This window comes from Nelumbo nucifera, chromosome 1 (genome assembly GCF_055504915.1).
Source record: "Nelumbo nucifera cultivar China Antique chromosome 1, China Antique-T2T, whole genome shotgun sequence".
NCBI classification, from domain to species: domain Eukaryota; kingdom Viridiplantae; phylum Streptophyta; class Magnoliopsida; order Proteales; family Nelumbonaceae; genus Nelumbo; species Nelumbo nucifera.
Window position 1 is genome coordinate 71,904,293 of NC_142649.1, and position 72,089 is coordinate 71,976,381.

At 40.2% G+C, this 72,089-nt stretch overlaps 3 protein-coding genes and 1 long non-coding RNA gene across 4 annotated transcripts; 3 read left to right on the top strand and 1 right to left on the bottom strand.

Annotated features, from left to right (window-relative positions):
- Positions 1-420: 420 nt before the first annotated feature.
- LOC104604830 (purple acid phosphatase 18-like) lies at positions 421-4,711 on the top strand. Its single transcript, XM_010269374.3, has 5 exons — positions 421-716; positions 1,545-2,213; positions 2,715-2,903; positions 2,988-3,076; positions 4,235-4,711. The coding sequence occupies exons 1-5, from the start codon at positions 537-539 to the stop codon at positions 4,452-4,454; spliced, it is 1,347 nt and encodes a 448-aa protein (XP_010267676.1). The 5' UTR covers positions 421-536; the 3' UTR covers positions 4,455-4,711.
- Positions 4,712-7,519: 2,808 nt separating this feature from the next.
- Positions 7,520-18,675, top strand: LOC148803414 (uncharacterized). The gene is made up of 2 exons (XR_016068562.1): positions 7,520-8,028; positions 17,995-18,675. It is a non-coding gene; the product is annotated as an uncharacterized LOC148803414 (long non-coding RNA).
- A 14,419-nt stretch (positions 18,676-33,094) lies between these two features.
- Positions 33,095-40,679, top strand: LOC104604832 (protein FATTY ACID EXPORT 5-like). Its single transcript, XM_010269375.2, has 3 exons — positions 33,095-33,481; positions 36,154-36,241; positions 40,379-40,679. The coding sequence occupies exons 1-3, from the start codon at positions 33,283-33,285 to the stop codon at positions 40,449-40,451; spliced, it is 360 nt and encodes a 119-aa protein (XP_010267677.1). The 5' UTR covers positions 33,095-33,282; the 3' UTR covers positions 40,452-40,679.
- A 1,960-nt stretch (positions 40,680-42,639) lies between these two features.
- Positions 42,640-52,115, bottom strand: LOC104604833 (uncharacterized). Its single transcript, XM_010269376.3, has 7 exons — positions 51,320-52,115; positions 49,930-50,070; positions 49,461-49,826; positions 48,071-48,316; positions 46,733-46,825; positions 43,432-43,632; positions 42,640-43,011 (listed from the first exon to the last, which is right to left on the bottom strand). Exons 1-7 carry the CDS (start codon positions 51,641-51,643, stop codon positions 42,796-42,798), a joined length of 1,587 nt encoding a protein of 528 aa, XP_010267678.1. The 5' UTR covers positions 51,644-52,115; the 3' UTR covers positions 42,640-42,795.
- Positions 52,116-72,089: the final 19,974 nt, after the last annotated feature.

A 72,089-nucleotide genomic window follows, 5' to 3' on the forward strand; every position in this document is an offset into this window, starting at 1 on the left:
AATACCCCTTATAATAATATATTTTTATGGCTAAAATGGTCATTGTCTTATTTACATGGAAAATAAAAGAACATGGGTAAATGTACATTTAACTCATATAAATAACTTACCAAAAAAGCGAGGCATTAATATTAGGCCGTATTTGGTTCGAAGGAAAAAAGTAGAGAAAGGGGAACCTTTTCCAGTTTTCCTTCAAACTAAATATAGTTAGAGAAATAGGAAAAACGCAAGGAGTTGCACAAGAGGATGTCCTCAAAGATGGAAAGAAAATGCGAACTCACTCTTTTACCCCACACCTCGTTACGACACGGAAGCCACGAAACCATATCCTTGTTTTTTCGCAAGTGGCTAGGCCCCGGCCAATTATGGCATGTCCGTGGCTCTACTATGATTTTTTTACCAATATGTCCCTAGTCTAATGTCCATTTCATGGATGCAATGACGAAAAGGCCCCTGGATGTGGCAGTATTCGAGTTTCTGGCCTTCTGTAGCATTTTTTGTTTGTCTGCAGAGGATGGGGGAGCTGCTCTGGTCGAATGTTAAACAGAGGTTTCGGTTGGTTTGAGGGATTCAAGGTATCGGGTATGGAAGTAAAATTAATCCTAGCGGTGGTTTTGCTGGTCGCTGCAACTGCAACTGCCGATTATGTTCGACCGGCGCCTCGAGAAAACTTACAATTCTTATGGAAGCCGAGGGCTGCTTCTTATCCCCAACAGGTTCGAAATGAAGATGGGTATCTCTTCTTTTTCTTTCTATGTTTTTTTTTTTTTTTATAATTATCAACCTTGTTCAAATCTACTCCAAGATTTTGTCAACTGGTTATCTCTTCTTCCTCCCGCTGCTTTGTTGCTGTCGGATCTAAACCTATAGCGTTGAAACGCCTTCTTGTTTGTTTAGTTTACTTTCTTTTGAGGAAAGTACAATCATTTCTTTTTTGATAATCAGACTTCTTCCCTGAAATATTGATAATCATGTGTAGATTATTTGCTACTATCTGATTATTAGTAGTTGTGGTCAGGCTAGCTGATTTCTCTCGAGACAATTACGTATCTACGGTTGTCTTTGGATGGTTATTTAGTTTAGTTCGAACAACATAAAAAATGGAGGGTTTTATTATGTATGGATGTATAATTTCCTGGTTGGTGGTTATTGCTTGTGAGACAAATCACGGTCGATACCTGCTCATGACCTAATAATGACTTATGTTCAAGAGATCCATTTGGTTTTTTAGTGTCTTACACGCCCATCTATATGCCAGAGCAACCAAAGTGATGAGAAACTCTCAGTCCATATCTGAGTGCCTTAGCCATCATCATATCTATAACAAAGTCCCAATTTCATAAGATATCAAAGCACTCAAAACCGTGAAATTGTGGAAAGTGGAAACAGTGTCTTTGAGGGAGTTTATTTAGTTGCCTTCTTTACCTGTAAGGGTTATGCCTATGTTGATAGTCTACTTCTGTTGGTTCTTAGTTTCATCTGCTTCAGTTGACAGTCTTCATGGTTTGCTTCATTTGACAAACGGAAACATATGGGTATTGCAGGTTCACATATCTTTGGCTGGAGATAAGCACATGCGGATTACATGGATTACTGATGATGCATCTTCTCCTTCAATTGTTGAATATGGAACATCATCTGGAGAATACATATATGTAGCTCAAGGAGAAAGCACATCCTATAGTTATTTGTTCTATAGCTCAGGAAAGATACACCACACTGTTATTGGACCACTAGAAGATAGTACTGTTTACTTTTACCGCTGTGGAGGACAAGGTCCTGAGTTCAAGCTCAAGACCCCTCCATCTCAATTCCCTATTACCTTTTCTGTGGCTGGAGATCTTGGTCAGACAGGGTGGACTACTTCAACCCTAGACCATATAAACCAGTGCATATATGACATTCATTTGCTTCCTGGAGACCTCTCTTATGCTGATTATCGACAGCATTTGTGGGACACATTTGGTGAGCTGGTACAGCCACTATCCAGTGCTAGGCCATGGATGGTAACTGAAGGAAATCATGAAAAGGAGAGTATACCATTATTCATAGAGGGGTTCACATCCTATAATGCCAGATGGAAGATGCCCTTCAAGGAAAGTGGATCAAGTTCAAATCTGTATTATTCTTTTGAAGTAGCAGGAGTTCATGTTATCATGCTTGGATCTTATGCAGATTATGATGAGTACTCAGATCAATATATCTGGCTGAAGGTTAGTTTATATGAATTCCAAATTTTGATGTACTTCCAATCCATTCTCTCTATAGCAGAGATCATTTATTTTTATTTTTATGGGTAAATAAAAATTTTATTTGTAAACATCATTCATAAAAAAAATTTATTTGTAAACATGGACAAATATAAGGTTAAATAGATCAGAACACAGAAGCCTTTTTAAAGAAGTATATAGAAGTTCTGCAAAGTAGAAAGAATAGAGAAAATAATGCTCCATAAAAATGAAATCTAACTCTTGAGTGATTTTCCTTAATTCCAGAGAATATAAGGGGAAGTTCAGCTTGAATGAACTGAACTGATGCTTGATGGATATAATTTTTTTTTTCTTTTCTTATTTTAATATTCCTAGTGTTTTTTTGGAGTAATTAAGGACTGCATTTTTTAAGATAAGGGGAGGTTCAGCTTCTTGTTATAAAATTAGTTTACAATTTTGCAAACCATTTTTTATTAAGAGTATTTCCTGTTTTGCTTTGGCTAGACTGATCTTTTAAAAGTAGACCGACAAAGGACACCTTGGCTTCTAGTGTCATTTCATGTGCCATGGTATAACAGTAACAAGGCTCATCAAGGTGAAGGGGATGACATGAAGGCTTCAATGGAGAAGTTGCTATATGCTGCTGGTGTGGATATTGTGCTTGCTGGACATGTCCATGCTTATGAACGCTCAGTAAGCCATACCCATTTACCCTCTGTAGTTTTTGCTTTAACTTGGACCCCTGGGCTTAGTCTAATTTGGTGGTTTGAATGGCAGAAACGTGTCTATGGTGGGAAGCCAGATTCTTGTGGAGCTGTCCACATAACTATTGGTGATGGAGGCAACAGAGAAGGTCTAGCTCAAAGGTTATTTCTTTACCTGTCCTATTTGTTTAGATTCACCTTTCCTTGTTCAGATTTCAATATTGTATATTAGCAGCCCCTGTTCTCCCACTAATTATGTGGTACTAGACAAACATACATATATTGTTTTCCAAGATATAGCAAGGGCACACTTAGTATTGGAGACCAAGAGATAACGATGTAACATCAGAGGTTGAGGAGGATGCCAACCATAGAATTAGAGCAGGATAGGCAAAATGGAGGGGTGTTTCCAGTGTCTTATATGGTATGCAAATACCACTTAATCTATAAGGAAAATTCTATGAAACAGTTGTAAGGCTAGCTGTGTTGTATGAAACAGAGTGTTGGGCAATTAAGAAACAGAGAAACAGTATGCCCAAAAGTTTAGTGTGAAGAAATACAAATCTAGATTAATGATTGCTAAAACTAGAAAAGATAGGGTTAGAAGTGACGTCATATGAAGGAACCTAGGAGTAGCTCCAATAGGTGATAAAATGAGAGAAAGTAGATTGAGATGGTTTGGTTACGTGCATAAAAGACCATCTCCAGTACCTGTTAGAAAAAGTGATCCGTTACAAGTTGAAGGCGCCAGAAGAGTTAAAGGCAGACTGAAAAGGAGCTGGGTGGAAGTAATAAGAAATGATTTAAGTGCCCATAATTTAATGATGGATATGGCACTGAATAGAACAGAATGGCAAAACAGGATTTCTGTGGCCGACCCCATATGGTTGGGACAAATCTCAGGTGATAATGATGATGATAAGCAAGGAATATACAGGCTGTCATGCATATTGTTTTTGTGGACAATACTTCATTCATCTGCTGGTTACATTCCTCAGATATGTTGACCCATCCTTCTAGTGTGCTCTTAAAAAGCCGGTAATCTAAAAAGAATATCAGTATTTCAATATATGTCCCCTGTGCAGCATTTACTTGGATTAAGAAAATATATTGGGGGTGCTTTTGTTTGGTTATTGGAAAATACCATGTATTTCTTTCAAACTTTCACTTGCTAAATCTTTATGCAATTCTATCATCAATCTCTGGGAGTTTTTAACGCAATTATCAAACTTGTTAGTAAAAGACATTTCTGAGCATGTTTTCATCTCCACTTCCAGCTTGTTTTTTTTTTTTCTCAATTGTTTGGAAATGGGTTGACAGATATTATAAGCCAGCACCGGAATGGTCTGTGTTCCGTGAAGCAAGCTTTGGTCACGGTGAGCTGAGGATTGTAAATTCAACCCATGCATTTTGGAGTTGGCACAGGAATGATGATGATGAAGCAGTAAGATCAGATCATGTCTGGATAACATCACTGGTCAGTTCAGGCTGTCTCAATGAGAAGATCCATGGATTCAGGAAGATCCTCATGGAGCCATAGATTTGAGAAATGCCTACATTTTCCTTTTTGATATAAATATCCTGGAATGTAATCCCAACTGTAAATATAATCATACCCGTTTACCAGTCTAGTGCAGAGGTATTCTGGTTGAACCATACTGTAAACAAGCAGTTTTAAATGCTGATCAACCTAGTTCCTATCAAGTATTACTTCATTCTAAGGCATGGATTCCTTGAACAAAGCTCCTTTTTTTAATGAGTTTGAACAAAGTTGTTTATAGCCTTCTTTGCTTTTCAGAATCTGCTATCAATGGATGATTGAGGGGCCCTTTGACAACTGCTGAAGTTGCCCCAATTGACTTTTCTGCTTTGCCTCTTAGTGAATAAAATAACTAAACAATAAAATATTCAAGGATGTAATAATCTATTGAAATTCAGCTTCAGCTATTAGCCTATTAGGGGGCGCCCACAACCTCCTCAAAAACTTTTCTGGGTAGTTATAGTTTTACGATCATCAAATAGGGGAAAAAAAGGATCCGTTCATCAGCGTTCAGTCAATATCAAGCTTCACAAGGCCTTCAATCTCTTCCTCCGGTTGATCATCTCAAATAACTTTACGAATGCAAACTCATGAAGTATGATGACTAAAGATTTGAAGTTCGTTTTTAAAATAAAGGGTAAAAGACTTGGAACCTCCCTTAATGTTTATAATAAATACTAAAACCTCCCCTCATTTTTTGCCAAGACTAATACCTCCCTTATTAGGTGAGTTTATCAGAAAAAAGACCTCTCCTCTCGTGGCATTCCACGCAGATCCGTTTGACAAAGCCACGCCAGAGACCGAAGGACACAAAGGAAGCCTGACCAGGAATACTATATATATATATTGGTAATAGCCAGAGTACTACTACAGTATCATGATTATCATTACCAGAAAACAAGACAAAATACATGTATACAACTAGGAGGGCTTCCTCCATACAGCAATTACATCACATAGATCATAACTATTAGCTGCAGTATTCGTAGTATTCCCTATTCAGAAAAGCTTCCTCCAGAACCAAACGGACTACAGTTGAAGGATCAAGCTTCCTTGCATAAAAAACAACCTGATCATCATCCTCATATTTCTTCCCCTTGCTTCTGTTCTCATTGTGTTCAAGACCAAATCGTTCAACTTTTTGAGAAATCTGTTATATCCCTTGACTAGATTGAAGGATTCAGATGATTTACAGATCAGTTATTCAGTGTTTGAAGGGTGAAGACAATTTCTCGTGTTTTCATTTTAATTTGATTAAAAATCATTAACCTAACATTTTGCCTGTAAGGATATAATTGTCCTTTTAATTCATCCGTCACTCATAATGACTAATATATATAAGAAGGGAGGTCTTAGTCCTCCTCTTTAAAAAGAGAGGGGGGTTTTAGTATTTGTGAAAAATATCAAGGGAAGTTTTAAGTTTTTTTACCCTTGATCGGCACAGTCCTAACCTCACTTTGCATTTACACATGACCAAATACTTGCCTCCATTAAGAGCGCTATCCTTAGATATCGATCTTCCCAAATATGGAGTTAGCGTTATGTTGTAGTATATGCGTTTTTTTACGGTACATGAATGGGCCAAATCTATACTATCTATAGAAGTAGGAATAGATGTGGTTGGCTTCTGGAATTTTCACTATACTAAAATGCCTCATCTATAAGGTTTGAATTAGAAAATGAGCAATGGTAAATATGTAATTTTATTCTCATTTAATGCTTATGAGGAAATGACTCTTCTTTCCCAATTAAAGTTTATTACAAAAAAGACACAAAACTCCAATATTTTTTTGTTCATAAATGGAAAACAAGATAATGGCAAAATTGTTATTTAACATTCACATTTAATGCTTGTTAGGGAAAATACATAAAAATTCCTCTTTTTGTTCAATAATTGGAGAACAAACCATGGTAATTGCTCAAACATCCCTTGAAGTTTTTGACCTTTGCCCAAACCTCCCCTAAACTTCTTGACATAGTTGCAAATAGATCCCCTTTGTAAAATCCTCTAACAAGAGACATGAAAATGTCCAAAATACCCATGTAATTATTATTGAGGCTGGTTTATACATAAAAAACAATATAAAGGTTATGAACAACAAAAAAAGTGAGTTCAAAATTGTAATTTTACCTTTTAGCAATTGATATAAAGGGCAAATTTGGAAAAAATACATCATTTTCGTAAAAGAGATTAGAAGGGATTAGGGTAGTGATTGATACGAAGAAAAATGTTGAAAAATAAACATTTTGGTCAAAAGTAACTACATGGGTATTTTGGATATTTTTGTGCTTTTTGTTAGAAGATTCTAATAGAGGGTCTACTTTCAACTGTCTCAAAAAGTTCATGGGAGGTGATTGCATTTACCAAACTTTAGGGGGTCAGTAATGATTAAAAATTTTATAGGAGGTTTTAGCAATTTACCCTTTTATTTATTTAAATTAAAAAAACTGAAAGTACATCTTATATTTTCAATAGCCAATTTTAGACCCATTAGCCACCATAAAGAGATTTCCAACTTGCAAATAGATGAACAATTTATTCTTTAAACTATTTTCTTGTTGTTAAAAATATTTTTAACCTATTTTCATTGGTTTAGCTCTTGATCATTAAGGTAGCAGATAATTTTTTATTATTTTCACCATATGATGGGTTATTTTTTCATTTCTGTTACCTTAAAGCCCACACCACTTGATCGCAAGGTATCTGCAAGAGTAAGTGATATTTTTTATAGCAATTCATTGTAAGGATTTAAGCGATTAAAGGAGCCGAAGTTGGATTTATCATATATAAGTTAATTATTGTAAATAACGAGAATTCAAATAAAATTTTGACGAAAGTAACTGATAAAAATTATTAATTTTATTAATAAACCATAATAAATAATAATAAGAAGAATTTTATTACACTCCAAGAAAAATAGTCTAAGGCGGCGGTTTAGAGTTGACGCTCTTTAAGACCGCTGCCTTAGAGAGAACTAAGGTGGCGTTCCCAAAAAGACCGCCGCTTACAAAATTAAATTAAAGAAAAATAAATACTGGGTGGCGGTCTTTGGCACCTGGCCCGACACTTTAATGCTTGAACCTGTCTGAAACTCCTTATTCTACCCAATAAAATACAAACCCAAAATGCCAAAACCTTTGCATTCCCGCGTCTGTGTTTGAGAGTAGTGCGATGGAGAACCTGTTGAAGAGGATGGAGAGTGTGATGTAGTTCCGGGCTGCACAATTCGATATGGTGAAGACAGGTTGAAGGCTGAGGGCGATGTCATTTCTACAAACATGGTCTTCTTGAAAGCTGGCACGCCTACTCCAAGAGCAACTGGAAATTCTAGATCAGGAGCTCATGTTGAAGTCCAAAAACTCACCTGCACAAATGGGATGATTTTCAGATTTTTATTTCTACGTTTCTTTATTCCCATTCTCATAAGCATTTCACAGGGGAGGATTTGGGAGAACTACGACATTGATCTCTTGAAGCTATTTGCTGCATTTCCAATGAAATTCCTGGGAAATAATTTGGTTGTTATTTTCGCCAGTAGAACCAATTGATCCCTTCAGGCAAGGAGGCATTCAGGTACATCTTTGATGTCTCTAAAGTTCAGTTAGTGTGATGAGGAATGTTTATTCTTTAGCATGTGAAGTCCTTTTGCAGATTTTGGTATACAAAGGAAAAAGGTTTATTCTTTCTCTTGTATTGTAGGTGCTTCTGAAACTGGTTCTACTTTTCTTCTCTTTGGTTCTTCGCATGTTTTTCTTTTGCAGGTTATCGGTGTTGTTTTCTGGTGTGTGGATCAATAGCTGATTTAGGTTTGAGTGTCATGCATAGTCTAGGATGCACCAACTGTGATATCTGATTTGTTCTGTATATCCACCGTATTTGTTTCTTAATCTGATTCTATATTACCAACTTTTTTATGGATTATGCTGCTTTGGCAGCATTCTTTACTTGGCTTGAAATTGGCATCAAATTTCGGCTTTCTCACCACAAGATAGACAACTTTCCACCATGATTTTGCTTTGTCTTGAAATTGGCATCAACAATAGCTTCTATCACTGAAACAGCCCCTAACAAATCAAGTGAAGCAGCATTCCCATCGCAATCCCACTTCTCTGAGGTGACTAGGTATTTGTGGCTAGGGAAGCTTTGTTCTTGTTTTCTAAGTTCCAATTTTTTCTTTATTTTCTCAAATCTCTCAGATTTCTGGTTCTTATAGTATAATTTAATGCAATCTGTCGTTTTCTTATGATTAAGGAAAGAGGAAATTTTTTTGAAGTCCTTCCCAAATGTTGCAAGCATTTCCATGAAAATTTCCTTTCCTTTAGAGATGTCCACGGGTCGATCATTGCCCACTCCTTCTCAACAGCACATGGATCTTCAATTAATCCATTACTTGTAACAAACCTAGAGAGCCTTTTCTCCTTCTCATCCAAAAGTAAAGCTGGCATTCTCAAACTATTGTTGCAAACCTTAAATTGGGAATCTGATAGCAGCTTGCCAGCAAAATCAATTATCTTTGTGGTAGGATTAGGAACCAGGGTCAAGTTACCTGCTGTAGCAGAGGAACATATAAAATAACCACAGCCCATTGAATCAACCCACCTTTAATTGTAGCATAAAATTCATTAGAAGCTCCTCTATTTTTTTATGTCTCATTAACTTCCTAATATATTATGATTTCCAGATTTTAGAGAGTGGAGAACAGATAGGATTAAAATATTTGAGGCCAATAAACCCTTGGGATTTGGTGACATTGGCAGGTTTGCGTTTGTATTTTCCTCAATTATTTGATTTAGTTTTGAACCTTCCAAGAAACCTTTGTGTTGCTTTTATTAAATCTTGTTGGGATATGGAGGAGAGTAGAGTTGTTAGGACTTGGGATGTGAGAGAGAGTAGACTAGGTAAGACAGGATGGTAGCAAATGATAAAGACTCAAGTTGTTGGGAAAATCGGAACTTGTATTGGGTTATTCTCAAATGTACAAGCTTAGCCCTATTTATAGTAGAGCCAAGTAGGTGGAGCAAAGCCAACCAACATTCTAGACATCTCTCCCTAGAATTTTACCTTTTCTAGAAATCATCATCTTCTAGACCCAAATACATTCTAGAAGTTAGAACTTTTAGAAAGTGTATTACTTTTTCTAGAGGCTTATAGATTTAATTTCTAGAGTGCTAATTAATTCTAGAAGTTTGAACTTCTAGAAAACTTTTGGAAAGTGGATTATTTTTTAACACTCCTCCTTAATGCACTTTCTTGTAACTCCTAGTTGCTCCCGTAACAACTCAAACTTTGAACGTGGTAATGCCTTTGTGAAAATGTCTACTAATTGTTCTTCGGACTTGCAGTGCTTGAGCTCAATTTCTCCTTTGCAAGTTGTCTCTCGTAAAAAGTGATACTTGATTGCAATGTGTTTTGTCCTACTATGGTATACTGGATTTTTTGCCATTGCTATAGCAGACTTGTTGTCGCAATAGATCGTTGTCGGTTCTTTTGCCGCTCACCCATGTCTTCAAGTATTCTTCTTAGCCATATAGCTTGACTTGTTGTTGTTGCTGCTGCTATGTACTCAGTTTCTACTGATAATTGTGCTACTGTGGCTTGCTTCTTTGATGCCTAAGAGAATATTCCAGATCCTTGTGAGAAGGCATAGCCTGAGGTACTCTTCATGTCATCCACTGATCCTGTCCAATCACTGTTAGTATAGCTGATCAATCTTGAGCCAGTAGTGGATTTGTACCAAATACCATATTCTTTTGTGCCCTGCAAGTATCTTAGTATCCTTTTTGCTGCTCCATAGTGAACTTGACTTGGGCTTTGCATGAACCTCGAGAGTAAACTTGTTGCATACATAATGTCTGACCGCGTAGCTGTGAGATAGAGCAAACTCCCAATAAGGCTTTTGTAGATTGAGGCATCAACCTTCTTTGAACCATCTTCTTTCTTGAACCTCTCGTTTGTAATGAGTGGTGTAGCGACCGTCTTGCATCCTTCCATCTTAAACTTTTTCAGTAGATTCTCTATATACTTCTTCTGTGATATAAAGTTACCTTCTTCTTCTTGATTGATCTCGATGCCAAGAAAGTAGTGCATTAATCCGAGATCACTCAACTCGAACATCTTCATCATATCTTCTTTGAACTCCTTGATCATTGTCTTATTATTTCCTGTACAGATGAGATCATCTACGTATAGAGAAATAATGAGAGTGTTAGAGTTACCTTAGGTCTTGATGTATAGAGTAGGCTCACTTCGACTCCTCTTAAATCCTTGATTGATGAAGTAACCATCAATCTGACTGTACCATGCTCGTGGTGCTTGCTTTAGGCCATAGAGAGCTTTCTTCAATTTTAGTACCTTGTCTTCTCGTCCTTTTACTGTGAACCCTTGAGGTTGCTTTACATATATTTCTTCCTCGAGCACTCCGTTCAAAAACGCCGACTTGACATGAAGTTGATAGATCTTCCACTTCTTTTGTGCTACTAACGCTACGAGTGCTTTTATAGTGTCTAAACGTGCCACCAGAGCAAAGGTTTCATTGTAGTCCATCCCAGGAAATTGTGCATAGCCTTGCCTTGTGCTTTTGTATTGAGCCATTAGAGTTGAGCTTTGTCTTATAGACCCACTTGACTCCGATCACTTCTTTGTCTTGAGGACAATCCACTAATTCCTATGTCTTGTTTTTCTCAATCATTGCGATTTCTTCTTTCATTGCCTTTACCCATACTTCTTGTTTTGCTGCTACTTCAAAGTTTTCAGGCTCCATAGTTACAAAGTTGCATGTCTCATATATCTCACTGAGTGGCCTCGTCCTTCTTAGTGGCGATTTTCGAGATGACTCTTCTTGTTGTTGTTCTTCTTCTATTGTGGCTAATGATGGAGTTGATGGTGATGCTGTAGATTGAGGATTTTTTGGTCCTTCTCCTTCATTACTGAGTGGCCTTAATCTTTGTACTTTTGGTACCATGATGCTATGTTTCTCCACTTTTTCTTCTTTCTAGTTCCATGTAGCATTCTCATCAAACTCCACATCTCGACTAATAATTAGCTTCTTGCTCTTTAGGCTATAAATTCTATAGCCTTTTGATTGCGTACTGTATCCCAAGAATATTCCCTTCTCTGTCTTCTCTTCTAGCTTGTGCCTTTTTTCTACTAGAATGTGGACATAGCAAATGCATCAAAAAACTTTCAAGTGTTGTGCTGACGGCTTCCTTTTGCTCCAAGCTTCTATAGGAGTCTTGTTTTTTACTACTCTTGTTGGACATCTGTTAAGTAGATAGACTGCAGTATATACTGCTTCTGCTCAAAACATCTTAGGCATGCCTTGTTCCAATAGCATTGATCTTGCCATCTCCATCACTGTTCTATTCTTCCTTTCTGAAACTCCATTCTGCTTTGGGGCGTAGCCGATGGTCAACTAATGCTCCAAGCCTTCATGTTAGGCATGCCTTATTCCAATGCTGCTTTGTTTTCAATGAGATTCTTAAATCTTTTAAAAATCTTAAAGACTTCTGATCTTTCACGCATAAAATAAACCCAAGTCATTCTTGTAAAATCATCAATGAAGAGAATGAAGTACCTGCTTTGTTCGAAGGATGTCGTTCTCAGTCCACAAACATCTGTATGTACGAGCTCTAGGATTGCCTTGGCTCTCCATGCACCACTTGATGGGAACGATTTCCGATGTTGCTTACCAAGCAAGCATCCTTCGCATATGTCGTTCATCACTTGAATGGATGGCAGATCCTTCATCATGTCTTTTTGATGGAGTACTTTTAGCCCGTGCAAATTGAAGTGGCCAAATCTTTGTTGCCAAAGCCATGATTCATCTTCCTAATTCTTCATCGCTGTCTCGGTGTATTGCCATATGATTGGAAAATTCCTTTGGTGCTGCATCTTTACCTTAGTAATCTCCAAGCTTTTATTTTTGTTGTCGTATATCGTGCACGAGTCTCCTTTGAAGAGTAGAGAATATCCTCTTTCCACCATTTTCCCAACACTTGATAGATTTGTCTCCAATATTGGGACTAACAACACATCTTGTATGAGTTGTGTCCCATTCCTTGTTTTAACAGTGATAGTTCCTTTACCTTCGACCTCCACTAATTCTCCATTGCCAAGCCTGGCTTGTGACTTGACTGACTTGTCTATATCTTTAAAGATCTTCTCATTACCTGTCATGTGATTACTACAGCCGCTATCCAAATACCAAGTATCGCCCTTCTGAAGCAGCATGACAAGCATAGAATAGATAATTATTTTTATCCTTCTCTTCAGAGTAATTAGTTTGATGTCTTTGCTTAAGACGACAATCCTTCTCTACATGCCCAAGTTTTTTACAATTTTGACATTGTGGTTTTCCCCGAAACCAACAATCTTTCTCAAGATGATTGGTTTTCTTGCAAATACGGCATGGTGGATATTTTCCTTTTTTATCTCTCCTAATATTTCCTCCATTCTCATCGTTTCTACAACTTTCTTCTTTTTTTGGAATTTTCTCTAAATTTTCTTTCATCTCTTTTGGATTTCTGAGACCTTATATTGAGCTTAGATTGAAAGGTGTTCTCCATAGAGCTTTCATCACGCCTACTCAAGTCTTTTTTTGTAAGCTTCTAGAGAGCCCACCAACTCTGTTACTAATAGAGTGGTGATATCTTTTGTCTCCTCAATGGTGGTTACTATTGGATTATATTTTTCTACCACACTAATTAATATTTTTTTTCAACCACCCCTTTTTCAGTAATATCTTCTCCATAGGCTCTTAATTGATTGGCAATTTCTCTTAATCTAGAATAATAATCTTTAATGGTCTCAGAATCCTTCATCTTCATATTCTCCAAATCCCTTCTAAGAGTTTGAAGTTCAATAGTACGTACCTTGGCACCGCCTTGAAACTCTTCCTTCAAGGTATCCTATGCACCTTTGGCACTTGTAGCACCACTAATTCTTGGAAAAATCGATTTCGCCATTGCCATCTATATGTGATAGAGAGCTAGATTATCCTTTTCCATATTCTTCTATAATTTCTCTTACTCTGCTCAGACAGAGTAGAGCTACTTTCAGGGATTGTAAATCCCTTATCTACAATTTCCCATAGACCTTGGGACATGAAGAAAGTCATCATTTTAATGGTCCAATAGTCATAATTTTCTCCAAAAAAAATGGGGATTGGAATTTGGCTATTAGCTAGAATGGTGGCCATGAAAAGTTTTGGGATAATAGGGAATTTCGGCTAAAAGGAAATAACGCCCAAAAATAATCGAATGGGCTTTGATACCACTGTTGGGATATGGAGGAGAGTAGAGTTGTTAGGACTTGGGATGTGAGAGAGAGAGTAGACTAGGTAAGATAGGATGGTAGCAAATGATAAAGGCTCAAGTTGTTGGGAAAATGGGAATTTGTATTGGGTTATTCTCAAATGTACAAGCTTAGCCCTATTTATAGTAGAGCCAAGTAGGTGGAGCAAAGCCAACCAATATTCTAGACATCTCTCTCTAAAATTTTACCTTTTCTAGAAATCATCATCTTCTAGACCTAAATACATTCTAGAAGTTAGAACTTCTAGAAAGTGTATTACTTTTTCTAGAGGCTTAGAGATTTAATTTCTAGAGTGCTAATTAATTCTAGAAGTTTAAACTTCTAGAAAACTTTTGGAAAGTGGATTATTTTTTAACAAATCTAAAGCATTTAATCATTTGAAAATGTTAGGTTATTGTTGTTGAAATTTCTGTCCCTAGTTACATATAAGACTTTACACCAAGCAAAATAGTTCATATATAGTCCACTTAATTTCTTCAATAAGAGCTTGCTGCATCCATGGACTACAGCCATATTTAAGATAATGGATGCATATGACGAGTGAAAAATTGCAAGATTAAAGTACTAAATGAGTTGGAAACACCATATGACACCTAGTTTGAGGTAGTAATGGTAGATTCATTAACTTCATTAGTAGAACATATTATTTTAATTGGAATGGAATGAATGGATAGGATCTCTACTTCTGACTCCACCTAGGTTGTTGTGACAGCTGATGATGATGTGGGAAACAACCAAGGTGGGGGAGGGGTTCTTCTTTTTCTTTGAAAATTGTTTTAATGAATGTTGACTACCTGAATGTATATTCATATTGGATGTTTTATAACGTTCAATTTATCCTTCTCTCCGTCCCTCTTTTCCCACTCAACTGCGCACAGGCGCTCTATGGATGATTCAGTGGAGTTGGGTAGCTTGGTTTCTGGTGTTGTGGAGAGGTTGGCTCCTACTATAGTTATTGTGCATGTAAGTGGAAAAGGTTCTTGAAGGGAACTGCATACATTTGGCTGATCGATCTTTCTAGTGATTTGGCTTGGCTTTTCTATACTAGAAGTTGGGATACAATGCAGGGCAAGCTGCTTTAATGAATTCAATCCTCAAGCCTGGCTACGAATTTGATGAATTGTTGGTTCTAGGTATAGTAAGGTTCCTTTGTTAACATGATCAAGACTTATTGCTTTTGTACTTATTTTGTTTATTTTACTAATCTTGTTAAGTCTCTAATGTCTGTTAACTATATATTTTTTGATGCTCAGCAGATTCTATTATGCATTCCTATGGGTTTATCTTTTCTCTAGGTTTTTTTTTTTTTTTGCATTTATTTAAGCATCCGTAATGGGAGATCCAATTGAGCTAATACTCTATAAAGACTTGCCTTTTTTGCATATATGTGTAAATATGTTGAAGCCTTGCACGTGACCCAATTCATTTGTCCAAATCCCAAAGCACACAATCTGAAAATAAAAAAAAAGCATTTATCCAAGTGGACAAAAGCCCCAATATGCATATCAACATAGGCAACATTCGTTTTAAGAAAATGAAAAAATCATTTCAGATATAACCTTGGCTCAGTCACATAAATCCATATACGCTCTTACATATGGTGAAGTATAATTATAGAAAAATAATAACCAACAAAGGCAGACTATATCTATGAAATGAAAACATAATTCATGAAAATAAATGCTTGGGATATTGATGCAAAATAGCTTTTATTATACTTGTCTGTCCAAGAAAGGGAAAGTCTTGTGGGAAATAATTTTGGGAGCAGTGGTTTGGTCTTTATGGACAAAGAGATGAGAGAATTTTTAAAAGTAAACACAATACTGCAGATACAAAGTTAAAAGGCTTATGGGGCAGAATCTACTCATGGGCTGCAGTTTATAGAGAGCTAAAGGATTTGCCTTTCAACTCTTTTTTTTTTTATTTTTTTTTTATTTTAGGAATCTTTTTGTATGTAGATCTGCAGTGTATAATAAGCTTCTCAGTGTTTTCCCCTGTACAAATTCTTTTTGAACAGGGCCTTGTATATTTTGAGTTTCTTTTAATACAGTACTTTCTTTTTCTCAGAAAAAAAAACCTATACTCACTCAACCTAAATTGTGCATGGGTTGAAGTATTAGAACTATGGTCTTAAATAGGGTAAGTTTATTATGAACCTTGTTATCTATTCTCTTTTCTGATTTATTCTTGTCTAGAAGCGCAAAAGAGTTGCATCTGCTGACTTGGAGGTCCATTAGACTGAATGCAAATATAGAGATTGTTAAAGAGAATTATTTGGCAAGTATTTGATTATTTTCACTGCAAATTGTAATTTTCCTTTCATCTATTGTTTCTAGAAGTAAAATAGTGTAGCCATCCAGAAATTTTACTTGTAAGTGGATTGTCTTCATAAAGGTCCTCTCAATCCCAGAGTATAGTTATGCTATTGGCTATGCATCAACTGTTGACTATAATACACAAAAGCTTCCCCAGAGAAGCTTCATGAATGGACAAAGGTCTGGAAATTGCTTGTTTAATACATTATGGATTTCCCCATATGCTCTAGGGAAACTTATGAAGGATACATAGCTTCTTTGATTTGTTTATTTTCTTATGATACTATGACTGCAATCTAAGGCCTCAAAATTTTGGACTTGGCATCAAATCTAAATAATCAATTTAGGGGGCTATCTAGTTAGATATTGGATTCACTGTAACTTATTAACTTTAGTCTCAACTTGGTCATGCTGCGGGGACAATTATGGTAAGTTAACTCAGGCCACTTTTACCTGGAATTTTCAACGATAATGGTGCAAATACTTTGATTTTCATGTTTTTCTTTAAAATCTTACTATTTTAAATTACATGTCACTTAATGGTTATTAATGTCCATCTCTTTGCACAATGGTCCTTGTCTACTATTTGTCTGGTAATTTACTTGATTTCTCTAAGGCCTTTTCTTTGCCCTCAACCATTATGTGTGTTTTTCCAGATATTGTGGTTCTCCATCACCCATCTTATCTTACCACTGCATTTTATACTATACGTTACCCAAATTGAACTGATCCTCTGCACCCAAAGAATTAAATTCCTACTTTTATTTTGTCTTGGATAAAGTCCTATCCAAACTTTAACCCATTCTTAGTGATAAGCTAAGTAGGATCCACCACAACAAAGCAAGAGATCAGAAAGCCAAAGAGAAGTGTCACACCTTCCTGAGTCCTGACTCCTTCAAGAAATGGAAAATCCCTGTTTTAAAGGAGAGAAAGCACAAATTCTTGTTGAATTTAGAAAAATCAAAGGGGTGATATTTTGTTATCCTATTTTGTCAAACATCTTAAATGCTCTAAAAATTTTGCAATTGTGGATAATTTATTAGGCATGATATTCAGTTGACTAGTAAGAAGTACTAAAACAAATTAAGGAAATACCTACTATAGCTTTTTACAGAACTTTATTTAGCAATTCTGTAAAATTTTCATTGACTGTCTATTTTGTTTTTTTCTCCTTATTTCTTATTAAAGATGATGGTGTAAGTTGTTTGTTCATCTAACTGTAGCTTGCTTTGCTTCTAGAAGTTGCTGAAATTTCCATTAAGGACATTCAGGTTTTATATTCTATCATTTACCTACCTTAAACTGTTATTTCAAATTATTGTATTATGGAGTATCTTAACAATTCCATTTGAGCTTTGGGGAATTCATTTCACTTTCTTTCTGAAAACGTAGATTCCCCTAACTGGGTAGCACTCAATACTGGGAAGGGAAGTTGTTGTAATGTTGATCTTGATGATCTTGGCAGAGGTGGTTTCCTTGTAATGTTGAAGAAACAATAAAATATATACAAGTGGTTTCCTTGTACATATGAATGATACCAATGTAAACTCCATTATAGATATATGACAAGAATAACTGAATTGTTTGGATAATATATGGACTAATGTGCAGAATAAAGTGTCATTTTTTATATAGGTTTGGGTGTGGTTTGAAAGCTATCCTAGTAATATACCAAGTCATATGTTATGTTTCTTGCAGTTAGGAAATATTTGTTTTGCTTATGTGTAGAATGCAAACTTGATGCTAGAATTCTCTTGAATAAATGGTGACATGGAAATGGAACACTTTCTCAAAGATGATTAATGGATGGAAATAGATAATGGTCAAATCTATAATTGTGTTCTATTAGGGATGCCAGTTTTAGAACTCTTCTCCAACTGTGTTTGAAAATCTAACTTACATGATTGTGCAGATACCACCAACACCTAAATCGCCAAAGCTTGGTGCATAAGAGTTTACTTGTGGAAGGTTCTAAAGGAAATAGCAGGCTTGTTAGGCATAAGGGCTTACTTGTGGAAGGTTTTGAAGGAAGTAGCAGTCATAGCAGTAGAATAGGCATGCTGAGTCTTGATTTGAAAAGCTCCCAATGACATTGTGAAGGGAACATCTCTTGTACAAACCAAGAATTTATCAATTTGAAACTAAAATGTATTTGACTCAAAAGTTTTGAATGGATAATATATTTTTAAATTTATTTGTAATTGATGTTTTGATTTTTTGTGTTTCATTTTAATTTAGATGAATGTAGAGAAAATAGATTATTTTAAGAAAATTAGAAATAAATTAAAAAACAAGTTATATAAAAAAAATATGTAGATTTAGCGGTTTCCCGTAGTGTTTTGTAGATGAATATCTATTTTTATACATTTCCTATTAATATCTCATTTATTTTACATTTTCTAACAATTTATATGTTATTATTTGCAGGTTGATCATTATGTTAAGTGGATTTGCATTGGAAGATGTGTTATATTATTTGACAAATTGAATTTTTTTAAAGTCCTTGTACTTTTTATGTCAATTGGATATTATATTTGAATAATTTGTTTTGGATATAATAATTTTTTCTTAAATTAAAACATTTTGTTTTAAATTACACTTTTTTATTTAAGTTGTTTTTATAAATCAATTGGCACGAGGTTTGTAATAAATAGGTATTAAAGTGTGAATTAATGAAAGTGCAGGTGCAAAAAAATGTTAGTGTTAACTCGGTATAAATAAAAATAAAAAATATCTAAGCCTAAGTCAGCGGTCATGTAACCACCGATTTAATCATAAATAACATCTAAGGCAACGGTCATATATTATCAAACCCGGTGGTTCAGACCGCCACCTATAGATACTGGAAGCCGGCGGTCTTTAACTACCTAAGCCGGCGGTCCAAACTGCTGCCATATTAACTCTAAGCCGACGATTCTAAGTGACCGCCGCTGTAGAGTAATTCGAACCATCTTTGACCGGCCATCTAGGGCAGTGGTCATCTGCATCTAAGTCAGCGGTCCTGATCTAAGGCAGCAACCGATGTGGGGGCAGACACTTGACTGTCGCTTTAGATCTAAGGCGGCGGTCTTAGGACTGCCGCCTTTGACCGTTTTTCTTGTAGAGAATTAATTCTAGTTACCTTTACAAGAATTTTATTTAGATATATCTTTATATTAATGAATCATAATAAATGCAATAAATAAGAATAATTTTTATAGATGTAGAAATGTAAAAACTTGTAAAAAAATTTGAAACTATATTAGTGGCTATTACAAACAAGGTCAGAGTGACATCACTAAGCTGGGGGGAGGGGGAGACCTCAAGAGTTATAGCCTCTCTCAACTTTGTTTAGTGCTGTCCTCTGCAACTAGAGGACGGGAATTCACACATGAAAACATGGAAGCTAGAATATGCCATCAGAGTTAATGATACTCTAGTTTATATTCTAGAGATTGTTAATTTGTATCAACCGAGTTCACATCTCCGCCCCACAACGCCCCACAACACATCCTCACCGTGTATTGGGAACATCTCCCGATGATGATATCATGATGTTCCCAATACACGACGGGGATGTGCTGTGGGGCGGCTTCTTATGATGTGGAGATGTGATCTCGTATCAACCAACAAATGGATTTCGAGTGGAAGGTGATGAAGGGTGATTTGGCCCGACCTAGCGAAAAGGGGACATGTGGACACAAACTGACCAAGAGATGACAACTCAGTCTGATAAGTTTAGTTCGCAACAATTGAGCTCGGGTATTCAATCACCTCGGCACAAGGGCCGCCTCGGCTTAAGGCTCACCTCGGTGCAGGGCCACCTCGGCGCAAGTCTCACCTCGGCATCGAGGCACTTCGGTATTCAAGCCAGTTTGAAACCAACAACTCGAATCGCCACATAACTGACTCCCGCATAACCAACTCCAGAAGTCTCTCCAACGGATCCCGAATCTCTCGAGATCACGATGAGCTAACAGATCCTGTTTTTTCCGGGATTACGATGAGGACTTATCTTAACTCCGTCGGAATCGAAAGTGGAACGGGATAAGCCTTACTTGTATACTGCTCCTTTGGAAGCGGAGCGAACTCTATCTCCACACCCCGTATATCCTGGAACTCTTTCGTGTGCCCCACGACTACCCCGGTATATAAAGGCACCAACCCCAATGGCGCAAGGTACGCGTGATTTTTCTACTCTCTAGCTCTCTAAGCTTTCTAAGCTCTCAATTCAACTCGCATCAGATTACTGACTTAAGCATCGGAGCGACCTCGCCGGGTTAGCCACCCTGGGTTCTTTGATCCTATCTTGCAGATTCACTTAGCTCACCGTCCGACTGGAAGCCAGATCATCCTCCAGTAGGGAGTAATCAGATCGCGCAACATCAATTGGCGCCGTCTGTGGGAAGACGATAAAAAAACCTTCTTCACAATCAACAACTTTCCATTGAAATCAATGGCATCTTCCAGTTACGTCGGACAGAGTAGTGAGATGAATGTCTCTGGAGGGCAACCTCAGCTTCCTTCAGTCTGCATTGGCCAGTTCACCATACCGCTTACTACGGCTGGGGCCCCAACACTGACCATGCCACAAAACACCACACAGGTGAACACCCCACTCCCTCCAGTGGTAGGCACAACCTTCGTTTAGCTGTCTATGGTTCCCCCCGGAGTTGGACAATCTCAGTTCAATGACCTGGTGAACTGCGTGCGGGCCATACAGGTCCAAATACAGCATGTCCAACAATTCCAGCAGTACCAGCAGTACATGTTCTACCAGCACTACCAACAACAATTCCCTCCACTGTCACAGAGCCAACAACCGGTTCCACCCAGGCACCCAGGGACCCAGCTGAACCAGAACCGACCTTGCGTGAACTAGGACATCACTCGATCTCCCCACTGAGGCGAGGAGACTTCCCAGGTCCCAGTTCCTCTCAGGAGTCAAGTCTCACTTTGCGGGAGGAAAGACGGTCAAATCACTCCACCCGCTTCACAAGGCAACCTCGAAAACAGGTCCGGGGACACTCAGCCCAATAGGGCCATTCTTCCTTGGCGTTTGCATCAAGAAGGTGGATCACTTGCAAGTAACCGGTTCGGGGTTCTGGGTGGAACTCAAGGCAAGACCCCTCCGTCCACAATAGTTAGCCTCAGAATCCCACAAGAAACCAAGAGCTACCTCGCGACAGAACAGTACCAGAGCATACCGAGGTTAGCAGCACCAATGCAGAGCCGATCAAGAAGCAGCAACGGAGGAATCACAAGGCATGCCGAACTTCAGTTCAGAACAGCCAGCTCGTGAGACCGAACCAACAAGAACAGGTGAAAGGTAAAGAGGAGGCGAGCTCGGTAGGTACAAAGACTGCTCCTCTACTCTTCGGGTCGTCCCCTCTGTCTTCTGGGCTCTTGGCGACCCTGATGCCCAAGGACTTCAAGATGCCTCCCCTGGATAAGTATGACAGATCTTTTGATCCTAATGATCACGTAGATTCCTTCCAGTCCCAGATGCACCTAGTTGGGGCTGATGAATCTTGCATGTGCGTAGCTTTCTCCACCACCTTCAAGGGAGTAGCTCGGACTTGGTACCAGAACCTCTTACCAGGATCAATCAAGAGCTGGGCGCAGTTCGTGGAGTTATTTACCTCGCACTTCATCACCAGCAAGGAGTGCCCAAGGTTGCAAGAGAGTCTGCTTAACGTAGTCCAAAGAGAAGGGGAGTCCATCAGAAGCTACATCAAGCAGTTCAACGACACATGCCTGCAAATCCCTGACCTAGACCCAGCGGTGAGACTCATGGCATCCAAAAAGGGCATAACTCATAGAGAGTTCAAATGGCATGTGGTGGCCAATAAACCGAAAGACATCACAGAATTCCTCAAGCTAGCCGACCAGTTCATCGAAACCGAGGAAGAGATGAACCCGAAGACTGACAATCCAGTAGAGAAAAGAAAAAGAGATGGTGACAACACAAGTAATGATGATCACAAAAGAAGAAAGAGCAAGTCCCCGAGCAGGGGAAGAAACAAGTCTGGAAGCCGATCTCCTTCGTGATCTCGCAAGTCAGGTCAGCGCTCCAGGACCCCACATGTTGAGAGGACGAACTACACACCCCTCAACGCTAAGCAAGGAGAAATCTTGATGGTTATCAAAGACTCCTCTTTCGTCAAGTGGCCTCCTAGGTTAAGGGGAGATCTAGCCACCAGAAACAAGAACGTCTACTATCGCTTCCACAGAGACCACGGGCACAGTACGGAGAACTGTAGGAACCTCCGTGACGAGATCGAGGAGCTCATCGGTCGCGGGTATCTGAAAAATTTCATATAGAGAGAATAAAGAAGCCAGACAAATCGACAAACAGACAGAGAGGAGAACCAAAGAATGAGTCCCCCCAAATCCAACAACAGACAGAACAAGCAGCCGCCACGGCAGTTGCCCGAAGAGAGACCGATCCGCGGGGTAATCAATATGATTACTGACGGGTCCATCATCGCGGGATGTAATTCAGTAGCAGGACAAACTTCAATCCTCGAACTAGAAAGCGAGGAGCAGAACCCGCCGAAGCGACCCCGACTTAAAGACCCGATTTACTTCACGGAGGATGATGCACACAGGATCCAGTATCCTCACGATGACACCCTGGTGATAAAGTTGTGGCTAAACGACTTTGAAGTCAAGCACATCCTGGTGGACTCGGGTAGCTCGGTGGACATATTATTCAAGGACACATTTGACAAGTTGCAGCTCCAGGAAAGCGACCTAAAGCCGACAGATACTCCCCTGGTAGGCTTCAGTGGCGAGGAGGTTAGACCTCTAGGACGAGTTTCAGTACCCGTAGAGGTTGGCACGTGGCCGAATATTGTGAGGTTCAAGCACACATTTCTTGTAGTCGCAACTCCCTCTCCCTACAATGCCATAGTAGGTCGGCCCATTACGCACACCCTACGTGCGGTAGTATCCACCTACTACCTGGCAATGAAGTTTCCAACGGACTACGGAGTAGGAGTTGTGCGAGGTGACCAACTTGAATCTCGCAAATGCTACGTAGCCGCTCTCAAGGGGAAAGCCAAGCTAGTGACTGACATCAAGATCGGACGACCAACAGAGTATGCCGACGAGCGAGCTACACCAATAGAAGAGATAGTCCACATCCCGGTCTCAACCGATGACCCAACTAAGACTCTCCAGATCGACGCTTCGATCGAGGAACCACTTTGCTCTCAGCTGGTAAGATTTTTACTTCAAAATTTAGATATATTTGCTTGGTCCGCGGCAGAAATGCCCAGAATAGGCTCTAAGATTTTAACTCACAAGCTAAATATCGATCCCTTAGTCAGGTCAGATAGAAAAAGCACAACCTCGCCCCGGAACGCTGGAGGATAGTCAATGAAGAGGTCGGGAAGCTCTTAGTGGCAGACGTCATCAGGGAAGTCCATTACCCGAGCTGGGTAGCTAACCCTGTTAGACAGTTTTGTATGCCCTTAGCTTCAATCATTTTGATGTACTTTTGTTATTTAGTGGAAATAAATAAAGTGCATGTTTGATTCATGTTGTTTGGTTTAATTCTGTGTAAAACCCTAAAACTGGACATTTGTAGAGACTCATGTTAGTTTTAAATGTTCACAGCCGTTGGATAAGTCTGGGGAGATTTATCCTGCCAAGGCTGATACTGGTGTGCCACCAAGTGTTGGGATGGCCTGTCTCAGCCATCAGGGTAAGACCCGAGGCACATACAGCATGGGATTACTTGAATCCTTGAACCGGACCAGATTTCCAGTCTTGCCCTGGACCTTGGAGATAGATGGGCAAAACTGGAAAGTTACACCTGACCCCTAGACTCGATTATGACACTTCACTAGGTGCTGGATCAGCCTGCCTTTGATATGCCAATCAGTGAGATCCTTAGTGGGGATCAAAACCTGGGTATGTTGGGGCAGTTTGAGAATTCATCTGAGTGGGTGGTCATAGTGCAGAATCAGCCACTTTGTCGGACAAAGGGTAATGATCGGGAATGCACTCTCTCTGATGGAAACCAAACTGCCGGCAGTTGATTTCAATCGTTGGAATTTTGTTTTTGCAAAATTAATATATTTACATATATATGTACGGTTTCAAAATGTTTGCAAATGGTTTTAATTCCCGGGATCCATGTGAGAGGAGAGTGCAGCACTGTTCCTTGCAGCCGAGGGAGAGGTCCTCTCTTGTCGGGCAGTGCTTGATCATTAAGAGCTGAGAGGTTAAGTGTAAGACCATTTAGGATAATACTTGATGGGCTAATCTTGCACCTGCCCACAGTCCCTGGGTTTTTATAAGATGGCTTGGCCCAGGGACCACTTAATGTAAGTGTTGGGCCCATAGGGTTCATACGATGGACTCAAGGGGTTCATTGAGAATTTCAGTGAATTCGGCTGGGCCTTGTATTAAAGGCTGGGCCAAACCCATGTGGCTGGTGTGTAGATCAATGCTTGGGTCCCACGCCATACAAAGAAGCCCAACTGGGCAGCAGATTGGAAACTAATTAAACACTGAATACTTAATGGGCCAAAAGCCCATTTCGAGGTGGGCTGATATGATCACCCATCCATGGGGCGAATTTGAGATTGAAGTTAGCAAAAAGGATTGGGCTCTTAGCCTTATCCACTCTTAGAGACCAAATTCAAATCAGATTTGAATCTGGTAACCTCCTGATAAGAACAGGAGTAAGCTAACTCTATCTGGGAAAGGGATTAAGATTATCCCCTATCCAAATACTGATTTGGATTGGGATAACTCCTAATTAGGAGATTTCTTAATCAAGAAGAAAGGAGGAGATTTTCGAATGTACCAAGAGGGAGAGAAATCAGATTTCGATCCAAGGGGTTTTGGTAAGCAAGAAGGGTCCCTGCGATTTGAGCTTAGATCTCATACTCTCCAGAAAAGAAAACAGTTCAGCCTTTTCGTTTTTGGAAATCTCCTCCTGCCGCCGCCATCTGCATTATTGCAAGATTTGATCTTTGCAGAAAAGAAAGTCAAGAAACCAGTTCTTGACATCAGTTTTGCAAGAAAGACTGAAAGAATTCAGTGTTTAGTACATCCAGGGGATTCTTGTGAAGGATCCAGTGTGTAGGACGCACCCTGCTGGTTCTGTTCCATCCACAGCTGTGTCATCTTCAGCAGGGACAGATCTTGGAGCATTCTTTGGGCGTGAACACCAACTTTGGGAGATACTGCTTCTCCGGATCAGGTATAATCCTCCCATTTATCTTTTGGTACAGATCTGGTTTGATTAGGGTTCAAGTAGATCCTTGAATATTGTATTCTAAATTCAGGGAATATGATTCCCAGTTGGGAGAAGGTAGGAAATTTTTGAAATTCGCCCCACCCATTCCGCAACCTTTATGGCGTCCATCAGATGGATCCTACCATTCTTTCAAACCCGGTTCTAGTAAAAAAGGCCAACGGTAAATGGCGTATGTGCGTCGATTATACCGACCTGAATAGAGCCTGCCCAAAAGACTACTTCCCGCTACCCAAGATCGATCACCTAGTGGACGCGACCTCAGGGCATGAGTTGCTGAACTTTCTGGATGCATACTCTGGTTACAACCAGATCAGAATGGACCCCACTGATGAAGAAAAGATGGCCGTTATAACTGATCTCGAGTTGTATTGCTACAAGGTTATGCCCTTCGGATTAAAAAATGCCAGGGCAACCTTTCAAAGACTTGTAAACAAAATTTTTGAGCCGTTAATCGACAATAAACTTGAGTGTTATGTAGATGACATGGTCATGAAGACCCAATTTTCAAAATTTTTGTTAAACGATTTGCAAAGTGTTTTCGAAATTTTATGAAAGTATAATATGAAATTGAATCCCAACAAGTGTGTCTTCAGGGTCACCTCAAGTAAATTTTTGGGCTACATAGTCAACCGACGTGGCATCGAAGCCAACCCGGAAAAAATAAAGGTCATCTTAGATATGAGACATCCCACAAATTAAATGAGGTTTAGAGGCTGAATGGCTGGATAGCCGCTTTGAGCCGTTTTATGTCCAAATCGGCAGATCGCTGCCTACCTTTTTTTTAAAGCTATAAAAAAGAGTAAAAACTTCGAGTGGACTGCAGAGTGTCAGCTCGCGTTTGACAAGCTAAAAAGATACTTAGCTAGTCCCCCGGTTCTAACCCGACCCGCGGAAGGGGATATTTTAAAGTTGTACCTCTCCACGAGTGACGAGGTGGTCAGCTCGATACTGATCAAAGAGGTAGATCGGGTCCAACGACCCATCTACTATGTTAGCAAAGTTTTGCAGGATGCTGAAATGAGGTACCCGGAGATCGAGAAACTGGCGTACGCGCTAGTCATAGCAGCTCACAAGCTTCATCCGTACTTCCAAGTCCACACCATCGTCGTCCTCACCAACAAGCCTCTGAGACAGATCCTGCTCAAGCCCGAGGTGTCTGGCAAATTGACGAAGTGGGCTATCGAACTCAGCGAGTACGACATCTGGTATAAACCTCAGACGACAATTAAAGCCCAAGCCTTGGCCGATTTTGTGGCAGAATGTATGTCAGTACCGCAACTCCCGAGCTGGCCAAGCTTGAGCACACGGTGGAAGCTTCAACCAGTGCAGCACCGATCTTGGTTAGAGCTGGTCCGGCCTAGGACGAGGAGCCCTGGATCCTCCATGTTGATGGCTCGTCCAACCAACAAGGAAGCGATGCGGGAATAATTCTGTACGGTCCAAGCGGGGTGAAGCTGGAATACGCACTCTGGTTCGGGTTTCCAGCATCGAAACGAAGCAGAGTACGAAGCATTGGTTGCCGGGCTCACTCTAGCAAAGGAAGTGAAAGCTAAGCACCTCGTCATATGCAGCGACTCTCAGCTCGTGGCCAACCAAGTCAACGACGAGTATGAAGCTCGCGACCCCACCATGGCTGCTTATTTGGCTAAAGTCAGGGAGGTCATGCACGGCTGCATCTCTTACTTCACCAGACAGATCCCGAGATCCGAGAACGTTGAGGCCGATGCCTTGTCCTGATTATCCAGCACAAGCAGCAACACCATGCGGACCGTGTACATAGAGGACTTGCCTCGACCTAGCATTCTCGGGGGGGGGGGCAGGAGAGGTCGCTTTTGTAGCACAAGCAGAGCTGAGCTGGATTGATCCACTCGTAAGTTATCTGCATCACGGGACCCTCCCTGCAGAACGCAATGCAGCCCGAAGGGTAGAGCACCAGTCGGCTAAGTACGTCATTATAGACAGACAACTGTACAGGAGATCCTTCACGCTCCCCTACTTGCGTTGCTTGCGACCCTCAGAGGCCGAGTTCGTTCTCCATGACACCCATGAAGGCTTGTGTGGCAGACACTTGGGGGGTAGGGCTCTTGCCCAGAAGGCATTACGACAGGACTACTACTGGCCCATGATGAAGGCAGACACACTGGTGCTCGCCAAGAAGTGCGATAAGTGTCAAAGGCACGCTAACATCCACCACCAACTTGTTGTCAACTTGAAATATCTCATCAGCCCGTGACCCTTCGCATAGTGGGAATCGACATACTTGGCCCATTTCCACCAACGACAGGACAGAGGAAGTTTCTGGTCGTGGTAGTAGACTATTTCACGAAGTGGGTGGAAGCCGAACCTCTAACAACAATCACAACCCGCAACGTACAAACCTTCTTTTGGAAGAACATAGTGTGTCGCTTTGGGCTACCTCGGGTACTCATCTCCGACAATGGGAAGCAGTTCGAGGATATAAAATTTCAGAATTGGTGTGCTGAAATGGGAATTCGGCAGAATTTCACCTCGGTGGCACACCCCTAGGAAAACGAGCAAGCGAAAGTCACCAACAGAGCTATACTTCGTGGACTGAAAGCCCACCTAGCTCGAGCCAAAGGATTGTGGGTAGATGAACTGCCCAGTGTGCTCTGGGCCTACTGGACTACCATTAAGACTGCCACAGGTGAGACTCCCCTTCAACCTCATTTACGGCATAGAAGCGATGATCCCTGCAGAAATTGAGGTGCCTACACTACGCTTGGAGGCCTACAACAAGGAGACAAATGATGACGAGCTCCGTACTAACCTAGACCTGGTGGAAGAAGTACGAGACCTGGCATACATCCAGACTGCAGCTTACCAACAGAGAGTAGCTTGGTACTATAACGCCTGGGTTAAGAAGCGACACTTCCACGTCGACGACCTGGTCCTTTGGAAGGTTATGGTACCTGAGCCCAGTGTCGGTAAGCTCAGACCAAATTGGGAAGGTCCGTACTGAGTAAGACGGGTATATGGGGAAGGTATGTACGAGCTCGAGATTTTGAAAGGGAAGCAAGTACCTCGAGCGTGGAACATCGACAACCTAAGAAGATACTGCTTGTGATCACCAAGCTGGAGAGAGGACTGCGAGTCACTCCTAGGGGTCCAAGGGCCATGATGGCGAGTTGATATAAGACCTTGGCACTACGATAAGTCCCAGTCGCCTCTTCGGCATGGGCGGATAAGTCCCAGTCGCCTCTTCAGCATGGGCAAATAAGTACCAGTCGCCTCTTCGGCATAAAGTCCTAGTCGCCTCTTCAGCATAGGCAAATCGGTTTTCATGCCCAAGGCATAGATATCTCGGGTACAAACCCTACGACGTCTAGCTCACCTCTACAGATAACAACAGGTTGATCCCATTTGAGGTCAGGCCCAACAGCTCGGCACTAAGGGATAAATAACACCTAAGCGAGTAGCCTGTGTGTAGACAGGTCGGGTATATACCCTACAATGTCCGCCCACCTCGGCGTACAATAATGCGAAGTTAACCCTACTCGGAGTCCATCTTGTTATCTTGATAGTTCGGGGTAACCAACACTTGGAAAAAATCTACTTCGGTTATCCCTACTCGTAGTCCAGCTCGTTAGCTTGATAGTTTGGGGCAACCAACATTGACAATTTTTGCTCCTATGTGGTTTAGTTTGCCAGTTCGGGAGTTGTTTACACTTAGAAAATTTTGCACAAAGAGTTAAAATGCTTATATTTCATTGGTGTAAAGTTTGAGTACAAAAAAAAAGAAACTTCCACTATAAACCGAGCTCGAGGCTCGGGGTATACAGTATAGAGGATCAAGAGGCTTCTAGTCATCTCGGGGCTCCTCGTCCTTGTCCAAGGCTTCGGCAAGAGGGTCCGTCTTCATGCAGCTCTCACCAGCACCGGTCTCCTCGATGTCATCGAGCATGTCACTGTCGCTTTCTGCTTTGGAGTCCGGATCTTCAGCAGCTTCGGCGGCCATTTCCTTTGTGATCCTCGAGGTAGTAATGGTACTAAGATCGAGCTGAGGGAACTCATGCCGGGTCAACCACCTACTAAGCTTGAAGCCTTTGCGGTAGCTCGCTGTCCCCACCTCGATCATCTCCTTCCGGTACTTCGTCGAAGTCTTGTATTCCTTGATGGCCTTGACCTTGGCCTCCTCCACTACTTGAAGGATTATCTCAGTCTGCTCCTTTACGTGAGCCTCGAGGTTCTCCACCTCCCTCTTCAGCTCTGCCTTCTGCTCCGCGAGCTCCTTCTTCTTGGACATCAGCAGCGTGATCAACTCTTTCTTAGCCCGCACATCCTTTTTCAGTTGGTTGTTTTCGCTACGGGCTAAGTTAAGCTCGGTGTAAGCCTCACAGGAAGACTCCTCGACTACAAGGGCCCGCTTCAAATTCACCTCGGACTGATAAGTCAAGGCGTGGATAGCGGAGTTCACCTGCCAAGAGAAGAGAACGAGTGTCAGTACATGAGAAGCTAAGTACAAGATCAAAGAAGTCAGAAACTTACCACCATGCAGTGGGTTGCCGCTCGGGCTCTGAGCTGAGCGACCGGAAGTTCGACCCAGCCAGCAACCTCCTCGGCGTACACTGCGCTTTTGCTCTTGAGAAGGCTGTATTTCGGAGTTAGAATGCTCTGAGCTGCGTCATCGTTGCCTGAAGAAGCGGCAACTGTAGGGGTGGGGAGAGCTTCTTGGATTCCTCCTCGACCAAGCCAATCATGGGAGGTTGCTCGGCGGACGATGGCTGCTCGGGCTTTGTAATGGCAGCTGGCGGAGACTCAACGCGAGCTCTTTTCGAAGCTTGCTTCTTCTTCCCCTTCTTCATACTCCCGAAGAGTTCAGTCATGGGGATGTCCATGATAGCTGCAACCAAAGCACAGTTAGAAACAATACCAAGATAAAGCAAAGGAAATACAACAAATGGCGACCTACTAGGACTCAGACCGGCCTGCACGAGCTTCTCCTCGGTCACATAGTCCACGAACTTCAAGCCAAGCTCCGCCCAAGATCGGAGCGCCTCCCTTGTCTTCAGGTCCAACCTGACACCGGGGTCTTGGATGGCCGCCCTCCAATGGGTCGGGAAAGGCCACCCCTCAGTGTTGCGGACCACAAAGTAACGCCTTTTCCAGGTCGGGACCTTGTTCGGGAGCTCGTGCAAGAGTTTGTAGCCCAGACGTGGTGACAGGTAGTAAGTTCGCCTGTGTTCGGGTAGAACATAGGATGGGTTCTTTTTAATAGAGAGGATGGAGAAGAAGATGTCGAGGTCGAGAGGAAGGTTGTAGTCGTGAAAAAGGGAGATTGTTCCTACTACATTACGGATGGAGTTCGGGTGCAACTGGTCTATGGTTATGTTGAACAACTTGATGACTTCGACTATCAAGGGGTGAAGTGGAAGACGAAGATCAGCTACGAGCTGTTCCTCAAAGCTTACCTAGGGGGATATTGAAGACGAAGACCAACTGGTCTATGGTTATGTTCGTCGTGACCGTGCTCCCAAGGGAAGTTACCTAGGGGGATACTGTAGACTAAGTTGTTTGGAAGCTTATATCGGGCTACTAGGGGCAGGAGCCTGTCCGTCGTCATTGTCGACGGGCCAAAGTTATCTGGCACCCGACCTCGATGCGAGGTGGAAGCCAGGTCACCAGAGGCCTCTCGCTCCCCCGGGATGAGTCCACCTCGGGAGGACCGCGGACCGCATCCTGACCCGAAGTAACTTCCTCGGCAGGACGAAGACCGCATCTGGGCCAAAGTTATCTGCCTCGGCTTAAAGCTCACCTCGGTGCAGGGCCACCTCGGCGCAAGTCTCACCTCGGCATCGAGGCACCTCAGTATTCAAGCTAGTTTGGAACTAAAAAACCGAAGTACCAGTTCGAAACCAACAACTTGAATCGCCACGTAACTGACTCCCGCGTAACCAACTCCATAAGTCTCTCCAACGGATCTCGAATCTCTCGAGATCACGATGAGCTAATAGATCTCGACTTTTCCGAGATTACGATGATGACTTATCCTAACTCTGCCGGAATCGGAAGTGGAACGAGATAAGCCTTACCTGTATACTTCTCCTTCGGAAGCGGAGCAAACTCTATCTCCACACCCCGGATATCCCGGAGCTCTTTCGTGTGCCCCACAACTACTCCAGTATATAATGGCACCAACCCCAATGGCGCAAGATACACGTGACTTTTCTACTCTCTAGCTCTCTAAGCTTTCTAAGCTCTCAATTCAGCTCGCATCAGATTACTGACTTAAGCATCGGAGCGACCTCGCCGGATTAGCCACCCTAGGTTCTCTGATCTTGTCTTGTAGATTCACTTAGCTCGCTGTCCGATTAGATGCCAGATCATCCTTCAGTAGGGAGTAGTCAGATCGCGTAACATTAGAAGGGTTCTCAAATGATTCAAACTCATCACGCTCTAAATTCCACGCTTCCATCTGATTTATTCTTTGCAACTTTTTTCATAGCGAATTCATTTGGAATCGGTCTAAAATTTACATTGAACCGTGATTCAGTGACTCTTATATGATGTAAATATTATATTGATAAAATTGATATGAAATTTTACATTTGATAAGACTTTACATCCATGACATAAAAGTCCATTCTATCAAATGAACATAAAACTGAAATGAAGTGGAGTTTTACGTTAATTATGATTAGACACTCTTCCAAACATTGACAAAACCGAATCGGCATAAATAGTTGATCATAGTGATTTTGAGAGGTTTGGAGATGGATGAGAGAGTAAGTGTAAACACATTTAGCAATAATGATATTGTTGATCTCAAGAGTAGGGATGCTCACAGTTCGGTTAATCGAATCGTAGGGTATTTTTTAGAATTGAACCGATATTATTGATTTTTGGAAAATTGATAATCAGAACCGAACCGAAGTTAATTGGTTAATCAGTCGACCAATTTGGTTAACCGTTGATTCGGTTCATCGGTTTTTTGGTTTTTTATTTTTACAATATATTATAAAAAATAATAAAAATTATAAATATATATAAAATATTATATTTTAAATAATACATAATATATAATATATTATAAATATATATATATAATATTTATTAATTTATAATATATAAAATATATGTAATATATGTAATATATGTAAATATATATAAAATATATATATATATATATACCGATCGATTTGATTAACTGCCAGTTTTCTATATTGATTAATAGAAACCGTTTTTTAAAAACACCGAATCAAAATCGAACCGATCGATTCGGTTTCGGTTGGTTCGATTTTTCGATTTTTTTCTCACCCCTACAGAGTAGCGATTCTGGTAGAAGGGTATTCCTCACTCGAGTCATGACTTTGTTGAAGAATCGGCATCCAGTTACGGAAGGAGGGGTCCAAAAGCGAGAGCAGAGGCAGAAACGAGCGGAAGGGTCTCTCCGGTTATTAGGTTTGAGATTGAGACATATCGAATTTTTTAACTTCGGACTTCAGAGGTTTAACCGCCAACAGGAAACGACAGTAGAGAGTAGACGGTAAATGGGATTCCAGGCGGCAAACCGGCCAGTATTGACGACCGTAACGCCATTATACAAAACCCTAACCCGGAGAGGACAAACCAAACCGACCAGTCTTCAGAAATCAGAACTCAGAAGTCTCCTAAACCGTAAGAAAAGCCGGTAATAAGAGGTGGTTAGACCAGAGTCAGCAGACAAGGGACATGCCCGTCATTGCAAGCAATCGGAAGTGGCAATTTATCTGACATTAACAATTATCTCAGAACAGAAAAGAGAGAGAAGGTTCTGAGGGAGCTCTAGAGTTTGACCAACTGAATTCCACGTTCCCACCACAAGTCAGTAGCCCACCACCCACCCTGTCTTTGGTTCGCGATCTGGCGTTGAAGTTCGTTATAGGCTCTTTCTTCTTGAGGGTTGATCTCGGAAAAGCCTTGTTGTTTCTTCCCGGAGACATCAACATGCACGATTTTTGCTTTACGATCCCATATGGGTTGATTTTGATGGCCGGAGGTGTCGTTGCTTACGCTCGGAAGGGAAGTGTAGCTTCTTTAGGTGGCGGACTAGGTGCAGGAGTGCTGCTCCTTCTTGCTGGGTTTTTGAGTCTGAAAGCTTTCGAGAAGCGAAAGAATTCTTATTTCGCCTTGATCCTTGAGACGGGTATGGTTCTCCATTGTTCATAGTTTGTTTGGTCATTCACCTAGCTTCTTTCCTTATTTTTTGAGGTTACGTTTTTACATCCTAGTACAAGTTTGCTGGGTTTAGATTCTTTTTTTTTTTTTTGGGCACGAAGATTCCAATTGCAAATGAATTTACAAAAGTTGTACTGGGTTTATGTAGATAGAGATTCTAATCGGATTTATTCTCCTTTAGTCGAGTTCTTTTTTCTTGAAAAGCATGGTCCTAAGAGTACGATGTTCTCAACTGTGAACTGGAAAATACTCCATACTTTTGGAATCTAACTGAAAAATACTGCACATTTTTCTTTTGTATCCATTTGATTGATTTTCATTTATACAATTTAAGATGCTGTTGCTAATTTGGGTGGTTTAATCCCTGGAAGTTGTATCTTTTTTTTTTTTTTTTTTTTGTGTGTGTCCACACTGCTGATTAACATGGTGGTGACTATTCGATTACAGATCTGATTTGACAGGTTGTAACAGGAACATTTTCCTTCCAATCTGTCCTTGCTTGAACTTTTAAGGAATTTCTGATATATGATTCAAGGAAATTAAGTGTTTGGATTTGGTTACTGGCAGCTTGGTACTTGATAATCTTGAATCGGTGTTGTTCTATGTTGAGGGTCCTGGTCTTCCCTTTCAACAATAGAAGGGGATTAAATTAAATTGACTATAAAAAATAGAAAAAAAAAGAAGTGAATTAAGTTCTTTTCTGGCGTGTTAATTTCCAATAAAAATGACGTTTTTGTCTGTTCCAGCACTCTCTGAGCATACACCTGTGCTGACTTTACTAGATCAATCTCAATACTTTTTGACAATGCAAATTCCCTGAGCATTTTGATTCTTTTTAACCGTTTGTTAAGATATTAAAATGGGTTCATAGTTATCAAGGCATCTAAGCGCTTCTGGGCAACACTGGGGCGCCTAGTCGCCTAGTCACCTAGGTGGGCACCTAGGCGATAAAAATTTTATGATATAAAAATCTGACTTTTGGCTAGTTTCCTAGTTTTATATACCATTCAGCATATACGTTAATTGAAAAAATAGCGATTCTCTTTATTAAGAACATTAAATTTCGTCTAAAAATGTGGCAAATCGTCACATCTAAAAGATAAAAATCTTTTACATATATTAATTTCATTATTTTCAAAAATAATACTACTATAATAAGTATTTAATAGAGAGAATTCATATTAATTTGCAGCTAAAGATGGTTATCAACTTTATATGATAAATATTCAAGATGGAAAGTAAAATAGAAAAAAAAAACAAGGATGGAGTTTCTGTTTTATTTAATTAGAGAGAGAGAGAGAATAGAAAAAATAACTTTATTATTCTATTATTTCTTTCCTCTTTATTTTCTTTCTTTTTCTCTTCTCAAAACCCTTTGATCTTTTAAATTTCAATAGTAAAACATTAAAACAAAGTATAATTGATATATATAGCATATAATAAAATGTATTAACACATACATTAATAAGATACCACAATATAAATGATATTATAAAAGGTGCCCGCCTTGTCTTTTTTGTCGCCTAGGCGGGCGCCTAGTCACCTAGAAGGGCACCTAGTTGCTAAAAGTCGAGGCATTTGGGTGAGGCGCCCAGAATGGGTTACAAAGTAGGTGTTTGGCATCGGTGCTGGGAATATCACACCATTTTCTCATAAAATTGGTGCTGGGTATGTGGAGTTGTAAGCACCTATTTTTTGTTTGGAACAGGTGCTGCGGCATTTTCTAAGAAAACAACACTGGTTTTGTTTGGTACCAGTGCTAGCAGCAACGTTTTCGACATTGATCTATATTATCCAACGTCCAAGATGATGCCACATTGATGCCACATCATTGCACCACTGGCAGCAACGCGTTTTCTCAGAAAACATTGAATTTGGCGTTGCTCCAGATCACACTTTCCCGATTACCAAGGCGTGGTCTGGAGCAACGTTTTTTATGGAAAAATGGTACCAAACAAGAGGGCGTTGTTTGAAGCACTGCTTTCTCTGATGTGGCGCCTACGTGGTTTTCATCAATGCCAAACATCACCAAAGTTGTTTACAGTTATTTTGGAGCATCAATCTCTGGTGCCTTTTGTTGGTTAAACTTGTGTTGTTGAATGATTAGCCAGTTTAGCACAACAGAGATACATCTGACAGAAAATAGCTTCAGGCTTTTAATACTTCATTCCTATCCATTTTATGGAGATAAGAAGGTCTGATCATCCCCTCTGGGTTTTTCAGGCTGGATGTGGACTGCTAAATTGAAAGGGACATCATGCTGTGGGCATGTGTAGAAATAAATAATCACAAATGAGCGTCAGCCACAGAAAGTGAACTATGGCTCCCATATTCAGTGCTATAATGATCTAAGAGAACACTATTTTTCTATTTTTAGTTATATTTCTATGTAACTTATGGGAATTCATTTAGCTGCAATTGAGATACTACAGAAGGTATCATTTGAAGCCATTTGACACCCAGCATTTGCAATTTAATTCCCTCTTGACACTACATATGGTGTATTAGTTGCAGCTAAAAGCTGCCTTTTGGGCATATGTTGACATGACCTCTATTTTATCATTGCCAACATGTTCTTTTTGCATCTCATTCTGTTTTACACTCACTGGCTCTTAACTTGATGCATTATCTATGAAACAGCTTGTGCATTTGCGCTAACATTCGTTATGGGACAGCGGTATGTGCAAACCTCCAAAATAATGCCGGCTGGAATTGTAGCAGCAATTAGGTAATTTTACCTTTACCTGTTCAGAAACTTCATCTTTTGGATGTTTTTTTTTTCTTCTTTTTTACATCCCTAATGAAACTATTTTTTTTATCTAGTTTAAGTTTAAGTTTAACTTGCTACATTATTTATGATGTGTTTCATTTAACTCAAAGTTTACACTCATTATGGGGGCATTCTACACGTGAATTGTTTTTCTTGTTGCCAGTTCCAAAAATAACTCAAAACCATCTGATTTGAAAACAGATTGTTTCTTAAAACAAAAACACAAAAAACATGTTCTTGGTTGTGCGTGTTTTTTGTTTTCAAAACTGAAATAAAAAACATGTTCTTGAATCCAGTTTTAAAAACATGTTTTCATCCGATTATTTAACATCATATTCCATAATTCATATAATTTCCAACAACAAATGAAAACAAAAACATTCATGTTGTAGAATGCCCCCTATATGTTTTGTTTCATTGAACTCAAAGCTGATTCCCTACGTGTTATTTATTTATTCTATGTACATCAATTATTCCTTTATCTAATTGATGGTTCTTTGCCATGTAATCATCCCAATATTTACATTTTTTCTGCATTAGGCATATTTTGTATGGGTGTCAGCATGTAGAAGCAAATGTCTCTGTGTTCATGAGTGAGTGTTATGGGCCCGAGAATAGGATCTCGTCACGGGTCGGTCCACGGGGAAAACCTCATATTTTCCCTTGTTCCTCCCTGCTCTTGATGAACCTATCTTGGCGCCTTAATGGTGATTTGTCCAAGAGATCACCTAACTCTCCTTGCTCTCTTTCTTGACTGAAATTTTCTATACCTTTATTGAATAATATCAGCTCCTTAAATAGGAGATTACAAGAGGTAGAATCTTACTTTTAGGAGGACTCCTTGCTAATCTACTACTCTATCCTATTAACTGATAAGATAAGACTGAACTGATAAGATAAGATAAGACTCCCTACTAATCCATACTACTGAATTGATAAGATAAGAACACTGACTGCTACTGAAAGCAGATAAGGTAAGAATACTGAATAGATAAGATAGGATGAGAACACTAAATTGCTGCTGCTGAGAACACTAAATTACTGCTGCTGTTGCACTAAATTACTGCTAATGCTGCCGGTGCCCACATCAGTGAGCTTCACTTCACTGCTTCAGTGTCCATTCTAGCATGTTTTCCATGCAAATGGAGGCATGCATGCATGCATTTGACGTGCAGATGTGTGGTTCCTTGTACATTCAGTTTTATGTGTGTTGGACAGCAGTTACCTCAACTTTTTGTTCATATTTTTTGTTCTTTTAAATCCTTCAAAGTTTAAATTTCATATAATTGTACTTGACTATTTTCTTTAGCAAAGATCTATATAAACAGAGGTTCATTTTATGTATGAAATGTTCTCATTTTACCAATTATAGCTAGGTCACCTAAGAAAATCAGCCTTTCGCTGCATCTATGGAACCAATAAGAACCAGCTTGCAACTAGTTTACTTAAAAAACCAATTTGCGGTTGGCCTCTTAAAAAACGAGTTTGCACCATTTACTTTTTCCTTCTGGCTGTCATTCATTTTCTAAGATCATCTCAACTGATGCAATATATTGGATGGTTGCAAGAATCCAACTGCATTGGTGTTTGACTAATGGATCTGGATTCCATGCATGTGCATTGTGCACTACATTACAATGTATGCCATAGACTGCCCTTCTGGTAAAAAACATGCAATTAGATTTCAACAAGACAATTTGATCAGTTCCAACATTTGGCCTATCAGACTCCCCCTACTGCCCAAAAAAAAAATCCATCACACATCTGTAGTTTTTTTAATGGGGATATTTTCAAGGTTGACATTGCTTAAACAAAGCTGCTGATAATGCTATATAATTGTTTTTGAGTACTTAGCATTTTCCCTAGTTTCCAACCTAAAGCTTATGTTGGTGTTCCAAAGATACTTCTATTTAGATCAAGTGCTGCACTTGAAGAGTATACAAATTCTAAAAATTAACTTATTAATATATTATTGGATATGCGTGTTAGGATCATGAGATTGGTATATGAATTTTGGCAGGAAGACATTATGTGTGAATATCATCTTACACAGGCATTATAGTTCAATGTGAAGATCTATGTGTGGAGAAAGAGTTGTGGTCATGCTTTATCAGGCTGCATGTCAACTTTTTTGCAGCTCATATTCTGTTGAAAACTTTTCAAAGTTTTCAATCTTCTGATGGTGTGGAATAAAAGGAAACTTGGCTTTCTTACATAATCATATTGTAGTGAAGTGGAATGAATATTGGTACATATCTGACTACATACTGATGATGAAAATCCAGTTTCTCAAGAAACATAGAAAAAGAATAAAAATGGACATCCATATTTTTGTGCCTATCCAACAAAGCAAAATCTTTATTTCGCATAACATGGTAAGCTAAGAAAATTGAATTCGGATTAGTTTAAACACAAGCACATGCATGTGCACAGACAAATAAACTAGACTAGTAAATTAAGGCTTTTTTTTTTATAACGACAAGAAAAAATTTATTAAAAGAAACAAGGTATTACAAGAAATTGGGTGATAAGGTATCACCCTACAAAGAAACCCCAAAAATTCACCCACATTGCACCCTCAAACATAAGATCAAATTGATCACCCCCTCTAACAACTCTACAAGCTTCAGATAACCTCACAGAACCAAGAAACCTTAACATGCCTAACAATAACACCAGAACTTGCCTACAATAATACTATCACCTACCAACACTGATTAATCTCCTACTTCAATATTTCATCTCCAACACCATCCTTGTCATCAACTTCTCCAATTCCAGAAAAGTTCTTCTTGCAAACTCCTCACCACCTTAAAAGAAAAGCCCTAATGTTTTGCTTATTTGGACTCAATTATCAATTTTTTTCCACTTACAACATTTTCTCTATTGGCCTCTCTTGATCATGATTTTCAATGCCATCCTCCACTAACTGCCTTGATTATTCTGCATTCCACCTCGTTCTCCACCCCAAATCTGCTATATCATCACTCTTTCTCCAGATGAGCAACAGAAAACCTCTCCTTATCTGCCTTTCCCAAAGAATGCTTCCGTTTTTTTACTTTTTGAGTCTTAGATTTAATTTCCATTCCGTTTTTCTTGTGCGCCTTTTTAAATTTGTTGCAAGGACCAACCCTAACCAAGCCTTTGTTTAACGTGAGATCACCTTGGTAACATGAACAATATGACAATTGCTTGTGCCCTTAGATTTCTTCCAAGTAGCTAAACCTTCCCCAAACTCAATTTTAATATTCTGTTCCCTCCTCCAGCCCATATCTATGCCTAAGTCACCTACTGGAAGTTCATCAAAAAACTTCCCGTTGCAACCTACTAAAGAGCCCATCTTAAGTATTAACATCTATTATTTCCCTGGAATCTTCAAAATCCTTCCCTTGAGGGCCACAATTGACTTCCACCTCTAAGACACCCTTCCCCTTTACAGATTCAAATTTTGAAGAGGAATCAACTTTCTCTCTCTTAGCCGATCCCATATAGTTGGGATAAAGCATGGATGATGATGATGATGAATCAACTTTACCTCTCTCAATACTACCTTCTCACTACTGTCAATACCTGAGCTTTGTGAGTTTTCTCCAGTTCGCATAAATGGAACCACCTCCAGAACCTTATATACTCCCTCATGTACATTGCCATCCTCTTCTTCACAACCTATCTTCTCTTTGGTTTCTTGAACAAATCTCATAATGACTCACTCCCAAGTCCCAAGCCTCTTGGTCTGATTTTTTCCATCTTTTCTCCATCAAATTCTTTAAACCCCATGTTGTTTCGATGATTATTCTAATGTACACAGGAGTGTTCCTCATAGAGCCTGGTTTTCGTAAGAGTAAATAATTTTACCTCATTTTCTGAGCTAGAATCACCACCTGCATTCTTCTGATACAATTGTTCTCTAATAAATGAAAAGGGATATACTGATCCACTATAAACAATTTTATCTTCAGGTTGACTGCTTTGAAATTGTTGTTTATTTATTGGTTGGTCCTCTTGCAGAATTGTATTATCCTTCCCATTTCATGAGGTAGTTGAATTATTCATGAACTTTTCTGCACACTTATTGCTTGTTCTTTTCTTCTGTAGTGCTCTCATGACTGGGTTCTATCTATACAAGATAGCAACTGGTGGCAACCACATCCCATCCAAGGCCGAGTGAGGTTGAACAATTTCTTGTAATTTGAATTCCGGTGTTGTATTGGGTCACCTGTATCATGTCTGCTCTGGGTAATCATTTGAGTCAATGTGGTTCTGAGTTCTGACTTCAGCCTCGTGTGTTACTAAAGATGTACTTTGGGAATATAAATATGGACTTCTTCAGTAGCAACAATGAACCGGAAATGCTGACATAATTGTTCAATGGAGCAAAACTGTGGTTTTTTCTTAATTGTTTTGTTAAAATCTTGGCGGAATGAATAGATCAAACCTAAGAAGAGTTGGTGATGTGATAGGCGTAGATTTTTAAAAAGGAACAATAATCAGAACTTTGAAAGATGGCGAAACGGTCCAATGCCTGAAGCTACTCGGGGATTTCTAATCCTCCTTGAGCCTAAGATATTTGCTCAGTCTTAAGAATGTTGGCCTCTGGTTGGATAGACGATTTCAAGAATCATGCAACTTGGCAGCATCTTTAATGGAAAGTTGGAAACCTATGCCAATTACAATCTGAACCACATTCTTGCGCTTTAGTTGAAATGAAGTGTGGTCCAAGGTTCAAAATATGATACACCTACTATGCTGGTAGAGGCGTATTAGGCTGTGTCGGTAGTTTTTTTTTTAGGTTTTACTTATTTTTTTTTTCCAAAACCGGTTCAGAGGGGTTGGTTTAAGGCCCGGTTACCTTCTGAACCAATGGCTGACCCAATATAACCCCTGAAAGGGCATATCGGAAAGCCATGGACACGATATGTATCGGCCAATACGAGCTGATATGTATCAATACTTTGAACCTTGGTGTGGTCATCGCTTTATTTGCTTTATTTCTTGTTCAAGCAGCAAGGTGCATGCTATTTACAATCTATATGAGCAACATCCAAATTGATAGAAACATAAGAACATCTTTTAGATGTTAAATTTTCAAAATGTTTTGGTTGTCTTTTTTAAATTCGACAAATCTTCTCAAACCCCATGAAATCTCTTCTCTCTCTACATGAAGACTGCAATCCTTTTAATTTTACTATTTTACATTATTTCAATATCAACTTGACGGGAACAACTCAGAAATTATTAGGGTGTTGGGATTTGGGTGAAAGTGGAATCTCGGATCCTCTATTTTCTTCATTCTGATTTCTACAAATTGGTGCCAAAAGAACAACTGGGCAGAATCAAGAAAGTGGTAGATTTTTGGTGGGGATGGGAGTTGAGTTGCAGCTTATTTGGAGAGGGCTACCCCCCATTGTTAATCCCATGAAGCCGAAAAACAAAATGAAAGATTTACAAGATTTACGAACTTCTGCACTCGGGCCCCTTTCAAATCTTAGTACTGTCTTCTCCCAATTTTTCTACTTCACATGAATCATTCTGCCGAGAGGTTTTCAGGTTTCAATTTTCCATGAATTCTCCTCGTGATTTGGAGAGAAGTGGGGAATGAGAACAGAGAATCTTAAGCTATTGTATAACAATTTTGGTTTGTTATTTCTGTATGTATATCATTCTCAATGATATCCTTGTTCTTTACTTCTTTTGAACATCTTGTCAGGCAGTAAACTGGATCATATGCTGCTGCTACTAGATTAAAAAAAGTTCCCTATTTGGATCATGTAAGGAAGCTTAATATATGATTCCAAATTTTGCCATTTGGAGGAATCCTGTGACCAACCGGAACCATCCATCGGGTGGTGGACCTTTTGAATTGGCCAAATTATTCACTACTTTGGTTTATATAACTACATTAGCCCTATTCTCCACCTTGTATTAGAGTATGGCCATAGGTTATCTAAATTCTCAATACTCCGATGGGATCCGGTATATTAATGCTGGTGTGAATGCATAAAAAATATTCTAATTTAAAATGTGATCCTAAGAAAGAGCTTATTTTAGGCTTTTTTAGCCATGTTACAGAAGGATGTTAAACTAAAAATGTACACCATGGATGGAGTAAGCCAAAAGGAACATGTGAGGTTCAACAGTCAGACTGACAGACTGACACCTGGAAGTTCCTAGGTTGTTTAGACTCCTTCAAGACTTCTCAATGGATGCAGTTATTACAGGATGGTAGTAATGGCAGTAGACTATGAGCCCATCAACCCTTGGGCAGTGGATCACAGAGGAGTGGCCCCCCAGGTCAAGGAGCTTAGTTTGAATAGGGAAGACAATCCATCACCTCACCCCAACATGGTCAACCCAAGTTTCCAGGAGTATAGTACTCGGCTTCTTTTGCTCATTGCTATAGTCAATAATCAAATTTATAACGCCTATGTTACAAATGACAACTAAATATACAAGAACCTGGTACAGGCAGCAATTATTATGTAGAATATTAAAATAGAATGGAATAAAGAATTTCAGCATCCCTTTGGCCTGTAGTACTCTGGGGGAAGTGATGGACATCTCTCATTCATGTGGGGGTACAGATCCATGGTATTGTATCCTGGTAGCTCCATCCGATATTCCCCTTTAATTTGGCAGAAAGGAAGCTTCACGTTATCACCTTCATTGCACCATTTGGGAAGGCGGCTTGAATTATTCTCAAAAAATTTGAGGGTATATGCATCTTTTATCTGCAATTGGATAAACAAGCAGATGAAATAAATAGCGGGTGTTACTTGCTGAAATTTTACTTTCCAATAGTCCATAATTACTCTACCATAAACATCATTAATCTCTAAAAACTCAACACTATAGAAAACAGTGAAATAAGGTACTTCGTTACCCTTTTTCTCAACCTTCCCCTCTATGTATTATACAATTGGACTAATCTACTGGTAATGAAGTAGCTTATATTTATTAGTTATTCTATCCTTTACCCATGAATGCAGAATGGAAGTCTTGCAAGAGGGGGGGGGGGGGGGGGGGGGGGCTGAGTGCATGCATTCTAAACCATTGTTTCAATGTCTATCCTGACAGTGCAAGATGGTGAATTGTCTTGTACAAGTTCCATAAAAGATTAGGGGTCACCGAGTTATATTGGGTGAACATACTGTGAATTCTGTAACTTGAATGGAGCTGGCAATTGGATCAAACAATCCTGCATGCTTATACATTTCAAGAATGAAGGCAACACATGAAGTTGATTTTCCATCGCTATAAATCCAATCGTCCTGTTCAGGAATTGTCAGCAGTTTATCGAAAGATAATCCACGCCTTTCAGTTTCAACTAATATTTCTGGAAGATCAAGACCCTATACAGAACACAAAATCATTTGGTTCAGTTCTCCAGATAAAAAATCATTATATAATGTGCCATAAACTCATAAACAAGCTTGAAATTGAACCCTAGCAACATGATATCCAGCCTGCATTTGGTTTTCCCAGAAATGTCTTGGAGAATTTCTGCCCATCTTGTATCTCACAATTTGACTGATCAGGAATGAAGTCAAAAGCGAAATGACTTGCCAAAATCAGGGGGCATGGTCGCATGGATCACATTTTTGATCCACAAATCCAATAGTTGCCCCCTACACAAGGGTACAATACCATAATGCTTACTACCATGGTTGTGCTATGAAAACAAGGATGATCAATGTGGAATAAGCTATCTATTGAAATTGGAAGCAGAGGGCTACCTACTTAAGCAGAGAAAGAGAAGCACGATGAAACACTTCTTTCCCTGCATTGTTGATAAGCATAACTAATAATAGACAAGTATTAAAAAACATTCCTCCAAATTGATTATTCAAATACAAATAATTGCCAAACCAGAATAGAAATTGGAAGTTCTTAGCAGAAAAGTTATCTGAGTTATTCCTTCATGAATACATAGTTCATAGAAATTGCAGGAAAATTGCACATACATATAAGTATTCTCTTAGAAGTATGAGAGGATAAGGTGGGGTGTGTAGACAACCACTATTTAATGAAGCTCACCTAAAGATATCAAGAACAACCAATGGGTGATTTCAAGTAGGGATTGTACTAGGAGGGTTCTAAAGGAGGCAATGGATGTGGCCCATGCCTGGTTGAAGCTGTCATGTTTGGTCCAATCCAGGTCAGAGATAGTAAAGCCAGTTAGTTAACATTTGGCCTTGTATTTCATAAACATGACCTGGGTTGAAGTCATTCCCAATGCATATTTATCTAAGACTTTCTTAAAGTGAAACTATATAAAGGATATACAAAATGAGTAAGTAAATAAATAAATAAAAATATAGCATAGTTACAAAAATGAGTACATACTCATAGCCATCCTAGCGCCAGGATAGGCCTATATGTCAGGCCAGTCCAATCCTTGTAGACCCCATATTACGCAGAGCTTGGTATTCAGGTTCATTTTGTCATGGTATTTTTTTAGAAACTCAGCCTGGTGTTTTTTAAAAGTTAAAACTGACTTCTCTTAAAAGTAAAACCCAAAAAAACTTCTCTATAGATGGTTTAGATTCTATTTATTGGAAAGTAAAATGAAACAAGTTTACAAGCACTGGTTTCTCTTTTCAGAAAAGTAATCAAGGTGTATATTGTAAGAACTAGCTATGTCTGCAAGATGTGTTTGAAAAGATTTTTTTTTTATTTTTTTTCTTCTGGAAGCAACTTTTATTGTTTCCAAAAACAAAGCTATTTTCTTGAAAGTTGTCACGCACACTTGCACAGAACTACAAACACCTTTCCATGAACATCAAAAGGGGATCGTTTCCAAATCCATGAAAGACAGAATGAACCACATATTAGACACACCCTTAGTTGGATAAAAATGCCAACCGACACAGCCCAATATATCAATGTTTTCTCAAGTTTTTAGTCTATAATTGATTGCAGAAAATATACAAGATCATAGATGATATAAATCATGGAATCACAATGACTTTTCATTGTAGAAGATCTTGTTTGGTGATAATGTTGTCAAAATCTTATGATTTACAATACAATTCATGATTTGAATCATGAATCCCAAGGGTTTCAATTCAAGTTATATGTCTGAATATTTTTCTAGATTTTTGTTTGAATTTATTTATAAATCTTACGATCTATACATCACCATCATCATCATCATCATCCATGCCTTATCCCAACTATATGGGGTTGGCTACATGAATCCTGTTTTGCCAACATGCTCTACTTAAAACCATATCCACTGTTAAATTATTAGTGCCTAAATCATTTCTTACTACTACTACCCCAGTCCTTTTTGGTCTACCCCCTAGCTCTTCTAGCCCCTTCAACTTGTAACAAATCACTTCTTCTAACTGGAACAATTAGTGGTCTTCTATGCATGTGACTAAACCATCTTAGTCTACTCTCTCATTTTATCACCTATTGGAGCTATTCCTAGGTTCCTACAAATGACTTCATTTCTAATCCTATCATTTCTAGTTTTTCCACTCATCCATCTTAGCATTCGCATTTCTGTCACACTCCCCAACACCTCCATAAAACATAGCTGGCCTTACAACTGTTTTATAGAATTTTCCTTTTAATTTAAGTGGTATCCACCTATCACATAAAAGTCCAGATGCACCCCTCCATTTTGCCTATCCTGTTCTAATTCTTTGGATGACATCCTCCTCAATCTCTCCCTTGCTATGAATTATTGAACCAAGGTACCGGAAATGGTTACATTGAATTATGTCTTGGTCTCAAATCCTAATCGTATAAATCTACTCCATTCACTACAATTCATTTTTTTTTATAAGTAATTCACTACGATTCAAATCAATTCAATTAAGAATTAGTTCTCTACTTTATCATTTTGTCTTCCCTTTATGACTTGTTTTAAACACCTTACTACAAGTTGATTTATTTACATTATTTAAGACCATATATTGAGTTTATTTTCCATCATATGTTGGATAAAGAGCCATTTTATGTGGACTATTTGACTTTCAAGTCAAACTTGATTATATAATCTTAGATTTCTATTGTGTAAGTATTCTATTACTTTAGGTACAATATGGTAAACATGGATTAAAAAATAGGGTAGAATCACTGTATATATTTAATTTTTGGGTATGTATCTATATTTATTTTAGGTACATATCTATGTTTAATTTTTTGACAAGTTTGTAAAGAGTAGAAATAATCTTACGATTTACAATATGATTCATGATTCAATTTGATTCGATTCCACTTTCTGAATGGTTTACAATATGACTACAATTTTCAGAACATTATGGTGGGTTGAAGACCCTGCATGTGCTATGCCATTGAGGAATTAATTAAATGCTCGATCTACCATTTTTCACAGCATATAATTCTGCACACGTGCCAGTTCAATGATCACTCGAGTAATAACAAAGTTTTATTAGTAAAGATCTGGACAACAAAATAGAAAATATATTCTTAAGATACCTCGGTCCCAAGCCGCTTGTTCAAGGCTTCATTCCACATGTTAGCAGCATATTCCGGTTTCATTTGATTCCATATGGTCATAACTGAAGCAACCTGAATGAACAACACAAATTGCACTCAGAACAAATGAATTGAATGATTTACCTCTTATAATGCCCAAATGCCTGGTTCATAATATGTTATATCATGAACTTATATAATATAGTTCATTTAATTTATCTGAGAAACAAAGAAACCATATCAATATGTCCGTTCTATTTTGCTAAGGCTCAGTTTGGAAGGAGTACAAATACATATGGAGAGTGCAAAGCCTTGTATTTTGTATTTTTTGTATGTATTTGTACTCCTTCCAAACTGAGCCTAAATTGCAAAACATGAGAAGTAAATAACTGGAAATCTTCATAATAATAATAAGACAATTCCTGTCCCAGGTTTTGAATTCCATGAATTAATTCACGACTTGACTTTTCACTAAGTCAAGGGTCACATGGTTTTCTTTCCCAATTTAATCAAATTGTAGTTCATCACTGTTCTGCATGATACGCATAGGTTTCTGCTAGTAACAAATCATTCAAAGTAAGGAGAAAATAAAATTCTTTCCTAAATTCCATCTTAATAGGACATTGGTTGAAGTAGTAAGAAATGCTTTAAGCACTCATAATTTAACATGGATAGCACTGAACAGAACGAAATGGCAAAACAGGCTTCATGTATCCAACCTCATATAGTTGGGAAATGGCGAAATTCCATCCTAGCGTTTTTTTTAATCTCAATAACTTTATCAGAAAATCCTTTTTATTTCTCTTTTCCTGCCTTAAATTTCTATTTTTTAATGATATAAATCTCCTATACAATCCATAACACAATTATGTCAGTACTGTAGAGGAAGAACACAGAAGAATCTTTGATGATGCACAAGATTTGTTTAACAAATATTTCAGAGGTAACTGCAACTTAATTATATGTCTTCTAAGGTTGAACTCCCACCTGGTGTTCACTAATTATCAGATTTTATTAAGCACCTCCAGGAAAAATTTGGGCTTGGATGCAATCCCTCATAAGGTCAACAACCAGGTCACTTGCTTTAAGTTTTGAAACAGAATAATCCTACATACTTGAACCGTGTTTTGAGGATAAAAATTATAAACCATAAATTAAATCTAATAATAATAGAGAAATTAAAATCACAGGGAAAAACGTCAATTTTATATTCCAACAAACTTAGGGGCTGTTTGATAACAGCTGAACTGGTTGAAATGGAGACTTATCCAATGGCCCTTTAATCTGAAAAACAAATATCACAAAAAAAAGGAAAAAAATAACCAAGAAAAGAAATACCAAATGAGCATCAATGGGTGGAGGGTAGTTCCCGTATGTTGTGTCTATCCAGCTAAATATCATGTTATGGAAACCATATGGTTTCCCTGCCATGCTTCTTGCATATTCCCAAGCAGCTGATTCATTAAACTTGGCTCGGAGGTCAGGGTGTAAAGGAAGCAATGCGATATGAGGATTGGTATCATCTTTTGTCAGTTCATATTCCCACCATTCATCCCATGGCAACACAGCAATGATATCTTCCCCCTGCGATAAAAATGAAAGAACCTCTTCAACATTGTCTCCCAATTGATATTTCATAGAGTTGTCCCTTTAACTAAATAATTGAACAGTTTGCATAAAGACAGATATATAACAGAAATTCAGCTTTCCCTCAACATTAAAAAAGGAGCTTATCCAACTTGGTACTGGATTGCAAGTATTTATGTTACCCTTAAATCATATACAATCATATTTTTCATACATTATAAGCAAATCATTACTTTGTGAATAGATGCTTTCTTCCTAGGTTGCACATATGCTAGTAAAGTAAACAGGAGTCAACCATGTAATAGTTCAAACTGCATAATAATCTCTAATTAATTCCAACAAAATACAGATAAAAGATGATGGATGACAAAGCCATGTTTGTCCCCACTTGAATATTGACCATAGGTAAAGTGGCCAAAGAATACCATTCCAATCTGGTGATGCTATGTTGCATCAGTATGGGTGTGAGTAACAAAATGCAGTATGTTCATGGACTGTTGGACACATAAACTTGATATGTGCATGTAGCATCTTTCACATTAATACAATATAACTAATGGAGTAATTGGATCTTATCATATAAAGTATAGAACTATAGATAGATTGTAGTTCCATCAAAATACCAGTCACCTGATCATCATTTGTGAAACATGCCAATAAAAATATGACCTTGTTTTTGGCCAAGATACGTTTCACCTCTGTACAAGAAGATGATAATGTTCCACTGTGATTATAAGATAGAAACAATATATGAGTTTATTAATTCTCTTTAAAGATGCACATCTAAAGAGAACTTCCAAGACTGTAGTAGAAGTAGAGCACAGCCAAACAACATTGTTTCTAGCTCTCATCTATCAACTCTTTCAACATCAGAACTGATGTTTGAAATAATCTTAGAACAGGAATGAATACAAAAAAATAAAAATAAAAATAAAAGCAGCAATAATGGTAACAGAAACTGAATTGTGAGATCAATACTACTCAAACATGAAGGATTTCCAAATAGGAACTAGCACTTTGATCCTTAAAAGTGAAGTGTTTGACATGGGTGTGGCAGAGAATAACAACTATGAAGCTTCTAAGAAATTTGAGTTAAAAAACTGAGATGTCATCTGACACTGAGTAATTTATATGATCTTACCTTTTCATTTTCATGTCCAGATTCTCCAACCCAAAGTTTACCTTCAGAATCCTTCAAACAAACAGCAGTATGACCAGCGTAAGATCCAGTAACCCACTTCTCTAATGTCTCAAAACCACCCCATAGCCCTCGAATTTTTGATATTGCTAAGAAATCTCCTGAGTGAATGTCATCAACACTTGTGTTTGTAACCCAAGGCTGAGGACGCTGTGCAAAGGAGGCCTTCATATGCTTCTTGAGAAATGCAAGGTTTGCATTTTCACCCCATCCAGTATTTGAAAACAATGGGAAGACATCCCAGAGAGCTTGAAGGGTTCCTAGCATCCCTGATTCCATAAGGAATATAGAGACCCCATTATGTTTCACCTGATTTCAGGAAAAATAAAAAGACAACTCTAGACATAAGAACATGTTTCACAAATAAATTGGAACAGGTAATTTCTTAGCAAATGGAAAAGTGACAACTCACATATTCGAGCTCGGCTTTTCCCTTCCACATCTTGAACTCAAATGTATGCTCCCGAGCAAGGAAGTAGTAATCCCATGTTACACGGTATGGAGTAGAAAAAATGTAGATATCCATACACGTCCAACTATGAGCTTTGCTAGTCTGGATGAAAAAGCAGAAATAATATTGAAGTTGTCAGATATATGTTTGTATCTGTGATCATCAAACATATATCAATTACATGATACTTTTTACTACATGTTGACTTAAACCAGCTTGAAATCTGTGATCATCAACCATTGCAACAAACACGTATCCTTTTTTTTTTTATCAATTACACGACTTTACTAGAAACACAAAAACACTGCCATACATGTAAATAACAAAGGAAAATAAAAGAGAAAGAGCTCATCAAACATGTATATGTGAGATTGTTAACCCATTGCCAATACCTAACATGAAAATGAATATGTATGTGTGATTTGACCATCAGTTTTGATTCTCCTGTTGTTTGGAACACTATGCAAGAACACCAAATGCATCTTTTTTGTTTTTTTGCTGGACAAGCACCAAATGCATCTAGGGAACTAGATTTTTTTGTACAATTATGCCACTAGAGATAGTAGAGAATACACAAGTATCTGAAATTAACCATGCAATTAAAACTCACATAGTCAAAACTATAATAAAATTAGAATATTCCCAAGATTTATAAGTACAATAGAACTAACATAACAAACATCTCGATAGTATCAAATTAGAGAAGAAAAGATGGGTTCCTTCAGATTGCAGTAAACATAGGAAGAATCAGAAGCTAACTAAACGCTGATAAGCAGCAGTCTGAATCCTCTAAAATTAGTTAAAATTGTCCAACACTACCAAAAAAAAAAAAAAGAGACCACGACAGTTAATTTTCCACTAGAATTGCAAGAGATTAAAAGCAGAGCAGGGACTAGGGGCTGCGTGGCATAACTGTTAAAAAAGAAGCCTAAGACACATTGATACTTAACCATTCATGGATGAAAGATCCCGGATAGAAATATAAAACCAGTTCCACCAAAATTATCTGGAAACTTCCAAGCATTTAAAACACACACAAGCACAACGCTCCAAATCCTCCAAACTAGAACTCTGAACAATTCCAAATAATAAGCTTTCTAAACAACAGAAAACAACACAAGTGAGAAGTGACCAATAAAGGATGAAGAGCAGAAAATATAACAGTTAAATTATTGATAAAATCAAGAGAAGAAGAAAACAGTTCTGTGGGATTAAATTAGGTAGAATTGTTTAGGAGCGAGATTACTCAGATATCAAGTTCTCCAAAACTTGTCCAGAATCTTCCAATGTTGAACAAATTTGAATAAGTACTCTTAAGAGAAGAAAACCCAGAATACTGATTCTTGTTTACCTTGATATGAAGTGTCCCTCCACCAAATTCACTGCCGCTCTTGTTGTGGAATTCCATCCAAGCACTGTTCTTATAAAAGCAAGCGCCCTTCCACTCCACAGTACTGTTAGATGATGAGGCAGCACCAACGAAAGTGGGGAGAAGATCAACAGCATTTCGGAGAGAGTTGAGAATTGGCCAAGAAACCTGTCTGGGTAATAAGGGAAGAATGTCATATGGGTAAAACGGTGCTTTCCAAGCATACCCATGTGAGAAAGCCAAAGAGAACAGAAGAGAAAAGATGAGATAACGCTCCTTGAAAGCAGGGCAAAGCAAAGAGCCCATGAATTGAGAACAGAAGACTTTCAGAGAAGGAGAGAAGAGAGAAGGCTGGAGTCTGGAGTCTGGAGTCTGGAGTCTGGAGTCTGGAGTAGAGATGATGTCTTCAATTGAATCTCCATCTCTAATATTTAATTAACTTCTTAAAAGGACGAAAATATCCTCCAGCGTATAATTAGTCTGGAGTCTGTTTAGATCGAAGTTTGACATTAATAAAAGAAAAAACCGTCCTTTACTCAATTCTTGCCGGATCTGATAAAACTTGATTGATCTTCAGCGTATAATTAGCAGATTTCGGGCAGTATGTTTTCTCAGCTCGTCTGGTTTAACAATCTATGGCTTCATTCACAAGTCACAACAGAGCGCCAAGTGCTTCACTTGGAACATGGAATCTGAAGCCAAAGCCAAAGAATATACCCAGATCCCAATTCTGATGAGCGGGCGTTTAACACGAAGTAGAAGAACAGCCCGAGCCCACATCCAGAGTTTAACTGTGTTGCCTGTTAATCCATTATTCACATTGAACTGAACCTACGAAAACGAGGGACAATAGAAGACTTTCGTGGTGTATACGTATCTCTAATTACGGTCAGGAATTATAATCTTGTCGTTTCTTCTTAAAATCTTGGCTGCAATCTGTCTCGAGTCTTGACTGATCTACGACTTACGAGTTACGAATACGACCGAGACCATGGCGTCAATTGCCTATTTCGGACTGTTAGCTGAACGTGATGGATGTGTAGCGGGCCGTGGAACGAATTATAGTGCCCCCACACCTGGGCCCAGCCCACAGTCATATGTTAAATGGTTGTGGGTCCTATGACTGGTGTGGCAGGTGTGGAGTGTTATCATTGATTTCAATGCATCCTGATAATTTACGTGGTGTTTGACAAGTGTCTTTGGAGTTTTTAAAAGCTTGGAAGATTAAGGCCCAGTTTGCGGTGTATCTTTTCATGAGGGCTATCGGTTGTTTAAGAGCCCAGTTTCATCTTTTCCCATTTAGTTAAGAAAAAATTTAGCTGTGAAAAGATGCACCTCTAACCAAATGTTTTATAAACTGTTAAGACTTGCCAAGCAATACCTAAAACTTGATATTTCTCTGCTTTACAATGAAAAATAATAAGGAACCAATAAGACCTATGCAAAAATTTGGAAGCTTCCAATAAAGCCTCGAGAAATTTCCAAACGGCACTTTAGATGAATCAATTGATAATATATTCTATTGTTTAAAGGTGGTTTTCATAACCATTTAAATATACCTTGAAACATGAGCCCACATGACACAACTAGAAGAACCCCATTGGAATACCACATGCCCATAAAATATTAGGTTTCCATAACCCCGGTTTTACTTTTACGCCTCCCTCCCCGGTAGGAAATACGGTTTATCTTTTTTCTTGCAAATCAAACATTAGAGTCAGACCGTTTAAGAGGGATTTGAGAAGTGACGCTGAACGGCGTCAATTGTTCATGGGAGTGCAAGTTTCAAGTGCTCAATTTACATAATTAGAGTTAGAGGGGCCCTTGCGAATTGCGATGCATGGGAAAATCCGCCTGAATTTATGATTCGTACACCATTCATTCCTGTTGGCAATGATGGCATTAGGGCTGTCGATGGATCATTATTATTTTACCGTTCGAACTGAATCAATTTTCTCAGTTTTGGTATAATTTTGTCCCATGGGTCAATTTGGTTTTTGCCTATTCAAACCAGAACCAATAATTATATATATGTACTAGCATGGGCTTTATTAAAATAATTTAAGCAAAAGAGCTAGGGGTGTAAATTGCTTGTATCGATTAATAGTTTAATCTCAAATAAACTGAACCAACTCATGAACACTTCTAATTTTAGCAAAACTAATAGTTTAATCTCAAATAATTATTGAAATTTTTTTATTAAATAACAAAACTAAAATAGATCTGTACATAATTATTGAAAACATGTTTATCACAAAATTATAATAAATAATTACTAAAAATATAATAAATAAAAATTTTATTATATATAAATATATATTAAAATTTTAAAATTATTATTAATAAATATCAATTTTCTAAAATTTATTTGCTAGAATTATTAATTGATATAAGTGAAATAATTCTTTTATTATTAGTACATTAATAATTGAAATTATTACTACATTTTTTATATTTTTAATATCTATAAAAATATTTAAAAAAATATTACTATATTTTTCATTATTTCAATAATATTTAAAAAATTTCATATTATTATTACCAAATATTATTAAATCTATTATAATTATTTTTGTGTTTTTGATAAATTTTTTAAGGTTATGACATAATTTCTTTATTTAATCTATTTTATTTGTTTTTAAATAATATTTACAATATGATTTAGTTATTTTTTTAATATTTAATATATTTAAAATTAGTTATTCACAATATTATTTATCTATTTAAATAATATCATTATTTAGTTATTTCAATATTACGTATTTTTTGAATTTCATAATCCATAAAATTATGAGTTATACTATTATTACATAATTTCGTTATTAATTTTATAAAATATAAAATTATTATTAATTCAAATATTATGAAATCTATTATAACAATTTTCTACTTTTAATAAAATTTTTAAGTTTATTACATAATTTCGTTATTTTAAATATTTAAAATTTAGTTGTGTTAAATATTTTGTTATTTAAATATTTTAAGTAAATTGTAAAATATTTAAAATTTTGTATTCTTTAAGTTTTATTTATTTTTAAGTTTTACATAATATTAATTATTTTGCTAATAATATTTAGCTATTTTTTTTATATTTTGTTATTGAAAATTTTAAATAATATATATTTTATTAATTTTTAATTTTTATTATTTGAATCATTTTTAAATTGAATAATTTGTAAAATTATAATTTATATTGTTAGTATATAATTTTGTTATGAATTTCATAAAAGTAAAAATATTAATATTTCGAATATTATTAAATCTATGATAATTTTTTTGTATTTTTAATAAATATTTTAAAGTTATTATATAATTTAATTATAATATTTAAATAATTCTTAATTTTTTTAATTCAATTTTTCTTTTGATAGATATAGAAGAAAAGTGGGGGATAGGATAAATAGGAATTATGGATAATTTATGAGAAAGTGGGTGATAGTGGTTGCACTTGGCTATATTAGATTAGATTTTGGTAGAGATATATTTTAGGAATGGATATCAAAAGAGATAAACATAGAGGAAAGACGGATGGGCCTGGGATGTCAAAATGAGAGAGGGAGAAGGGAGTGATGAGGTGGCTTCATGAGGGAGCAAGGAAGGCTAAAATGAATAGGGGATGAGAGTTTTGGTAGGGGTAAGGGAGAAAGCTCAGGCCATGATGTGGCATGTTTCTACTTTAGAATATATATATATATATATATATATATATGTGTGTGTGTGTGTGTGTAATTTGCACGTCACAATTTTTTATCATAATGATGATGATAGTAAATAATATGTTTTCAAAATTTTCTATAATTTTTTTCTTATTTATCACACTTGTTTTTGTTTAATATGATAAATATACAATATTAGAGATATGCCCAAATGTCTTCTACATTTTTTTTATTTGTAGTTTTTTATACTTTTGTTTGTTTTCATCATTTTTAATTTTTATTATTATATAATTATGACAGCAAGGGTTACACATTTACCTGAAAGGTTGAATTGTTGACTTGCTACCAAATAGGAAAACAATTCTGTTTTGGGTTGGTTTTAAATTTATATTTTATTTCTATTATCAATAAAACAATTCTTCTTTGGCACACTTATTTTTTTTTTAATATGGTTAATTAATATAAGAGTTAACTAGTGGGGACCCGTGCGATGCACGGGATTTATTAAGCAAAAGATAAAGAATAGAAAGGGTCATTTACTAACATACCCTTATAGTTTCATGGATTTACTAAAATCTACCAAATAGTTAGCATTTTACTAAAACACCACTTATAATCTGCAACGGATTTAATCAATCTTCCATTAGATGATAGTGGAAAATGATAGTTGATGGAGGACGGTTTGACCCGACCTATGAAACGACGACACGTGGACATTGACTCAGCGCAAGCAACAACTCAACATTATAGCCTAGTGACGGGCCCATAAAGTAGCTCGCTACATTGTAGCCCGAAACAGGAGAAGCTCGCCACAACGCGAACTCCGGGTTCCCCGAGCTACCTTTGAAGGGACGCCCCAAGGCAACTTTAGCTCACAAATGAGTCGCCTGGCCTACACCTCCTCCCCAGGGTTAAGGCACCCCGAGCTGCCTTCGAGCTCGGGGTCCTCTGACCTTTCCTAATACCCGAGATCCTCCCAGTGGGTCTCGGGTCACTCTTAGACAGGAACACACCGATTCGCTGATAGGTACCCCGAGGTGAAGACACCTCGGGCTAGATAGCTCGGGCTAGACTGCTACAAGCAGCTCGTCGCTTACAAGATAGCCCAACACAGGGTAGCTCGGCATGTCACAGGAGGATCTCCTGCCCGACCATCATACCCGACAAATCTGGGGACAACAGCCATGTCCCTCATCAGACAACGCCGTGCCTGTCACCTTTAGAGGGTGCCTTACACCCGACAGGCACATACCCTGCGGTGACGGCCCCGCGCGTGCCACCTCAGCCCTGCCAGTAACGGCTGTGGCAGGATGATAGTGGCGGTTATACCCGCCCTCTCAAAAGCCAAGGGGCCAGAGGCAACGGATTTCTGTTATAAGGAGCTTAGTATCAAGGAGGACAGGTATGATCATTATCATCTTCTACACTCGCGCTATCTGTACTCTTAGCCTTCATCTTCTCCTTGCTTCTCCTACAGAGTACTAACTTAAGCATCGGAGTGTTCCCGCCGGGCAAGCCCCCGGGGATTCTTCTTCTTCTCCATCTCAGGTATCTTCCAGGAGCCACGTAAGTGCCAACTAGGAGTGACCGGATTGCGCTACATCATTTGGCGCCGTCTGTGGGAAACACTTCGAAAAGCCTTTCTCTAAACCTTCATAGTTCTTTCTTCCTTGAAAACTCAACACTCATGGCTTTCTCAAGCAACATCGGACGAAGCATGGAGATTGATAACTCCAGGGAACAACCCCAGCTTCCTACTGTCTACATCGAACAGTTCACCGTCCCCCTCTCAGCGGACGGGATCCCTAGTTTTAACGTGCCTCTTACAGGGGCACTCGTCGTTGCTCCACTCCCTACCACAGTCGGAGCAACCTTCACCGAACCCTCGGTTGTGCCCCCAGCGGCCAACCTGAACCAACTGGAGGACTTGGTGCAGTGCGTGCGGGCCATGCAGGCTCAAATGCAACAATTTCAACAGTTCCATCTCTATCAGCAGCTGGTGCTACACCAGGTCTCCCAGTACCAGTATCAGCAGCAATTCCCTCAGCTTCCTCAACCTCAGCTTCAGCAGCCGTAGCTCCCTCCTCGGCACCCAGCCTCACAGCAAGCTAGGTCTCACCGTCAGGAGGAGCACCTTTCTCGCCAAGGAGAGGCCCCCCAGAACCCTCCTAGGAGCCAGGCCTCCTCCCGATGTAGACAAGAAAGACCAGCCACTCCGGCCTCACCGCGGGCAGTCAGGTCGGGAGGACCTCAGCTCGCCAGGTCCATGTCGCCTCAGCCCTCAAAGCCAGATACCCTGTTCCTACAGAACCGGTTTGAGATCCTGGCCACAGACTCCAAGCAAGATTCCTCTGTCCGCAGCCATCACCAGCGGCTTGAGCTACTTCCTGCACACACCATTCCTGACAGCACAGAGGTGAGTAGCACCAATGCCGAGCCCGCCAAGAAGCAGAGACGCCACCGCCGAGCTCACTGATCTGCCACCCACGACCTGCCCAAGCTCGGAGGCAAAGAAGAGGTAAGCTCAGGCGTAGTCAAGGCTCCCCTCCTTTCAGTTCAATCTCCTCTATCTCCCGAGCTCCTGGCAGTCCCAATGCCTAAAGATTTCAAGCTCCCCCCTCTTGACAAGTACGACGGGTCGTTCGACCCAAATGATCACGTGGACGCTTTTCAGTCGCAGATGCACCTGGCGAGAGCCAGTGAGTCGTGCATGTGTGTGGCTTTCTCCACCACTTTCAGAGGAGTAGCCCGCATATGGTATCGGAACCTGGCGCCCGGATCAATAAGAAGTTGGGCGCAGTTCGCGCAAGCCTTCACGTCCCACTTCGTTACCAGCAAGCGGTGTCCGCGGACTGAAGAAAGCCTCCTCAACATAGTGCAGAGAGAAGGAGAGTCCATCCAGAGCTACATCAAGCGGTTCAACGATGCTTGCATGTAGATATCGCGCCTGAACCCTGTCGTGCGCCTCGCAGCAGCCAAGAAAGGCGTGACACATAAAGTGTTCAAGTGGCACATGGTCATCAACCAACCAACGACCATAACCGAATTCCTTAAGTTTGCGGACAGGTTTATAGCCACCGAGGAAGAATCAACCAGAAGGGCAAGGGCGCGCCCGAAAAGAGGAAAAGGGAAGGAGAGCCTTCCAGTCAAGGGGACAGCCGAAAGAAAAAAGATGCAGCTCGGGGGGCAAAGCCGGGTCAGTCGTTCCGAGCTCCAGTAGCGGACCGAACTGATTACACCCCACTGAACGCGAAGCGGGCCGAAATCCTAATGGCAATCAAGGAAGCCCCGTATGTGAAGTGGCCACCCCGTTTGAGGGGAAATCCCAATGAGAGAAATAAGAATTTGTACTGCAGTTTTCACAGAGATCACGGTCATAGTACCAAAAATTGTAAAAACCTCTGCGACAAGATTGAGGAGCTCATTCGTCGCGGATATTTAAGGAACTTTGTACAAAATAATAATAATAATAATAATAATAATAACAACAATAATAATAATAATAATAATAAAAACAGGTTGGCAAGGGGAGCACGGTAAGGATGCTCCCGAGTCCAACAGCAGGCCGGCCGAACAGTCACAGAGGCAGCCTCCGGAAGAGAGGCCGGTTCGGGGCACCATCCATGTGATAGTGGGAGGTTCGATCGTCGCTGGTTGTACTTCAGCAGTAGCTTGGATGTCAGTTCGTGAAGCCGCCCGGGGAGAACAGAATCCTCCGAAGCGGCCGAGGACAGAAGAGCCAATTTTCTTCACGGAGGATGATGCACGAGGGGTCCACTACCCTCACGATGACGCACTTATGATAAAGCTGAGGATCAACGACTTCGAGGTCAGGCGCGTACCCGTTGATTCGGGCAGCTCGATAGATATCCTCTTCAAAGCCGCGTTCGACCAGATTCAGTTGCAGAAAAGTGACTTGAAGCCCGCGGACACTCCTTTGGTGGGCTTCAACGGAGAAGAAGTTCGGCCCCTTGGGAAAATAACAGTACCTGTGGAAGTCGGCACATGGCCCTGCGTAGTCAGACTCAACCACGACTTCCTGGTGGTCGCGACCCCCTCCCCATACAATGCCATAATAGGTCGGCCAATCACCCATATCCTACGGGCGGTGGTCTCCACCTATCATTTGGCTATGAAGTTCCCCACAGACTTCGGTGTGGGGGTAGCGCGGGGCGACCAGCTCGAGTCCCGTAAGTGCTATGTCACCGCCCTGAAGGGAAAGAACAAGGTGGCTGACGACCTCGAACTGGAGCCGCCTATGGATTAAGGCGAAGAACGAGCTGCGCCCACGGAAGAAACAGTCGCAGTCCCGACCTCAACAGCAAACCCAGCTCGGACGCTTCAGATCGGTGCTTCCGTCTAGGAACCTCTACGATCCGAACTGGTAAGTTTCTTACTTCAAAATTTGGATATTTTTGCATGGTCCGCGGTAGAGATGCTCGGTATAAACCCCGACCTTATAACTCACAAGCTGAATACTGATCTTGTAGTTAGGCCTGATGAGAGTAGAATTTATCATATTTTTATCCCCAATTATTCTATCTTTTATACTAAATTAGCATCTAATTGGACTCATATTTCTTGTATTTCGGTCCAGGGTATGAAAGAAGGCATCAAGAGCAAAGAAAGACAAATCGGATGATTTTTCACAGTTTCGACATTGTTTAGTGATCTGGGCCTAACTCGCGTCTCTGAACTCCGAATGGGCTGATTTAAGACCCACTGGAAAGATAAGAGAAAGAGCCACAACTTTCATGTTTTGGGATTTCACAGATTCGGCCTGCATCGAAGTCAAATCCGGGCCTGAAGATGAGTTAAATTCATAGGAAGGCCCAATCCGCAGCTGAAGCCCAACTCGCAGAAAAACCTAGCTGAAGCCCAATTCGCAGAGGAGGTCTATTACGAATCCAAGAACAAGAAACTAAGAAGAATCCTTCCAGATCTAAATTCTTGATGTAATCCTAGAGAGATAAAGGGATTGAGTTCATTAGATAAAGAGATAAGATTAGAATTAGGATAGGACTTTCCATTCTTGTAAGATTAACTTCAAGAGGAAGTAGGAGACCACCCCCTCCCCTTCAATCTATATAAAGAAGGGGGCAGACCAGCTAAGGGGATCACTCAATCACTGAATCACTCAATTCTGATTTGAATCAAGAAGCAATGAGCAATCAGTCAAGAAGGGTTCAAGAAAGGTTCAAGAATTCAAGAAACTTCAAGAAGAAGGTGGCGGCAAGAAGAGGAGATCTCAGCACCATGGGCGAATTCAAGAGTTCTTTCTTCCCCTTTGTTTGCTTTAATTCTTCCATCATGAACTGATTTGTTTCTTGCTAGGGCTATGGAAAGCCTAACCATGCTAATGAATATATTTTTATCTTTTTGATTTATCCAAGATTGTGATTTCCATATAGTATATGAATTATTGTGCTTATTGCAATTAAGAGCTTGGTCACCTCTTAATTGATTTGGGTTATTTGAATGAATTGAGAAAGGAATTCACATAATTGACAGAATAATTCATAGTGTGAATTGAATGGTATATAGAGATATATATACATGATTCATCTGAATTTAATGGTTTTCTTGGACTTAATGCACTTCCATCTTGAGAGCTCTACTCGAGAGATCGAAGGGTTACCTGATGGGCGTAGGTTTAGTATATCTCGAGAGAGAATATTAAATAAATTTGGGAAAATCTCAACTTATGGGAATGACAATTAGTCTTGGATAATCAGACCCATAAATATTCACTACATTGGTTAGGTGGACCAAAAGTCCTAGCGATTTCACCATTTGCATATTCGATTAGTGATCACCCTTGTTTTTATTTTCTTTGTTCCAATTTTATTTTCAGTAGTTCTTGCTCAATCCTGATTTTTGATTGTCCAAATAATTAGGGAAAACTATGATTCTAATACTTATTTTGTTAAATCCCCGTGGGAACGATATTATTATACTACTTGATAACTAGTGCACTTGCTAGGGTTATATATTTATAGCTATCAAGGCTCGTTAGACAGAAGAAACGCAACCTAGCCCCAGAGCAGTAAAAAGCGGTCGACGAGGAGGTTGAGAAGCTCCTCGCAGCTGACTTCATAAGAGAAGTCCATTACCCGAGCTGGGTAGCCAACCCCGTCCTAGTAAAGAAGGCCAACGGCAAGTGGCGCATGTGCGTCGACTACACCGACCTAAATCATGCTTGCCCAAAAGACTGCTTCCCGCTCCCCATAATTGACCGCTTGGTAGACGCGACCTCAGGGCACAAGTTGCTAAGTTTCTTGGACGCCTATTCGGGCTATAACCAAATCAAGATGGACCTGGTGGGCGAAGAAAAGACTGCCTTCATCACGGAGTTCGGTCTATACTGTTACAAGGTTATGCCCTTCGGGTTGAAAAACGCAGGGGCAACCTTTCAAAGGCTTGTAAATAAGTTGTTTGTGCCATTAATTGACATAAAAGTAGAATGCTATGTAGACGACATGGTCGTCAAAACCCAATTTTAACATGAATTAATACAAGACTTGCATTCTGTTTTTGAAATTTTGCGTAAGTTTAATATGAGATTGAACCCAAACAAGTGTGTATTCGGTGTGACCTCGGGCAAGTTCCTAGGATACATCATTAACCGGCGTGGCATTGAGGCCAACCCAAATAAGATTAAGGCCATCTTAGATATGAGACCACCTCGGAAGTTGAAGGAAGTTTAGAGGTTGAATGGCCGCATAGCCGCCCTGAGCCGCTTCATGTCCAAATCGGCAGACCGCTGTCTGCCGTTCTTTAAGGCAATTAATAACAAAGGGTTCGAATGGACCCATGACTGCCAGCTCGCGTTTGACGAGCTCAAAAAATACCTCGCTAGTGTGTCGATCTTAACCCGGCCTGAGGAGGGCGATGTTTTAGAGTTGTACCTCTCGGCAAGCAACGAAGTGTTCAATTCAGTGCTAATAAAGGAAGTAGATCGGGTTCAATGACCCATCTATTATGTTAGTAAAGTATTGCAGGGAGCAGAGACGAGATATTCAGAGATAGAAAAGCTAGCATACGCACTGGTAATTGCAGCTCGGAAGCTCCGCCCATACTTCCAGGCTCACACTGTTATCGTCCTCACCGAAAAATCTCTGAGGCAAGTCCTACTTAAGCTCGAGGTCTCTGGTCGGTTGATGAAGTGGATCGTTGAGCTCAGTGAGTACGACCTCCAGTACAAGCCACGAACCGCCATTAAGGCCCAAGCCTTAGCAGATTTCATCGTCGAGTGCACATTCAGCTCCAAAGTTCCCAGGCCGGTTGAGCATGAGGCTCCCAGCTCGGGTGAGCCCGAAGCTCCCAGGCCGGTCGAGTCTGAGCCCCATGAGGTAGCAGCCAGTGTGGATTCTCTCCTAGTTCGACCAAGCGCGAGCTGGGATGAGGAGCCCTGGATCCTTCACGTAGATGGCTCCTTGAACAAACAGGGTAGCGGAGCCGGAATAGTTCTGCACGGCCCAAGTGGCACGAAACTGGAGTACGCGCTACGCTTCAAGTTCGCAACATCTAACAATGAAGCGGAGTACGAAGCGTTGATAGCTGGACTAGCTCTAGCCAGAGAAGTAAAAGCCAAGCACATCGTTATCTACAGCGACTCCCAGTTCATGGTCAACCAGGTCACTAGCGAGTACGAAGCTCACGAGCCAACCATGGTCGCCTACTTAGCCAAAGTCAGTGAAGCCCTGCTCAACTTCCAGTCACACTTTATCAGGCAAATCCCTAGGTTGGAGAATGCTGAGGCCGATGCCCTGTCCAGATTAGCCAGCGCCAGCGACATCACCATGAGAACCGTGTACATAGAGGACCTGCCTTGGCCTAGCATTCTCGGGGGGGCAGAGGAGGTCGCTCCCGTCGTTCAAGCAAAGCCGAGCTGGATTGACCTACTCGCGAGCTTCTTGCTACACGGGACCCTCCCTGCAGATCGCAATGTAACCAGAAGGGTGCAATGTCAGGCAACCAAATACGTCATGATAGACGAAAGGCTATACCGGAGATCCTACACGCTCCCCAACCTGCGTTGCTTGTGACCTACCGAAGCCGAGCTCATACTCCGCAACACTCATGAGGGGTCGTGCGGCGGACACTTGGGGGGCAGGGCCCTTGCCCAGAAGGCACTTCGATTGGGGTATTATTGGCCAACAATGAAGGCAGATGCTATTGAGATCGTTAGAAAATATGACAAATGCCAGAAGCACGCCAATATTCACCACCAACCCGCTACCGACCTCAAGTATCTCACCAGCTCGTGGTCCTTTGCACAGTGGGACATCAATCTACTCGGGCCATTCCTGCCAACAACGGGTGGGAGGAAGTTCTTAGTAGTAGCAGTGGACTACTTCACCAAGTGGGTAGAAGCTGAACCCCTTGTAACGATCACAACCTGGAACGTCCAAAACTTCTTTTGGAAGAACATCGTGTGCCGCTTCGTGTTACCTCGGGTATTGATTTTTACAACGGCAAGCAGTTCGAGGACATCAAATTCCAAGACTGGTTCCAAGACATGGGAATTTGACAGAATTTTACTTCAATCGCACACGCTCAAGCAAACGGTCAGGCAGAAGTCACGAATAGAGCCATCCTCCGCGGACTGAAGGCACGGTTGGACCGAGCTAAAGGATTGTGGGAAGATGAGCTACCCAGTGTTCTATGGGTCTACCGGACCATGGAGAAGACTGCCACGGGAGAAACACCCTTCAACATCACCTACGACACCGAAGCAGTTATCCCTGCAGAGATCAAAGTCCCTACGCTGCGACTAGAAACATACAGTGACCAGACTAATGAAGATGAGCTCCGTACCAACCTCGATCTACTTGACGAAGTAAGAGACCTCGCATACATTAGAACCGTAGCCTACCAGCAGAGAGTAGGTCGGGGCGACCTGGTTCTTTGTAAGGTTATGGTACCTGAGCCCGGCACTGGCAAGCTTGGGTCTAACTAGGAAGGACCTTACCAAGTGAAACGAGTACTCGGGGAAGGAATGTACGAGCTCGAGATCCTCGAAGGGAAACAAGTACCTCGGGCATGAAATATTGTCAACTTAAGACAATACTATCTGTAACAACTGAGTAGGCCACGAGCCACTCCCTGAGCCTAAGGGCCAAAATGCCGAGCTAACATGACCTCGGCGCAATAAGACCCAGTCACCTCTATGGCATGGGCAAACTCCAAGAGAACGGATTATAAGCCACTCCTCCAGCCTAAGGGCTAAAATGCTGAGCTAATGAAAGACCTCGACAGCATACAAGACCTAGTTGCCTCATCGGCATAGGCTAAATACTTGCGATGCCCAAGGCACAAGTAGTTCGGATGAGAACCTTGTGACGGATAGCCTGCCCTGGCAAGCAACTAATCGAACCCGTAAAGGACAAACTGATGTCAACTTAACCCGGGTGCAGACATGTCGGGCATGTACTCTACTATGTCACTCACCTCGGTGTACACAAGGCTACCCCTACCAAGTGTTGGAGTACAATTCGGGGCCACGACAGTTAAGGAACACCCACTTCGGGTATGTAGCTCTAATAGCTCGGGTGTTGGGATCGCCTTAACAAAGATAAAGAGTGCACACCATACTTAGAAGGAAAAGAAGAACTTTCATTACCATTTCAAAAAAAAAATGACAAAGCAATAGCCGAGCTAAGCAGCTCGGGAAAGTTTAATAGTCATAGAGCACAACCGCCCAACAAAGGATCTTTGAAAGACCGGGTTTATGGCACCCGGGAGCCACCAAAAGTCTAGGAAAAACACTGCCTCAAGTATCTGCCTCCTCATCCTTGTCCTCCAGGGAGGCAGGCTCCTCTTCCTCCACTTGATCCGCAGTCTCGAGAGACAGGCCCTTCATAGTGATGCCGTCGAGGTTGAGCCCAGAGAACTTCTTCCGAACCAACCACCGGCAAAGCTTAAACCTAGAGCGGTACGAACTCAAGCCATATTCCACCTGGAGGTCATGGTATTCCTTGGAGTCTTTGAAATCTCAGACCGCCTTCTCTCGTTCAGCCTCCATCATCTGATCAAAATTTCGAGTCCGATCTAGAAGATTGGACTCCAGGTCCCGCACCTGCTGTCGGAGGATCTCCCTCTCTGCCGCCACCCTCGACGACTCCTCCCAGTAATGCGCGCTCTCTTCAAAATGCCGGGCAATTTGGGCCTCCTGGTCGTGGACGAGCAGCCCCTGAGATTCACTCCCCTTGTTAGTGTGATGGAGCTCGCCCCGAATCTGGTCGAGCTTGCCCTGGAGCTTCTTATTAGTAGCCTGCTGGTCGAGGGCCTCGACGTGGTGGATGTGCGTCTGGAGAGCCATAGCGTGGATGGCGGTATTCACCTGCCAACAGAAAAGAAGATCAGAGGAGAACAAAAAGAAGCAAAATGAGAGAAGAAGAAAGAAAAGAATCACCTACCACCATGCAGTGGGAGGAGACGAACGCGGCGAGGTCCCCGGGCTCCATATTCCCCCAATGGGTGACCTCGTTGTTGTTAATCGTCTTCCGGCTCCTCCAACGAGCCACAATGTAGTCGTTCACCCCTTCCCAATTCCCCACTGGGAACGGAGGGTAGGGGGATGGCTGGAAAGGGTTATGGGGAGTAGCCCTCTGCTGTGGGAGCTCGTCCCCTCCGAGACCAGCCCCACTAGTTCCCTCGGAAGGAGGTGGCGGGATCTCAGGCGGAGGGGAGGAAAAAGTCGGCTTGGTAGATCCAAACTCGGTACCCCCCAAGGTGGGAGTCCGGTCGGGGCGCAACCTCTTCACCTGGCGCCCCTGGTTGCTTGAGAGAAGACAACGCGAATCGATACCAGACAGTATTAGTTCGGTAAGAACAAGATATATGCATATACATACGAACACAATGTCGTGACAAAAACCACACGACCTAAAAGGACAACCTACCCGAGCTCAGGCCGGCCTGCATGAGCTTCTCCTCGGCCAAGTAGTCCGAGCAGAGGAAGCCTACTGATGCCCAGGACAACATCGTTTTCTGATGTTCAGGGTCCAACTCGACCCCGGAGTCCTGGATGGCGCCCCTCCAAGAAGTAGGGAAGGGCCACCCTTCGGGGCTACGGACCAAGAAATAATCTCGCTTCCAGGCGGGAATTTTTTTCGAAAGCTCATGTAAGGGCTTGTAGCCATGACGGGGAGAGAAGTAGTAGAGGCGCCTCTCTGGCGGAGCCCCGGGAGTGGCATTCTTTATACAGAGGATGGCGGAAAAGATGTTCAGACTCAATGTCAATAGTGACATTGAAGTGGTTTAGCACCTCCACTATCAGGGGGTGCAGAAGGAGACGTAGGCCAGCCTCAAGCTGCTCTTGGTAAATGACTATGTCGTTAGGGCCGTGCTCCCACGGAAAGTTACTAGTGGGGATGCAGTAGAGAAGGTCCCTAGGAAGGTGGAAGTAGCTAATCAGAGACCTAAGTCTCCCCTCTGTCATGGAGGAAGGGCCGAAAGTATCGGGCTCCCTTCCCCGCGAAGTGGAAGCTCCTTTGTCGGAGACCTCCCTGGCCCCCGGAACCTGCTCCCAAGCTCTCCCCGAGCTCGAGGGAGCATCATCATCTTGGTCACCGCCATGGTGGCGGGCATGGTACGGGTATCCCGACATGACTGATGATAAGTAAGACTCCCCGAAAGGGGACGGGATGAAATAAGTTAAGGAACTCGGGTAGACTTGACAAGTGCGTGACCTCAGAATCCGAAGGCAGCTAGATGGCGTGAAGGGAAACGAGTCCCCAGGTGCTCTCCTATTTATAGTCCCTACGTCTCCGAAGCGATGACCCAGATCAAAGTAGATCCAATGGCTCGCAGGCACGCTGACCGCACGCCTTCTGAAAACTGAAGGTGATTGGCGGTTCCCCGAAGTGGCAGCCCAGCTCTGAGCATATCCAACAACTTGCAGACGCACTGACCGCACGCCTTCTGAAAACCAAAGGCGATTGGCGGCACGTCTTCCACAATTAGGGCAATGGCGGCTACGCAATGCTCAAGATTAAAAGCCGCTCCTGCGCGTTTTGGGGAGTTCGAAAAGTCAGAAAAGTAAAAAAAATCTCTTGATTCTCGCGGACGCGTTTAATGCGAGTAGTCAATCAAGTTTGAATTTTGGTCAAATCAGTCCATCACACTTCATGAACTCCTCGCGCTAAGGTAGTGCTCTCAGCACAAGGAGTGAGGGGCAATTGATGGAGGACGGTTTGACCCGACCTATGAAACGACGACACGTGGACACTGACTCAATGCAAGCAACAACTCAGCATTTTAGCCTAGTGAAGGGTCCATATAGTAGCTCGCTACATCGTAGCCCGAAACAGGAGAAGCTCGCCACAATGCGAACTCCAAGTTCCCCAAGCTACTTTTGAAGGGATGCCCCACGGCAACTTTAGCTCACGAATGAGCCTTCCTGCCTACACCTCCTCCCCAGGGTTAAGGCACCCCGAGCTGCCTCCGAGCTCGGGGTCCCCTGACCTTTCCTAATAGCCGAGATCCTCCCAGTGGATCTTGGGTCACTCTCAGACAGGAACACACTAATTCGCTGATAGGTACCCCGAGGTGAAGATACCTCGGGCTAGATAGCTCGGGCTAGACTGCTACAGGCAGCTCGTTGCTTACAAGATAGCCCGGCACATGATAGCTCGGCATGTCGCAGGAGGATCTCCTGCCTGACCATCGTACCCGACAAATCTGGGGACAACAACCATGTCCCTCATCAGACAACGTTGTGCCTGTCACCTTTAGAGGGTGCCTTACACCCGACAGGCATGTACCCTGCAGTGACGGCCCCGCGCATTCCACCTCAGCCCTGCCAATAACGACTGTGGCAGGATGACAGTGGCGGTTATACCTGCCCTGTCAGAAGCCAAGGGGCCAAAGGCAACAAATTTCTGTTATAAGGAACTTAGTATCAAGGAGGACAGGTATGATCATTATCATCTTCTACACTCACGCTATCTGCACTCTTAGCCTTCATCTTCTCCTTGCTTCTCCTACAGAGTACTAACTTAAGCACCGGAGTGTTCTCGCCGGGCAAGCCCCCGGGGATTCTTCTTCTTCTCCATCTCAGGTATCTTCCAGGAGCCATGTAAGTGCCAGCTAGGAGTGACCGAATTGCGCTACATCAATAGTGTTGATCCTAATGTTCATTTAAACAAATTCAATCAAAAGAAAATATAAATAAAAATACCATTTTTGCCCTTAATATGACATGGGCAACCACTCTATTGGCTATATTTGGCCAATTTTGTTTTATGTATAAAAAGGTGTTAAAGGTATTTTTGGAATAAAAAATTATGGGCCTAATCGCCAAACAAACACTCCTTAATGAAAGGTTGATTAAGTAAACAAGTTGTAAAATATATGGGATATTAGATGAGATCAACATGCTGAATCTACAAGATGAAACACGTCAAAGAGCCCAGGGGGATGACCTAATAGGCAAGGGGCTCCGAAGATTAAGTTAGCATCGAGCTAACATACAAGAAATCGAGTAGAGAGTTGGTATGCAAAGAGTAAGTGTACCTTTTGAGGGTAAGGGATCACCCTTATATTGACTTCGTGGCTCGGTTGAAGCATGATCGACATGTTCGGAGGTGATAGGGCTTATCCCTCCATTGCTTACGAAGTACGCCCGCACGGCGTTGTGGTTGCCCTTATTCAGTTTCTTGCAAAATGGAAGGAACTAGGTTTATCGTTGCCCACCCATTGTGCCCATGCACGTTTCAGGGGTGCTAAGTGGCTTATCTGTCCATGCACATTTTAGGGGTGCTAAGGTCAACGTGGTTCCTCAGGTCGCATGTTACCTAGATTGGAGAGGTAGATCGGTGTCTGGGGCAATCAAAGGACGTGCATCCTAGTCCTATAAGCTGATCTACTGGTTTTCTCTTAAGTAAGATTGTAGTCTAGGCGGCATAAGCCAATTTATCGAGGTGCATTCAAGTGAGGCCTCTCCACATGTGATGCCGAGATGTTATAAGATGGTTTTGGCTGCCACATGGCAACTCGTAATTGGAAGGTCATTTTACCCTCATCATTAATGAAAAATGGGAGTTAATACCCTAAATATAAGACTTAATGATAGGGAATTGAAAGAGGAGAAATGTAGTAGTTTGAATTACATTTTATGTCCTCATAATTGGAGAGACCAAATTCAAAAATATGGGTATTTTAGTCAAGAATAGGATTCAGTGAATGTTATTAGGAGTTATTACGTTCCTTAAATATAAAACTTAATGAGAATGATTTGAATGAGAAAAAATGATTGTTCAAATTACATTTCTATCCTTGCAATGAGAGAGGGACCAAATTAAAAAATTAAGGTATTTTAGTCAACACAAAATTTCACACTTTCATTCACACTTTTAATAGTAGTATAGATGGGGTCTTTAATTTTCTATTCATAAATTTTGTTTATTTGATTTATTGTCTCAATTAAATACAAATTTTCCCCCATGATAGCTCAAGATTAAGGGGTAAATTCTGTCCAATGAAAATTCCAGAACATAAGACCCATTTACACTTTTATATGTAGTATAAATATATGCACTAGTGGGGACCCATGCGATGCACAGACTTTATTTAGCAAAAGCTAAACAATAGAAACATATAAGAGTAGATAATTGTTTTATATTTTAATTTTTAAATAATTAATATTTATTTATATTTTATATACTATTTTTAATGAATTTTTTATAATACAAAAATAACAATAATTAATTTCAGGTAGGGCTATTCATCAAACCAATGAAACCAACCAACCCAATCCAATTTGACCTGAGTTGGTTGGTTTTCTAGTATTTTTGGCTGAATTCAGTTAAAAAAATTTTAATCCAACAAGGTTGGGTTGGTTTCAGTTTGGCCATTTGTAAATTGATGACCAAAATCGAACCGACTCGACCATATATATATATATTTAATACAAAAAATAGAAAATTCCTATATTTCTTATATTTTTTCGTAATTTCATTGTAATTTTTTAAAATTTAAATTTAATTTTTTAAGTTTAAATCTTTTGAGCAGACCGACCCAAACCGATACCAATATCTTTAAGGGCAAATTTTTTAAACTATCCTTATGGTTTAGTTAATTGATTAACTCTACTCTTACTGTTTATTTATGTTTATTTATCGTAAGTGCCCTTAATTTTTCTGACAATTGATTGTTATATTTTGAGAAAATGGCAATAATACCCTTGTCTTCATCCCTGACCCCAGTGCTTGGTGTCTGAAACGTGGGGGTGCCGGTTCTTGCCGTTTGAACCTCAGGAGAAGCAGGTGGTTGCTTGTACAGTGGAGCTGTTTGATTACCAAAGACGACACACTAGCTGTTTGGTTCCTTCACAACTCTTATCTACCAGTCGCAAGCGATGCTTTATCCACCCAACAGTTCCGACGCATGTCCAGCAACTAATCGGAAATAAACAGTAGTTACAAAGACTTCAAATCGCACTTCAACTGGAAAGGCAAATCAGCAACTAAATCAAACTTAAATCCCAAACAACCAACACCCGGAACTAAAGAACCCTTATCTCCAACAATACTCTCTGATCCAGCAAAGCTGTCGGAATCCTGATTCAGCCGCAGAAAGAGCATTGCCAGCTGAAAAGAAGAAACATATAAACGTAAAAAGAAATAGCTGTCAAAGCTTCTCAAGCTTCCAACATTTCACAAGGCAGAAATCTAGCCATTCTTCCGTACGTCGACTACAACCTTATATTCTATATTATCAGATTAGCGGAGGATTTGGTTATGCAGAAAGTTACAAATATCCAAAGAAGAAATTACAGTGGCATTAGGAATTCTTTTAGATGAGATGGATGCAAACTAATAGTAAAGTGAATAATATCCCACGAATTAGGAAGGTGTATAATAGGAAATCACAATTAAGAAAGTGTATATCCCCTGAATTAGGAAGGTGTATAATATCTTGATTAGATAGGAAGGTGCATAATATTTTGCTAGACTTTCCTTTTTCCTTTACTTTCTTTTTCTTTTACTTACTATTTTCCTGCCCACAACATGTATATATAGTGTGGTCTTCAGCCCCTCTTGTATATGTTTTTCAAGAGAAAGAATTTCTCCTTGTTCTTCTCCTCCTTTGAATTATAGTCTTATGGTTTTATAAGTTGTTTCTTAGTTATTTTTCCCTTTCGTGGTTTTCTTATGGTATCAGAGCGGTGGTGAGTTTCACCACTGATCCGTTCAGAGGGTGTGTGCCCATCGAAGAAGAAGAGTCGTGTGACTCGTAACAGTGAGGTTTGGTGTGTACCGAACCACTTCTTCAATCCAACCGTATTTCGGGTAACCTCCTGTCTGAAGCAATGACTGAGAGCAGTTCATCCACCTCTTTCAAAATTCCATCAATCAGCGATCCAACGTCTATATATTATCTGAGCTCATCCGATAGTCCAGGTATGCTTCTAAGCCAAATCATTCTTAATGGAGAGAACTATCATATTTGGGAAAGAGCTTTTCAAAGAGCTCTAAAATCTAAAAACAAATTGAGTTTCATTGATGAGACTCTAGAGAAAGATAAGGCGGATGACATTGACAAAAATACTTGGGATAAATGCAATGCTATGGTTGTTTCATGGATCTTTAATTGCGTCGACAAAAGCATACAAAACACTATAATTTCCTTTGATGATGCCAGATAGTTGTGGATTGAACTCCAACAAAGATATCATCAAGGACATGGTCCTCGAATATATCAATTGAAAGGGGAATTAAATGAATTCAGACAAGGGTCACTGAGTGTCACAGATTACTATGCTAAACTAAAGGGAATATGGGATCAGTTAGATCAGAACACTAAAACCAATACTTGTGTATGTGGATCGACGTGCAAAACGTTGATCAATATATTGGAAGAAAGAGAGAATGAAAAGGTCTATAAATTTTTAATGGGCCTTGATGATCGTGATGGTACTGTTAGATCAAACATTATAAGCATGGACCCACTACACTCACTCACTCGCTGCTTTGCCATGATATCAAGAGAAGAGTTACAATTAAAGGCAGGGCAGCGCGAAGATCCAAGGGTACAAGCTGCTACCTTTGCAAGCCAAGGTAAATTAGATCAAAGGGGTCAAACAAGAG

Bases quoted from the DNA above. Each gene is read 5' to 3' on its own strand.
- LOC104604830 (XM_010269374.3), top strand. From the start codon at position 537: ATGTTAAACAGAGGTTTCGGTTGGTTTGAGGGATTCAAGGTATCGGGT. The intron at 2,904-2,987 runs GTAAGCCATACC...TTTGAATGGCAG, and splicing joins TCCATGCTTATGAACGCTCA to AAACGTGTCTATGGTGGGAA. The intron at 3,077-4,234 runs GTTATTTCTTTA...ATGGGTTGACAG, and splicing joins AGAGAAGGTCTAGCTCAAAG to ATATTATAAGCCAGCACCGG.
- LOC104604832 (XM_010269375.2), top strand. From the start codon at position 33,283: ATGCACGATTTTTGCTTTACGATCCCATATGGGTTGATTTTGATGGCC. The intron at 33,482-36,153 runs GTATGGTTCTCC...TCTATGAAACAG, and splicing joins CGCCTTGATCCTTGAGACGG to CTTGTGCATTTGCGCTAACA. The intron at 36,242-40,378 runs GTAATTTTACCT...TTTCTTCTGTAG, and splicing joins GGAATTGTAGCAGCAATTAG to TGCTCTCATGACTGGGTTCT.
- LOC104604833 (XM_010269376.3), bottom strand. From the start codon at position 51,643: ATGGGCTCTTTGCTTTGCCCTGCTTTCAAGGAGCGTTATCTCATCTTT. The intron at 43,633-46,732 runs GTATCTTAAGAA...TGTTCTGTATAG, and splicing joins ACAAGCGGCTTGGGACCGAG to GGTCTTGATCTTCCAGAAAT. The intron at 43,012-43,431 runs GTATGTTCACCC...ATCCAATTGCAG, and splicing joins TTCAAGTTACAGAATTCACA to ATAAAAGATGCATATACCCT.